Source organism: Saimiri boliviensis, chromosome 18 (assembly GCF_048565385.1).
Source record: "Saimiri boliviensis isolate mSaiBol1 chromosome 18, mSaiBol1.pri, whole genome shotgun sequence".
Taxonomy (NCBI): Eukaryota; Metazoa; Chordata; class Mammalia; order Primates; family Cebidae; genus Saimiri; species Saimiri boliviensis.
The window spans coordinates 49,082,135-49,143,082 of record NC_133466.1 but is presented as its reverse complement, the minus strand read 5'-3'; the positions used below and the strand labels follow the sequence as shown (position 1 = coordinate 49,143,082).

General features: G+C 39.7%; 1 protein-coding gene and 3 non-coding genes across 4 annotated transcripts; all 4 read left to right on the top strand.

Moving 5' to 3' along the window:
• Positions 1–1,058: 1,058 nt before the first annotated feature.
• LOC141581985 (uncharacterized) lies at positions 1,059–17,217 on the top strand. The gene is made up of 7 exons (XM_074389222.1): positions 1,059–1,425; positions 6,263–6,377; positions 6,538–6,711; positions 10,783–10,889; positions 12,508–12,645; positions 15,796–15,866; positions 17,198–17,217. The coding sequence occupies exons 1-7, from the start codon at positions 1,127–1,129 to the stop codon at positions 17,215–17,217; spliced, it is 924 nt and encodes a 307-aa protein (XP_074245323.1). The 5' UTR covers positions 1,059–1,126.
• On the top strand, positions 14,604–14,709 carry LOC141582098 (U6 spliceosomal RNA). Its single transcript, XR_012514929.1, has one exon. It is a non-coding gene; the product is annotated as a U6 spliceosomal RNA (small nuclear RNA).
• Positions 17,218–31,334: 14,117 nt separating the features above from the next.
• On the top strand, positions 31,335–31,441 carry LOC141582085 (U6 spliceosomal RNA). The gene has a single exon (XR_012514916.1). It is a non-coding gene; the product is annotated as a U6 spliceosomal RNA (small nuclear RNA).
• A 21,948-nt stretch (positions 31,442–53,389) lies between these two features.
• On the top strand, positions 53,390–53,496 carry LOC141582078 (U6 spliceosomal RNA). Its single transcript, XR_012514909.1, has one exon. It is a non-coding gene; the product is annotated as a U6 spliceosomal RNA (small nuclear RNA).
• The last annotated feature ends 7,452 nt before the right edge of the window (positions 53,497–60,948 follow it).

Genomic DNA, 60,948 nt, shown 5'->3' with positions numbered 1-60,948 from the left:
CGCGCATAGGTTGCACACGTCGGTCACTGAGCCACGTGCAGTGATGGCACCTGAGGCGCGCACGCTGCACACTGTGGCTCGCCTGCAGAGGCTGGGACACGCACACGCCACACACGCACGCTGCACGCTGTGGTTCACCAGTGGAGGCTGGGACACGCGCACGCTGCACGTTGTGGCTCACCTGCAGAGTCTGGGACACGCGCACGCTGCACGTTGTGGCTCGCCTGTGGAGGCTGGGACACGTGCACGCTGCACGTTGTGGCTCGCCTGTGGAGGCTGGGACACGCGCACGCTGCACGTTCTGGTTCGCCTGTGGGGCCTGGGACACGCGCACGCCGCACGTTGTGGCTCGCCTGTGGAGGCTGGGACACGCGCACGCCGCACGCTGCGGCTCGCCCGCCGAGGCTGGGACACGCGCACGCCGCACGCTGCGGCTCGCCCGCCGAGGCTGGGACACGCGCACGCCGCGCGCTGGGGCTCGCCCGCGGAGGCTGGGACACGCGCACGCCGCACGCTGGGGCTCGCCCGCGGAGGCTGGGACACGCGCACGCCGCACGCTGCGGCTCGCCCGCGGAGGCTGGGACACGCGCACGCCGCACGCTGGGGCTCGCCCGCGGAGGCTGGGACACGCGCACGCCGCACGCTGGGGCTCGCCCGCGGAGGCTGGGACACGCGCACGCCGCCCGCTGCGGCTCGCCTGTGGAAGCGTGGCCTCGAGCACGCCGCACGCGCATAACGGCTTGGCTTGCCTGTCGCGGTGGCTTGGCTTTGCTGTTCCTGGCTTAGCGTGGTGTTCCTCGCTTGGCTCCGTGTTCCTAGCTTTGACTGACGTTTCCTCCCTCGAATTCCTTGGCTGGGCCTGACCTTTTATCTGCTGAGCTTGGCATTCCCCTGGCCGGGCTGGGTGTTTCCTTGGGTTGGAGTGGGCTCTCCCTGGGTGGGCCTGGGCTCTCCCTGGGTGGGCTGGGCTGGGCTGGGCTCCCCTCCTGGGGTGGGCAGGTTCGGGCTGGGATTGACCTTTCTCTTCCACCAGGTTGGAAACCCGGAGTTTCCTGCTAGTCGGTCAAGCTGGTTCGTAGAGGCGATCTGCCCGCTACTACTGGCCTCCCCTGGCTGTTAAAAGCAGATGGTGGCTGAGGTTTGTTCAAAGCCGGCTGCCTCCGCTATGAAGAAGCCCTTTGGTCTCAGGAGCAGGATGGGCAAATGGTGCTGCCACTGCTTCTCCTGCTGCAGGGGGAGCGGCAAGAGCAACGTGGGCACTTGGGCAGACTATGATGACAGTGCCTTCGAGGAGCCAAGGTACCAGGTCCGGCGAGAAGACCTGGACCAGCTCCACAGAGCCGCCTGGTGGGGTAAAGTCCCCAGAGCCGATCTCATCGTCATGCTCAGGAGCACTGACGTGAACGAGACGGACACGGAACAAAGGTAACTGGGCCTCGCTGAGAGGAGGCGGGACGGTGGGGATGTGCCCTACTGGTGTGGGGGCGGTGGCGGGGTGCCCGGCTTTATCGTCTCTGCAGGCCCCGCACCGTCCTGGCTGTGGGAACCTCAGAGGGGTCAGGGCACAGGCCTCTTTATGAGCAGCAACGTGAAAAGAAAACTTTAACTGATTTCCAATCAAATTATAATTTCCCTCGTAGAACACTAATAGACTGTCTTAAAGTGATGTACCTCGCAAAACTAAATCGTTGCAGTAGATTATTTTCAATGTACACATTTTAAAACAATGTCATATACATTATAGAAAGGTATATATTGAGAACTAAGTTCCATAGTGTATCAACTTCTGGCTAAATATTCTTCAAATAAAATTCAATATGTGTTTCATATCAATGTATCCTATGTAAATATGTTATTTACTGAGAAACCTTAGAAGGAAAATAAATGGGAAGATGGTTTGTGTCTTTGAATAGGAAGACTCATTTCTCTCAAGATATGAGCTCTTTCTGCGGGTGTTGAACAATGAGAACACATGGACACGGGGAGGGGAGCACTACACACTGGGGTCCGTTGGGGGGAAATGGGGGCGGGACGGGGGTTGGGAAGCTGGGGAGAGATAGCATGGGGAGAAATGACAGATACAGGTGAGCGGAAGGAAGGCAGCAAACCACACTGCCATGTGTGTACCTATGCAACAGTCTTGCATGTTCTTCACATGTATCCCAAAACGTAAAATGCAATTAAAAAATCTAAAAAAAAAGATATGAGCTCTTTCTGTATTTATCACTTGGACCTAAACCAAATGAAAATAGCAAAGTTTTAGCATTTTTAAATTAGGCATGCTGTCTTTTACTGTGATAAATTAATTTTTTTGTAGCAGAATAGAAAAAGATTTGCTTTCCAGATGTCAAAATTTGCATGTGCTATTTCCACAAATTGTTTGCTAACAGCTGAAAAGACATAAATGAGCAGAATAGAATAGGAAATCCAGAAATAGTCAAATGTATGTAAGAATTTAGTCCTTGATAAAGGTGATGTTTTATATTAGTAAAAAACTTAATTATTCCTAAGTGAAATGCAGGCTGTTTGGAGAAACCTAGCTAGATTTTTATGTGACAAAAATAAATTCCTGCAGTATAGAGTAAAAAACTTTAAATACACAAAAGGTGAAAAGTACCAGAAAAAAAAACCACAAATGCCTATTTATATATGCATATTAAATATTTAGGTGAAGTCTTTGTCGCCCAGGCTGGAGTATAGTGGTGTGATCTCGGCTCACTGCAACCTCTGTCTCCCAGGTTTAAGCAATTCTCTGCCTCAGCCTCTCGAGTAGCTGGGATTACAGGTGCCCATCACCATGCCTGGCTATTTGTTTTTGTATTTTTAGTAGAGATGGGTTTCATCATCTTGGCCAGGCTGGTCTTGAACTCTTGAACTTGTGATCCACCTGCCTTGGCCTCCCAAAGTGCTGAGATTACAGTTGTGAGCCACTGTGCCTGGCCTATATATGCAGATGTATTTTTATGTTCACAATGACCTTCCTAAGAATCTCCCAAAGCAAATATTCTGAAAGTTGGCTTGGCAAAATAAAAAACATCCGTATATAAGAAAAACATTAACAGAGGTCCAACATCTTTACAAAACATGTATTTTCATTTTACAGAGAATTCTTTCAAGTCAACCAAAAGACAACTAAATAAACTCAATTTAAAATTGGGCAAAGTAATTTCTTTGTATGTCTACCAGTGATCTACGCACTTAGGAAAACATAGTGTTCTGGTAAGAGAAGGAATTTAAGCTAGAGGAGGAATGAAATACTGTTTTCTGTTTCACAGAAATTAGAAAATACTGTTTAGAAATTAAAAATATTTTCTAATTTCTAACAGAATTAGAAAATACTGTTTTCTAATTCTAATTTAAGTTAGAAGAGGAATGACAAGCCAGGTGCAGTGATTCATGCCTGTAATCTCAGCACTTTGGGAGGTCAAGGAAGGTGGATCATGATTTCAGAATTTGAGACCAGCCAGGCCAGCATGGTGAAAGCCTGTCTCTACTAAAAATACAAAACTTTGCTGGACCTGGGCCTGGTGGCGAGTACTTGTAATCTCAGATACTTGGGAGACTGAGGCAGGAGAACTGCTTCAACCTGGGAGGCATAGGTTGCAGTGAGCCAAGATTGTGCCACTGCACTCTGGTCTGGGGACACAGCGAGAATCCCTCTCAAAAAAAAAAAAAAAAAAAAAAAAAAAAAAAGGGGAATGGAATATGCTTTTCTATGCACAAAGTGTGTGAGGATGAAGAACAGTGGTATTTACACAGTTGCTTAAAGTTTACGTTGCTGTGACTTTTCAAATAGATACTTTGGTGGTAAGAACTCTATTTTTAACATGTATATGCCTTTTACTCATCAATTTCATTATTCTGAAATAGCTTTAATAAATATATACATCTTTTTTTTGTATTGCTTATAATAGCAATGTATTGAGAAGAACTCATATGAAGATTTTATGAACAAATTTCAGTGCATCCATGGCATGGAATAATATGTAACCATTGAGGGCATCAATAGATAGAGATATGTTGACATGCAAAGATGTAATTTGGTATATAAAGTGAGGAAAAAATCTGTTTTACATATACACCAACAATCTGCTTTTGTGTTAGCTGAAAAGATGTAGAAAATATGATCAAATTTATTTCTGGGGATTTGTGAGTGAAGTTTTTCCCTTTCTCTTATCTGTGATTTCTGCAATGAACATCTCAAAAGTTTTAGTTAAGTTTCAGTAGTCATGAAATAATCCTTGGGAAGAGAAGAAATATGCTACTTGCATAGATACAAATAGTTTCTCACATTCTATTATTTGTTTTTATTTCTGTGGATGGGTATCTTCTGTAAACTTTTACCCTATCCAGAAGTAGAGGGAATCTGTTTACCTGTTCCAGTAGATTTTATTGTACATTCATTTTATTATATATTTATCTTCTCCTTATATATAATGTGTAAAAACTGTGGATTAATGGTTTTACTTTAGTTATATATGAAAATTAAAATAGCAAATATAACTGATTATTACTATTACAAATGTATTCCTCTACAGGAGTTTTTTTTAAATATTGAACTCACCAGCTGTATCCTTTCAATCTATTTATTCATCAAACATAAGCCAGACACCTATTTTGTGGCAGGCATATTCTACTGTCTCGCACCTATTACGTCGCAGGCATGTTCTACTCCCTCTCAGTGTCCTTCATCTTTGAAAACTTCATGTTTACATGTTGGGGCTGGGCAAACTGAGATATTTAAAATTGGGGTATTAGAACTTAATTGAAGCTTTTCCTCTCTCCTTTCAAACAAAAGCATTTCTGAAGGTAGAAATAGTAAAAAGATAACCTTTAATTGTCCTTTAAAATTTATAACAATCTTGGATAAAGACTGTTTTAGTACTTTTAAGAACTAAAATGGGATACATAAACAGCAGCCACAAAAAAAGAATGAGAGCATGTCCTTTACAGGGACATGGATGATGTTGGAGGCCATTATCCTTAGCAAACTAACACAGGAACAGAAAACACCAGATACCACATGTTCTCACTTACAGGTGAGAGCTAAATGATGAGAACACACAGACACCTACAGGGGAGCAGCACACACTGGGCCTATCAGACGGTGGGGGTTGGGAGGAGGGAAAGCAGCAGGAAATAGAAGGAACAGGTAGTCGGCTTCATATCTGGGTGATGAAACCATCTGTACAACCCCCCTTGGCACACATTTACCTATGTAACAAAACTGCGCATCCTGCACAGGTATCACTGGATGTAAACGTTGAAGAAACTCCACAAATAGTTTTCCAAATCCTTTTTTAAAAAAGAAAATTGCTAATAGTCTTAAATCCTAATATTAATGATTAGAAATACCTGATTTACATACATTCTGTAATTCTGAGTATTGAAAAAAATGAGACATACTTAGTCATTTAAATCTCAAGTTTTCTTTGGCTTAAAGTTTTTTGAAAACCAAAGTAAGAATTAGTTTATTTTAGAAATTTGTTTTTGTTTTCACCTCAGCCTTCTTATTTCATCTAAATGCCAGTCATTGGACTAGAACTGTGCCAGACCTCTTATATTATAACGTGGCCTAGCTAATGTAAGGCACCAGGCATTGTAAGATGCCTCATTATTTTACATCCCAATAAGAGAATTATTTAAATGCTGCTAATTAGTTATAGTAAATCATGAATTACAAGTGACATTCCAGTGTAAGAAATGTTCAACCGTGGAATCATCTTAGAATCACTAAAATAGAATGTTACCTGTAATCCTTAAAAAATACCTCAAAGTGTAGGTATAATTGTATTATCTCACTCAATTCACATGTCTCCAGTAGTAGTAGTAAAAATTATAATATCTAGCAATTGAGCTGTTGTGTTAGGAACTATTCTCTGTCTTTTGTGTAGAGTCTCATTAAGTATTACAGTGGTTTTCTCTGAGAAAGTTACTATTTTCATTCCCATTTTATTGTTGAGGAAATTGAGATACAAAAAGGCTAAGCAACATCTAGGAAGTGACAGAGCGGAAAGAGGATTCCAGCCCAAGTTGAATGGAATCCAAGGGCTATGCTCTTTCTGTTCAAATAGGCTGCTCTTTCACTCATACAGTGAGTAAGGAGGGGTAATAAATAGTATACTTTCTTCAAAGGAAAATGCAATGTTTGTTTTGAAGGCAGAGTAATAGCAGACTGTTCAGTGTTTGCAATGACATGAATTGCTGAGGTGGCTGTAGATAGTGCACTACAATTTCCTAAAAAGTCTTCTCACTCCCATAGAACTGCCCTCCATTTGGCCTCTGCCAATGGGAATTCAGAAATAGTAAAACTCTTGCTGTACAGAAGATGTGAACTTCATGCCTTTGACAGCAAAAAGAGGACAGCTCTAATAAAGGTATGCAGTAGCCGACTGTATCGGCACGAGATGGATTTGATTTCAATATGTAGAATAAAGATGAGTTTTCTCATTTAAATATAGCTAGTTGGTGAAACCTGTGGAATATTTCTTTTGAGTTCCTAGGATTTATGATTTGTTTTTGGTCTAATACTGACAGGCCGTACAGTGCCAAGAAGATGAATGTGTGTTAACGTTGCTAGAACATGGCACTGACCCAGACCTTCCGGATGTGTATGGCAATACCGCGCTACACTATGCGGTCTACAATGAAGACAAATTACTGGCCAAAGCACTGCTTTTATATGGTGCTGATATTGAAGCAAAAAACAAGGTATAGATCTATCCATTTTATTTTCAAAATACTGAAATGCGATTGTTTTAACACCGACCTCCTGTGTAAGGGTTAGTTTTCTGTATTTGGAAGCTCAAGCATATCTGAATGAAAATATTTTGAAATGACTTAATTGTCTAAGATTTTATTTTAAATATTGTTAAATTTAAAGAAGAATTAGAGGGTACAGCTTTTTTAAAAATGTACTTGTGGTAAATTTCTTTTTTTGAAAACACTGACATTGTAAAAGGTAATACTTATTGCTTTTTCCAATTTTTCTTTCCCAGGTTTTTTGTTTGTTTGTTTGTTTGTTTATTTTTCCTAATGACTGTAAAATAGTAAAATTTGCCCTGGAAATAAGTTTTACATTAAAACTCCAAGAAAACAAAAACATGTTTCAGTGAATAGAAATCCTGCTGCTTTGGCAAATTTCTAAGAAAAGTAATCGATATGAAGTGATGTATCTTGAGTGGCAAGGTTTAGGGTAGCTCTGATTGCTCATGAGGGAGAAATGGAAAGGGGAGAAAAGAGCAATCAGAAATATCAAGGCTAGTTTGGAAATTAGGTAATGGAGGGGAAAGACCATGAAACGGTTTTGTGTGTGTGTGTGTGTGTGTGTGTGTGTGTGTGTGTGTGTGTGTGTGGTGGTATTCATTCGTTTCTTTTGTATGGTGAGACAGAGTTCTCTTCAGTTTTATAGAACGAGTTTTCAGTTTGGGAGAGGGAGTTAGTTATAAATTGCCTGGAGATCAATGTTAGGAGGCCTCTGAGGAACCAGATTGGCAGTGAATAGGTGGTAATGTAGTGGGAAACCCTTGAGCAGAGGGAGTAACAGGTACTTAACTGACTCATGATCCTCTTCTGGTAGAAATAGCCAACTAGAGTCTCAATTCTGCTTTCTAATCTAGAATGTCTTGATGGGAAGGTGGGAGATAAGGAGCTTATAAATAACAAGATCAAGTTGGATTTTGAGTTTACTAGACCCTGTTCTTCTCTTACCTGGGAAAATTATGTGGTGTTTTCAGCAAATGAATCTCTCTCCTACTCTTTTCTCTTTTTGGCCAAATCCTCAAATGATAAAGGGAATTGGTCATGTGGCTAAGAGAGGACACCGAAGTAATTATCTATTGCACTAGTTTTCAGCTAGAATTGTGCATCTCAGTAACCTGAGGAAAAATTTTAAATAATCTACAAGTCTAGGCTCTCCCCTGAAGATTTTCATAAAGTAAGTCTAATAAATCCTGGACATGTATGTTTCAAAAGGTTTCCTTGAAGCCAGGCATGGTGGTGAATGGCTGTAGTCTCAGCTGCTGGGGAGGCTGAGGGGGAAAATTGCTTGAGCTCAGGAGTTTGAGTCTAGCCTGGGCAACATAATGAGACCTTTCTCTAAACAATGATGACAAATTCCTCAAAATCTGGATACACTCCTGCTGAGGAATCACTGAATAAATAAGTGTAATATATAAATTCTTACATCTCAGAAACTTAAGATCTCTAGAATAGTTGCAGTTGGAGTTGGATATGTGCTAATTCCTTTATATCTTTCATTTCCCATAATACTAGTTTGACTTTTTTGGGGGGTGGGAGACAAGGTCTCTGCCAGGCTGGAGTGCAGTAGTGTGATCACAGCTCCCTGCAGCCTTGACCTCCCCAAGCTCAGGTGGTCCTTCAACCTCAGTTTTAGTATTTTTTTTTTTCTGAAGTAGAGATGAGTTTTTTGCCATGTTGCCCAGGCCAGTCTTGAACTCCTGGGCTCAAGTGATTCACCTGCTTCAGGCTTTCAAAATGCTAGGATTACAGGTGTGTGCCACCATTGCTGGCCTAATCTGACTTTTATCTCTGTGGTTGGGATGTTAAAATGAATATTATTGGCAGTATCAATCAGCTTACGGAATAATACCTTCTCCTAACATCAGTTATTCACTGCCATTCAGAAGGTCTTTAGAAATTTGCAGTGAGTAGTCTTCAATAAGTAGAGGATGGTCCTCTCAGGATTTTGTGTCTCTTTGTTACCATTCAAGTGCTTAGCTCAGTAAGTTGTTAGTAAGATCAGAGTTTTCTCAGTTAGAATTGTAGCAAGTTCTAAACTTCTTTGATCAATTGAAGCTTTATTATAGACTATCCAGTATCTCTCTAAATGGTATTGGGAAAACTGGCTAGCAGTGTGCAGAAAGCAGAAACTGGACCCCTTCCTGACACCTTACACTAAAATTAATTCCAGATGGATTAACAATCTAAACATAAGTCTTAACACCATAAACACCCTAGAAGAAAACCTAGGCAAAACCATTCAGGACATAGGCGTAGGCAAGGACTTCATGGCTTAAACACCAAAAGCAATGGCAACAAAAGCCAAAATAGACAAATGGAATCTAATTAAACTCCAGAGCTTCTGTACAGCAAAGGAAACAATCATTAGAGTGAACTGGCAACCAACAGAATGGGAAAAACATTTGGCAATCTGCCCATCTGACAAAAGACTAATATCCAGAATGTGCAAAGAAATAAAACAGATTTATAAGAAAACAAACAAACCCAATCAAAAGTGGTCAAAGGATATGAACAGACACTTTACAAAAGAAGACATATATGAGCCCACCAAACGTATTAAAAAATGCTCATCAGCACTGGTCATTAGAGAAATGCAAATCAAAACCACATTGAGATACCATCTCACACCAGTTAGAATGGTGATCTTTAAAAAACCTGGAGACAACAGATGCTGGATAGGATGTAGAGAAATAGGAACATTTTTGCACTGTTGGTGGGATTGCAAATTAGTTCAATCATTGTGGAAAACAGTGTGGCAATTTCTCAAGGACCTAGAAATAGAAATTCCATTTGACCCAGCAATCTCATTACTGGGTATATACCCAAAGAATTATAAATTGCTCTATTATAAAGACAAATGCACACATATGATCATTGTGGCACTGTTTACAATAGCAAAGACCTGGAACCAACCCAAATGTCCATCAATTATAGACTGGATAAACAAAATGTGGCACATATACACCGTGGAATACTATGCAGCCATAAAAAATGATGAGTTCATGTCCTTCGTAGGGACATGGATGACTCTGGAAACCATCATTTTAGCAAACAGACACAAGAACAGGAAACCAAACACCACATATTATCACTCAAAGGTGGGTGTTGAACAATGAGAACACATGGACACAGGGAGGGGAGCATCAGAGACTGTGGTCGGTTGAGGGGGTCTAGGAGAGGGACAGCAGGGGCATGGGGAGGGTAGGGAGGGATAATGAGGGGAGAAATACAAGATAGAGGAGATAGGGGGATGAAGGCAGCAAACCACCTTGCCATGTTTGTAACTATGCAACAATCCTGCATGATTTGCACATGCACCCCAGAACCTAAAGTACAATAAATAATAAAAAATAAAACGTTTGTAGAGCATTTGCTTAATCAGGATGGCAGTTTTAAACACTGAAAACCATGGAGTTATTGAGACTACATATAGGGATTCTGTAAATTTGGTTTCACTAGTTCTGTGAACTGATTATTTATTTAGTTACCAATCTGGAAAACTTAAATACAAATTGATTTTAAATGAATACATGTTGGAAAAATTGTTGAAATGGGCAGTATGAGACTTAGTAGCAATATTTATTGCACATTGGAGCTTGATCTTTTGGTAAAACATGAAACTAAAGAAATATTTTACAAATTCTTGCTTTATACCCAACAATTTGTCTTAGAGTTTGAGAATATAGAGCTAAAAGATACAGCTCTTTGTTTAGATGGAAAAAATATTATCATCCAATAATACCACGCCAAACGCTGGCATAGAAGCAAAGATTCCTGGAACCAGTAAGTGTTTAAACTGAGTTTTTGAGATGATCAGAGTTAATGTGTTGAGGCAGAAGAGAGGTGTCTCCAAGGGAAAGAGCAGTGTGTGAGAAAGCACCGAAGAGTAAGAAGGAAGTGACTATAATTTGTTTACTTTCTATGAGTGTAAGTTTATAGGATCTTATATAGTTTCCAGTTCAGTTGAGAAGTACATAATTTTTTGAATCAAATATCATTTTTGCTTTTATTGTTTTACAGTGTGGCCTCACGCCACTTTCACTTGCTGTATATGGACAAAAAGAGAAAATGATGAAATTTTTAATCAAGAAAAAAGCTAATGTAAATGCAATTGATAAATTTGGAAGGTATAGTTATTTTTTTTAATCTCTGTGTTGTAGAATGATAGCAGTCACTCAAGTCATAAACATTTATAAGATTAACTTACTGCAACATAGTGATCAGGATCAACAAATCAGTTAAGTAGAAAAACAATTAGACTGGGCAACATAAAGAACAGTTTTAGTGGGATTCCTCTTACTACACTGACTGATGTTATTATGTGACATTTTTGGTTATATGATTTATGTTAGCTAAATGGATTTCATATTTGTCTCATGAAGTGTGAACTTTAACTTTTAGTTTACTTATGACTTAGTATTGAACTTAACTCTTTCTAGTAGTTTTTAATCTCTATGTCTTATATGCTTTTCCACTAATACACTTTATTAAACATAAATAGGAGTTGATAATCATTTTGTCTTTTGAATAACTCTGTGATGAGTTGCTTTCTTTGAAGAATATAAATGTTAGCTTATGCCTCCAAGACAATTAATTGCTATTCCCACATACTGTAAGTTCATCAGCTTTTGTTTTAATTCCAGTGTATTTTGATGTTTTGATTATTTATTTATTTGTTTGTTTGTTTGTTTGTTTATTTTTGAGACAGAGTCTCGCTCTGTCACCAGGCACCAGGCTGGAGTGCAGTGGTACCATCTCTGCTCACTGCAAACTCCACCTCCCAGGTTCAAGCAATTTTCCTGAATCGGCCTCCTGAGTAGCTGAGATTATAAGCACGCTTCACCGTGCCCAGCTAATTGTTGTATTTCTTAGTAGAGACTGGGTTTCACCGTGTTGGTCAGGATGGTCTCAATTTCTTTACCTTGTGATCCGCCTGCCTCGGCCTCCCAGAGTGCTGGGATTACAGGTGTGAGCCACTGTGTCTGGCCTTATTTTTAATTGGTATGGAGAGAGGAAGTAGAGGTAGTTTTAAGTGGGTACACTGTTCCTTTAATGAAGGCAAGGTGTAGGTGGGTGATAAGAGAAAAGAGCTAGGCTTCGGATTCACACAAGACTGGGTTTAATTCCTAGCTTTCTTACTTGATAGGTGTGTGACCTTGGCAATGTTATTTACCACCAAATGTGTTGTCATATATGAAAAGGAGGAGAATATCTCCTTCAAAATTGCCTGTGCATAAGTAAGAAAGATGTGTGTGTGCGGCATTTAATTCAGTGCCCAGCACATGCTTATTGGCATCATTAACTGAAACTATTATGACTACTGTTTTCACCATTCTTATTAATATTACTGCTTTCAGCATGCAGATAGCTCTTATGTGACCCCACAGCTGATTTTCTGTTACTGTATATCAGTCTCAGGAAGCGGGAAGGAAATCTTTACTGAAATCTTTGTTCACTTCAGATAAGTGGCCCTAGCATAGTTTCTTGCCCATCAAAGGCCTTTAAATTAGCAGCTTCTACTATTTAACACCCACTGAGATAAGAGGTTTTCTTTTTGTCCCTTCCTTTTAACTTTGGTGGTATTTTACAGAGATTAACACTTGAGCACCCAAGATGCTTATGTCTTTTAGTGCATGCAAATGTTTAATTCTGCATTGACAGGCAAGATACTAAATGGGTAAAGTATGCCAGATTAGCTTACAACTTTATTACAGTTAGGGAAAAATTACCTCTCTGTCATTTTAGGACTGTGCTTATACTTGCCGTATGTTGTGGATCAGCAAGTATGGTTGGCCTTCTACTTGATAAAGATATTGATGCATTTTGTCAAGATAAATCTGGAAAAACTGCCAGGGATTATGCTGTGTCTAGTCAACATAATATGTAAGTGTTTACATGAAAAGTCTAGTTAACACTAAATTAAGGCTTAAAATAATTACAACAACTGTATCTTATATATCAAGTGAGATGTAGTAGTTTGGTTTGGGTAGTTTTAAAGTGGCAATGAGTTAGTCCCCTGCATCAGCTAGAAATCAAGCAAAAGGTAGACCGGTTAGAAGTACCAGTGTGTTCAGGATTCTTTATCTCAGGACTTGTAAGACCTTTATGTTTACAGATTCCAACATTGTTCATTTCATCCAAGTATAACACCTATGAATGAGATAAAAAATAGTGTCACATCTTTCTTTTTTCTTTTTTTTTTTTTAATTAGTTATTTGGGTCTTGAAATGTCCAGTTTATCAGAAAGTCATTTACTGTCTTCTGAAGACTATCTCTTCCATACTCTTTGAATTTTTCAAGAACCAAAGGATTTACTAAATCCAAGGAAGACAATCCCTTTTATCAAATCAGAAGGACTAGAAACAAAGGGCACTCCAATCATTCTGTTGTTTCTGTTGATTCTGTTGCATTTTTGCCCCTGAAACTGGTCCTGCTGCCTGGTAATGGTTGATCTTTGACACCAAGATGCCCTTACTGATTCAGATCCCTCAGGTCTTCATGGTGATTCATACAAAGATGTTGAAGTTACAGCGTTTTTTAAATTCACATACCTATGCTTATATGCTCAGCCATTATTCCCAAAGCACCAGCACCATTCTCTGGCAATGTGACTTTATCCACACACAAAATGAGCTAATTGACCATCTCCCCCATATTCAGCCTAGACTTAGCTGAGACCTTCATGGTAAGAGATCCTTTCAGGCCTTTGTTGGTCTTTTCTGTAGCAGATATTCATTGGGCTTGTTCTAAATGGTCAGAGAGGTTGAAATAATGTGGCAGGAAGAGATGAGTGTTTCCTTCTTCTTTGCTACCAGTTCTGTACCCTCATGCACCTTTATATCCTGTATAATACCTGAGGCAGTAGAAAATCCCATATTTACCTTCCCAGAAGCGGCGGACTCCCAGTTGTGATTGGCCCCTTGACTGAGCTGTTTTAAATAATAATGAAAATTGCCCAAGCTACTTGCAACTCTACCTCAATATTTAAAAATATTTTCAAATTCTACCTCACAGGAAGCTATTGAAGATAATTCTCAGAATCTCAAGTAGGTTAGTTGGACTTAACAGAGCCATACCTTGTCCATGTCTCATCACTGAATGTAGGGAATCCATGAGCCCTGCACACTGGGTGCCAGAACATAGGGATCCATAAGCCCCACATGTTGGGTGCCAGAATGTAGGGCTCCATGAGCCCCACATTGGGCACCAGAATGTAGGGAGCCACCCCTACATCACCTGTGGGTACCCTGAGTTTGGTGGCAACAAAGGAATGAGAAAAAGAAAGATGAAGAGAGATGATGGGACCAGAGGGCCATCACTTATTACTTTGGAGGTGACAGTGAAGGCCCTGAGCTCTGACCATCCACTCTATTTATTGGTTACAATCACTTTGATCTACAGGGTAGGGGTGGAGTAATGGTGGGGAGAGGATGATGGTGGAGTGAACCAGTGAGCCAGAACTGAATCAGTGAACGGGAAGTGGTGTGTCATTCTAAGGATTGATAACAGTGGCAGTTTGGGGGTTTCACAAAAGAAGAACGTGTGGTTATCTTTAGCTTGTTATCTAAGTACAGCTGATGGAACACAGACCTTACAAGGAGCCCACAAGTCTGGCTACATCATAGTTCTACGAAGAGTTTTTATAGCCTTGAGCACAATGTTTATGGTAACAGAGCCAAGGTCACCCTGAACTGGAGCATGAGGCATGAAGAGGCCTTCCTCCTCAGAGGCCTCCTGCGGCCTTCTGCAGTGTATTATTCCCTGCTTATATGTTACTCATAACCAATTTATGTAGGTACTCTGTAAGTTCTTTCTAATCACATGTAAAAGTAGAACTTTCTGTTTGCTTCAGCAGTACCCATTCTCAAATTGAAACAATAAAGAGAAAAATAGCATGGCTTCCTGCATAAGGAGGCCACACAGATTTTTGAAGCATTCCATATTTTGCACAGTCAGTGGAAGGTCATTTGACTGTTTGCTGACTAGCTATAATGCAACAGAGTGATTCAAAGCAAAATGGGTGTCACCAAAATATTGAAGTTGTTATTTGTACTGCAAAAATAGTCATGTAAGGTGGTCTATGAGATAACACTGGAACTGAATAATGTGTGTGGTGTTGTGTGCAAAATATGTTGTTAGTATGTATCTTGCAACTTCTTCATGGAACCTAAAAATAAATGAAAGTAGGGTTTTGGTCTCTCATGTCAGCTGGAGATGAACATGGATATAAAGCATCATCCTGACAAACATCTGCTGTTTGAGAGTTTGAGTCTATAGGGAAGGATCATTGGTCCCAGCCAGGTCTTAACATCCATTGGTTTTTCTGTCCTTAGTGTGATTGATAGACTCCATAATAGTGGATAATCATGTCATCTACTTTAAGGAGTTATTTATCAATAAATTTAGTTACAAACTGTGAAATAGTTGAGATGCCCTGAACTATGAGCCACAAAGAGTAGGACAACTAATAAGCAAAATTAGGACTTAATAACATTTCCTGAAAACAGCAACCTTTTCATATTGGAACATATGCACAAAATACAGATTGGGTTTTATTTGAAATTCCAACATGATTTCAGTCATAAAATTTAGGAACAGATTATTCCATTGCTTTAATATTTCTGTGAGCTTTTAAAAAATGTTATCTTGTTAAATCTTTATAACAATCTAGTGAAATAAGACAGCAAAGTTCTTATTTTGTAGAAGATGACATTGAGCCCAAGAGGAGCAACTTGTCCAAGAACAAATAGCTGTTCATTATGCAGCTAGGACTTAGGCAGAGTTGGTACACATTATGTCAGACTAATGCGAGTTAACTTACTGGGTCATAGTGCCCTTGATTTCTGACTATTTCACTTTACTCTTTTTCTTGTTTATGATAAGTTTGTAGAATGTACACATAGGTGGATGGAATAATATTGTTAAGTTCTGATATTCTGATATTGTTTGAATTACTCTAAGCATTTCACATTTGGTAAGTATTTTTTATCTCAGTATTAAAAGTCTTTTTATTTATTACATTTTTATACACAGAATTTGCCAATTACTTTCGGACTACAAAGAAAAACAGAAGTCAAAAAAGTTTTCTGAAAACAGCAATCCAGGTAAGACTTCTGATAGTGAGTTACTTTAGGCCAGTTGTCACCAGGCTTTTTGGCACCAGGGACCGGTTTTGTGGAAGACAGTTATTCCATGGACTAGGGAAAGGTTGAGGTAGTTTCAGGATTATTCAATCACATTACATTTATTTTGCTACTTTATACTATTAATACATTGTAATATATAATGAAATAATTAGCAACTTACCGTAATGTAGAATCAGTGGGAGCTCTGAGCTTCTTTTCCTACAAATAGATGGTCTGATCTTGGGACAAAGGGCGACAGTGACAGATCATATGACATTAGATTCTCGTAAGCAGCACATGATCTAGATTCCTCATGTGGGCAGTTCACAACAAGGTTCATGCTTCAGTGAGGATCTAATGCTGTCCCTGATCTAACAGGAGGCAGAGCTCAGGCAGTAAGATGAGCCAGGGGTGTGGCTGTAAATACAAATGACACTTCCTTGGTTTGCCTCCTGCTCACTTCCTCCTGTGTAGTGAGGTTCTTAATAGGCCATGGACTGGTGCCAATCTGTGAGGCACTGGTCAGGAAACCTATGCTTGTACCAGCAAGGTCTCACTATTGCTGACTTCACTCCTCCTAATTTGAAATGAAAAGAGATATATTTACTTTGTTGGAACAAGATGTGTTCTTCTATCTGTGGGTTAATTGTCATGATAACAGTAATTTTGTTAGAACAAGATGCTCGGCTACCATTCATCAAAAGATTGTCATAATAAATATACAAATTGCCCAACTCTAGGCTCAGCAGATGATAATAAAAGTAGAAAATGTTTCACAATAACAAAAATGCTAGTATGCTGGATGTGGACACCTAATACATTGTACAATCCAGATTGTATAAGGACACCTTTAATTTAGCCATCTATTTATCAGAGAGCTTTTGATAACAAGGAGACAAAGATGAAATTGATGTAATTTTGATCTTTAAGGTGCTCATAACACAATTGTCTCTATTTCATTTCTGTGCTTTTTCAACAGAATTGACAAAAAAAACATTTTTATTTATGTTTTAACTTGTCCGCTTAACAAATAACTATGAAATGTTTTTTAGATACATTTTTTTTCTAATGCTACAGAACACAAATAAAAATACAAACAGAGAGGAGCTCATTATTATGATTATCATTTTTTATTATTTTGCTACTTTAATCAGGGCTTGCTGTGTGCTGGATGCCCACTGGAAATTTATAATTATGATTATTTATTATATTGATTATGTGCCAGACATAACTGATGAGGAATGAAAGCTTTTTGAATAAAGGTAGGTAGGATTGAAGGTAAGCATGCAGACTGAGTAGAATGTTTCAAGGTAAAGAAGCAGAAGAATGATGATTGGCAGAAGGAAGATGTAACAAGATTGTGTGTCTGCCGGAAGGAACTTCTAACACGATTCCCTCTGGGAGGAAGAGCAGCAAGTGCAGAAGACAAGATGCTTGAGTGAGCTTTGCAGGGTTTGTGAGCAGTTCACTTTTGCTAGTACCAAAAGTGTGAGATATGAGAGGTTGGGAGTGAGGTGAATACTCAGCTAAGGCAAGTTTATAATAGACTTTTTAATACTATAGAAACGAGTAGGTATTCAGCCTTGGTCATCATGGTGGAACCCCATCTCTACTAAAAATACAAAAATTAGCCGAGTGTGGTAGCCAGCATGTGTAATCCCAGCTAATTGGGAGACTGAGGCACAAGAATCACTTGAACCTGGGAGCTAGAGGTTGCAGTGAGCTGTTGTGCCACTGCACACCAGCCTAGGCAAAAGGGTAAGACTTTATCTCCATAAATAAAGGAATGAATGAATGAATGAATGAATGAATGAAATGAATAGCTCTTATCTGGTGGGCCATGGGCATTTTACCAGTAGAATGCTTTGGACTGCACATACTAGATGAGCAGTGGCTAAAACAGTAGGAATCAGAGTTGTTTGGGTTGTTCAGTGATATCCCAGGATCCCACTTGTCCCTCTTTCAGCTGTGTTGTTGGCAGTGTTTTATTATGTCTCCTTTCATAGTTGGCTAATCTGCAGCAGCTCCAAACATCTTGTTCTCACAACACAACATCGCAAGGGCTGCTTTTCTTCACAGTGTCTTTTAAATGGGTAGAAAACTTAGAAGCATGCAAGGGGCTTCCTGTAACATTTCATTGGATGGGTCAAACCACATGCACATCCCAAAACCAGGCACTGGGAAAGCAGATACGTGATTAGCTTAGAATACTCATTTCTCTTTCTGAAGCTGAGGAGGGGAATTGGGATAATAAACATCCCAATAGACTTGTGTTTCTTAGGCAAGAAAGAATAAGGAAAGGCTATTGGTAGGGAGCCAGCAGTGTTTGCTGCAGAGGCTCATTGGAGAAATTTGAGTAAGGGAGTCACAAGATTAAATTTGAGTATTAAGGCATTCTGGTTATGGTGTAAAAGTGGTTAGCAAACTTTTCTTGTAAAGGATGAGGTGGGAAATATTTTAGACTATGTGGTCTCTGTTGTGTCTAGTTAACCCTGCTGTTGTAGTGTGAAAACCACCACGGATAACATGTAAGCAAATAGGCATGACTGAGATCCAAGAAAACTTTATTTACAAAGCCATAAGGCAGACTGGATTTGGCCTGTGGCCTGTAGTTTGCTGACCCCTCATAAAGGATTGATGGAAGGTAACCATGTAAAGAAACCAGGAGACAAAGGAAGCTTTTGCAGTAGTAGTCAGCTATAGTTTCCTTGTCACACATCCTTGAACTAGTGTCAATGTAGTGAGAGGTTTTCACCCATGCATGGTGAAAAAAAAGAAACTTAGGAATCTTAGTTTCTCATTTAAAAATGTTGGCCTTTTTTGTGGTATTATGTCTTTTTCATTTGTTTTGCTTAAGTTTTTTTTATGTAAGAAATAACATTAATAGTTGGCCATTTTTATTTAAATAAAAGCCATTTTCTAAATGTTTATGTCCCAAATGGCAGTGGGACTATAAAGCAGAGACAGAAGAGAGGTATAGTTAATATGATTTAGTGATAATCGAATAAGAAAAGTTTGGGGGATAGAGAGAAAGCTCAGATGATGCACTGGTTTCCAGATTGTACACTAGCATTTAACCTGGACATGCGGAAGGAATAGGACATTTTCTGGTGAATACAGAAGAGTAAACAGTAGCAGGAATGACTGATTTTTTTCTATGCATATTTAATGGAATATTCATACAGGGTATTTTGAGTAGGTATTTGGATAATCAGCATTTATAACTTGCATCCTACTAGTTTGACTCTTAATAATAAGAATTGTCAAAGATCCAAAGTTGATGATAATTGTCAAAGATCCAAAGTTGATGATAAATGTCCATGTGTATCATCATCAATGACTGAAAGTCAGCATCCAGAGAATTGGGACAGATGAACTTAATAGATAAAGATGAATGTCGGAGTTGTGTTTCTCTTAGGGACTGACACTCTATTACCTGTGGGACTCACAGCTGCCAGGAAAGAAAGAGAGCAAGAAGCCAGCAGATTCAGTCCTGGAGTGCCCTGCTTGGCTTCATATCTTAGTTCTGACTTGTAACAAATTATTTTCTGTAAAATGTGCTTTGTGTTTTTCCCCTCTTGCAGCATGTGAACAAACAGAATCCCTTTAGTAGGGCATTTTTGTATTCTTTCTTGAAACAAAGCAACATGTAAATAACAAAAAGAAGAAAGTAAGAGAAAGAGTATTTTTTGTATAGGCTAGCATTTAACATAAACTTGGGAGTGAGTACCAGGATTATACTTAGAATTTAGGGACGGGATGGGAAAACTAGTTAGAAATCTATATTTAATATAAACATTTCAGTACATTGGGTAAAACTTTTATGAAAATACATCAAAGGATCTTTGATCCACTAAACCAGGAGCTGGCCAGCTTTTTCTGCAAAGACTCAGTTAGTAAATATTTTTGGCTTTGTGGGCTATATACATTTATTTTTTTGAGACAGGGTCTCACTCTGTCTCCCAGGCTGGAGTGCAATTGCATGATCATGGCTGACTGCAGTCTTGACTTTCTGGGCTCTAGTGATCCTCCCATCTCAGCCTCTCTGCTAGCTGGGACCACAGGTGTGCAACATCACAGCCAGCTAATGGACTCTACGGACAATAAAGTGAATAAGCATGGCTGTGCTCCAAAATACTTTACTTAGAAAAACAGGCAGTGGGCTGGATTTGGCCCACAAGTGCTAATTTGCTGATCCTTGTGCTAAAAGGAAGGTGCTGCTAATGCAGTGAATCTGATTGGTAAAAGTGCTCTGCATGTGTGGCATTCTTCTTCCTTTGAAATAAGGATATATTTAAGTAGTCACCTCACCACATTTTTCAACAGTAACTTCATATAATTTTTAACATTTCATTTATAAAATATGATTTTTTTCTGCTTTTCTTCTATTTTATTCCTGTTAATAGCATTCAGTATTTTTCTGTGATTATTACTTTGTATATTTGATGAGTATCAACTATCCTAGAATTGGATGATTTTTATCAAGCAAGAAATACTCTCTTTGAAACTTTTAGTATTCCTTGGTCTTTATGTGTAAGCATGAATATGATAACCAGCTTTTGTAATTTAGAAATGTTCAAGGGGTCTTTTAGTTCTATAATTTTAAGAATTTAATACCTCAGTCTAGGATTTTTTAACACTATAAGTGTATAATTTTTATAACCTTTAAAATATATCATTGCTATATAAAATTTGAAAACTACTGTTTCTTGCCTATCACATTTCCATGACTGACTCCCAATTATGTCTCTTTCAAAGAACTATCTACACTCATGAACTCAGATTTTCTTTCCATTCAGTCTTGATCTCATGCCAGTAAGTCTTCAAATTCAACGCTCCTCGAGGTTATTGTTCTCAAGGTTATCACTTAACGTTTCTCTGTAATAAATCTAGGGATTTTTTCTAACACCTCATTTTATGTAATCTGGCAGCAATATTAAACCAAATGGAGGGCATCTCCTCCCTAATAGCATCTTCAATTAGCCCGCTGAAGGACCTCACTCCCTCAGGCCTCCTGCCTTTCTAGTCCTTTTGTCATGGTCTGTTTACTTGCTTCTCAACTTTCTCCTTTTGCACATTGTTGTTTCCTAGGGCTCAGTCCTCAATCTTTTCTCGTTACTTTTTTTTCTTTTTTTGAAATGGAGTCTTGCTCTGTCACCTAGGCTGGAGTTCAGTGGTGCAGTCTTGGCTCATTACAACCTCCGCCTCCTGGGTTCAAGTGATTCTTCTGCCCCAGCCTTCTGAGTAGCTGGGATTACAGGTGCATGCCAGCATGCCAAGCTAATTTTTGTATTTTTAGTAGGGACAGGGTTTCCCCATGTTGGCCAGGCTGGTATCAACCTCCGGAATTCAGGTGATCTGCCTGCCTTGGTCTCACAAAGTGTTGGGATTTCAGCCACTAGCCACCGTGCCCGGCCCCTCGTGACTTTTTCTATTTTTTTTTTTTTTTATTCTTTATTTTATTTTAGGTGCATATTATATCTGGCATTTCTTCCCATGTTAGCCCTTCCCACCTTCCTCCCTCCACTGTCTCTCCCCTACCCCTCCCAACTGCCCCCAGTGTGTGATGTTCCTCTCCCTGAGTCCATGTGTTCTTGTTGTTCAACACCCACCTATGAGTGAGAACATACGGTGTTTGCCTTTCTGTTCTTGTGTCAGTTTGTTGAGATGTTGTTTTCTAGATTCATCCAAGTCTCTACAAAGGACACGAACTCATCATTTTTTATGAGTGTGTAGTATTCCATGGTGTATATGTACCATATTTTCTTTGTCCAGTCTATCATTGATGGGCATTTGGGTTGGTTCCAGGTCTTTGCTATTGTACACAGGCTGCTATCAACATATGTGTGCATGTGTCTTTATAGTAGAACAATTTATAGTTCTTTGGGTATATACCCAATAGTGGGATTGCTTGGTCAAATGGAATTTCTATTCCTAGATCCTTGAGAAATTTCCACACTGTCTTCCACAATGGCTGAATTATTTTACACTCCCACCAACTGTGTAAGAGTATTCCTATTTCTCCACATTGTTTCCAGCATCTGTTGTCTCCGATTTTTTAAAGATCAACATTCTAACTGGCATGAGATGATATCTCAGTGTGGTTTTGATTTGCATTTCTCTAATGACCAGTGATGATGAGCATTTTTTCATGTGTTTGTTGGCCTCAAATATGTCCTCTTTTGAAAAGTGTCTGTTCATATCCTTCTCCCACTTTGAATGGGGTTGTTTTTTTCTTGTATATCTGTTTTAGGTCTTTGTTGATTCTGGATATTAGCCCTTTGTCAGATGGGTAGATTGCAAACATTTTTTCCCATTCTCTTGATTGCTGATTCATGCAATGCTGCTTTCTTCTGCTGTACAGAAGCTCTGGAGTTTAATAAGATCCCATTTGTCTATCCTGGATTTTATTGCCATTGCTTTTGGTGTTTTAGTCATGAAATCCTTGCCTATGCCTATGTCCAGGATGGTTTTGCCTGTTTTCTTCTAGTGTTTTTATCATGTGAGGTTTTATGTTTAAATCTTTGATCCTTCTTGAGTTAGTTTTAGTGTAAGGTGACAAATAGGGGTCCAGTTTCTGCTTTCTGCACATTGCTAGCCAGTTTTCCCAACACCACTTATTAAACATGGAGTCCTTTCCCCGTTGTTGTTTTTGCCAGGTTTGTCAAAGACCGGATGGTTCTAGATGTGTGGTGCTTTAGATGTGTGTTCCGGGGTCTTTGTTCTGTTCCATTGGTTTATGTCTCTGTTTTGGTACCAGTGGCATGCTGTTTTGATTACTGTAGCCTCTATATAGTTTGAAGTCTGGCAGTGTGATGCCTCCAGCTTTGTTCTTTTTTCTCAGGATTGTTTTAGCTATGTGGGGTCTCTTGTGATTCCATATAAAGTTTAAAGTGGTTTTTTCCAGTTATGTGAAGAAGGTCATTTGAAGCTTGATGGGGATAGCAGTGAATCTATAGATTACTTTGGGCAGTATGACCATTTTGACCTATTGATTCTTCCTAACCGTGAGCATGGAATGTTTCTCCATCTGTTTGTCTCCTCTCTTATTTCGTTTGTTGTTCTCCTTGAAGAGGTCCTTTACATCCTTTATTAGTTATATTCCTAGGTATTTTATTCTCTTTGTAGTAATTGTGAATGGGAGTTCCTTCTTGATTTGGCTCTCTGTTTGCCTGTGATTGGTATATACGAATGCTTGTGATTTCTGCATATTATTTTGTATTCTGAGATTTTGTGGAAGTTGCTTATCAGTTTGAGAAGATTTTGGGCAGAGACGATGGGGACTTTTAGATATACAATCATGTCATCTACAAATAGAGACAGTTTGACTTCTTTCTTTCCTAATTGATTACACTTCATTTCTTTTTCTTGGTTGATTGCTTTGACTAGAACTTCCAATACTATGCTGAATAAGAGTGGTAAGAGAGGGCATCCTTGTCTAGTGCCTGATTTCAAAGGGAATTCTTCCAGCTTTTGCCCGTTCAGTATGATATTGGCTGTAGGTTTGTCATATATAGCTTTTATCATTTTGTGATACGTTCTATCAATACCTAGTTTACTGAGAGTTTTGTTTTGTTTTGTTTTAAACATGAAGAGCTGTTGAATTTTGTCAAAGGCCTTCTCTGCATCTATTGAGAAAATTATGTGGTTTTTGTCTTTGGTTCTGTTTATGTGGTGGTTTACATTTATAGACTTGCATATGTTGAACCAGCCTTGCAGCCCCAGAGTGAAGCCTACTTGATCATGATGGAGAAGCTTTTTGATGTGCTGCTGCAATCCGTTTGACAGTATGTTATTGAAGATTTTAGCATCTGTGTTCATCATGGAGATTGGCCTGACCATTTTTTTTGTTTTGTTTTGAGTCTCTGCCGGGTTTTTGTATCAGGATGATGATGGTCTCATAAAATGATTTAGGAAGGATTCCTTCTTTGTATATTGTTTGGGTTAGTTTCAGAATGAATGGTCCTAGCTCCTCTTTGTATGTCTGGTAGAATTCAGCTGTGAACACCTCTGGGCCTGTACTGTTTTTGGTTGGTAGGCTATTAATTGCTGCCTCAACTTCAGCCCTTGTTATTGGTCTGTTCAAGGTTTCAACTTGTTCCTGGTTTAGGCTTGGGAGGTGTAAGTGTCCAGGAATTTATCCTTTTTTTCCAGGTTTACTGGTTTATGTGCATAGAAGTATTTGTAGTAATCTCTGATTGTAGTTTGAATTTCTGTAGAATTAGTGGTGATATCCCCTTTGTCAGTTTTTATTGCATCTATATGATTCTTTTCCCTTTTCTATTTAATTAACTCTGCTAGGAGTTTATTTTGTTGATCCTTTCAAAAAACCAGCTTCTGAGCAGAACGTATATTCTGTGGATTTGGGGTGGATATTTCTGTAGATGTCCATTAGGTCTGCTTGGTCCAGATCTGAGTTCAAGTCCTGGACATCCTTGTTAATTTTCTGTCTCGTTGATATGTCTGATATTAACAATGGAGTGTTAAAGTCTCCCACTATTACTGTGTGGGAGTCTAAGTCTCTTTGTAGGTCATTAAGAACTTGCTTTATGTACCTGGGTGCTACCCGGGTGTTCCTGTATTGTGTGTGTATATGTTTAGGATCATTAGGTCTTCTTGTTGCATTGATCCTTTTACCATCATGTAATGCCCTTCTTTGTGTCTTTTGATCTTTGTTGGTTTAAAGTCCATTTTATCAGAGACTAGGATTGCAGCTCCTGCTTTTTTTTTTTTTTCCTCTCCATTTACTTGATATGTCTTCCTCCATCCCTTCATTTTTAGCCTACACATGTCCTTGCACATGAGATGGGCTTCCCAAATACAACACACAGATGGGTTTTGATTTTTTTTTTTTTTTTTTTTTTTGAGATGGAGTCTCACTCTTGTTACCCAGGCTGGAGTGCAATGGCGCGATCTCGGCTCACCGCAACCTCCACCTCCTGAGTTCAGGCAATTCTCCTGCCTTAGCCTCCTGAGTAGCTGGGATTACAGGCACGCGCCACCATGCCCAGCTAATTGTTTGTATTTTTAGTAGAGACGGGGTTTCACCATGTTGACCAGGATGGTCTCGATCTCTTGACCTCGTGATCCACCCACCTTGGCATCCCAAAGTGCTGGGATTGCAGGCTTGAGCCACCACACAGGGCCGCTTTTGACTTTTTATCCAATTTGGCAGTCTGTGTTTTTGATAGGGGCATTTAGTCCATTTACATTTAAGTTTAATACTGTTATGTGTGAATTTGATACTGCCATTTTGATGCTAGCTGCCTGTTTTGTCCTTTAGTTGACAAATTTTCTTCATTGTATCTATGGTCTTTACCATTTGGTACATTTTTGGAGTGGCTGTTACTGATTGTTCCTTTCCTTGATTAGTGCTTCTTACAGGAGCTCTTGTAAGGCAGGCCTGGTGGTGAGAAAATCTCTCAGTAGTTGCTTGTTCATAAAGGATTTTCTTTCTCCTTCGAATGTGAAGCTTAATTTGGCTGGATATCATATTCTAGGTTGACAGTTCTTTTCTCTAAGGATGCTGACTATTGGCCCCCACTCTCTTCTCACTTGTAGAGTTTGTGTGGAGAGATCTGCTGTGAGTCTGGTGGGCTTCCCTTTGTCTCTTGTTGCCCTTAGCATTATTTCCTTCATTTTAACACTGGTGAATCTGATGATTATGTGCCTTGAGGTTGCTCTTCTTTAGGTATATCTTTGTGGTGTTCTCTGTACTTTCTGGACTTCAATGGTGGCCTGCCTCACTAGGTTGGGGAAGTTCTCCTGGATAATATCCTGAAGAGTGTTTTCCAACTTGCATTCATTCTCTCTGTCACATTCACGTATGCTTATCAAACGTAGATTACGTCTTTTCATAGAATTCCATATTTCTTGGAGGCTTTGTTCATTTCTTTTCACCCTATTCTTGCCTTCTCATTTTATTTCATTGCGTTGATCTTCAATCTCTTATATTCTTTCTTCTGCTTGGTCCATTCAGCTATTAAGACTTGATGCTTCATGAAGTTGTTGTGCTGTTTTTCAGCTCCATCAAGTCATTTCTATTCTTCTCTAAGCTGTTTATTCTAGTCAGCATCTCATCTAACCTTTCATCTAAGTTCTTAATTTTTTTGCATTGGGTCAGCACATGTTCTTTTAGCTCTGAGAAGTTTGTTTTTACCCACTTTCTGAAACCTGTTCCTGTCAGTTCATCAGATTCATTCTCCACCTATCTTTGATCCCTAGCTGGTGAGGAGTTATAATCCCTTGGAGGAGGAGAGGCCTTCTGGTTTTTAGTGTTTTCTTCTTTTTTATGCTGGTTTCTTCCCATCTTAGTGGCTTTATCTACCTGTGGTCTTTGTAGTTGGTGACTTTCAGGTGGGGTCTCTAAGTGGACATCCTTTTTGTTGATGTTGAAGCTATTTATTTCTGCTTCTTAGTTTTCCTTCTAACAGTCAGGCCCCTCTGCTGCAGAACCACTGGGGATCCACTCTGGATCTCACTCACCTCGGGATCGCCTGCAGGGGCTGCAGAACAGCCAGGGTTGCTGCTGGTTTCTCCCTCTACTGTCCTCATCCCAGAAGGGTACCCACCAGATGTTGGCCTGAGCTTTCCTTTATGAGGTGTCTTTTTGGGTATATGGGGCTCAGAGAGTTGCTTGAGGAGACAGTCTGTCCCTTATAAGAGCTCACGTGCTGTGCTGGGAGTACTGTTGTTTTTTGCAGAGGTGCTGGGCTGATACATTTAAGTCTACTGCAGCTGAACTCATAACCTCCTGTTTTCCCAAGTGCTCTTTCCTAGAAAGTTCAGCTTTATTTATAAGTTCCTGTCGTGCTGCTGCATTTTTTCATAGATGCCCTGTCCAGCGCAGAGTAGTCTAGTCACAGTCTGTTAGCAGAGGTAATGCTGAGCTGCCACAGGCTCTGCCCATCTACTGCATGAACTGCATTGGTAGTGGCAGACTGCCTTAGTAGTGGGGGACGCCCTTCCCCCCACTGAGCTGGACCATCCCGGGTCAAGCTGCACTTATGGTGAAACTCCTAATACAGAGTGTTTCAGATTTCTTGTCTTGGGGGGGTGGTACCCATCAAGCCAGATCGTCTAGTTTCCTGTCTCAGCCCCCTCCCTTTCAGTTGAATCGGTGGCAACCTCGACCTCCTGGTTCACGTGTTTCTCCTACCTAAACCTTTTGAGTAGCTGGGATTACAGGTGCACAGCACTATACTTGGCTAATTTTTTAATTTTTAGTAGAGATGAGGTTTCCCTATGTTGGCCACACTTGTCTTGAACTTCTTTCCTTGTAATCCACCTGCTTCAGGAGCTGGGATTATAGGTGTGAGCCACTGCACACGGCCACATGTAGAAGTTTAGTGTTACATACAACACTGAACATTACACTGTGCTGGGATTACATGTGTGAGCCACAGTACCCAGCCACATAGATTTTCTTATTTCTCTAAGAATCCTGATCGTAAATGAGTTCAGAGTTGTATGTAGAAGTGCAATGCTTAGATGCAGATGTGTAAATATAGAAGGATACAATACTTAGATTTAACAGTTATGAATAAATGTAATTCTTATAACTGACTATAACAGTATTAGAAAAGTCATATATTGATAAAGCTTTCTTCAGAAAAAGAGACTTAAAAACTTTGAGGAATTGCTTCTTTCCAAATGTATGCATACCTAAGGTTCTTGCAATGGTGTGGTTTATAGAATAGATATTAGAGTGTAAATCCAATTTTTAAAACGTAGTCAAACGTATTAATCTTATATTTTATGCCTATGGCTATTTTGTAATTCAGAGAAAGGCTTTTCCAACTCCGAAATTCTTTAAAATCCTCTAGTGATTTATTTTTCATGGTATTTAAATCAATATTGAAACTTTCTTGAATTTACACTGGTTTCAAGTTTTGTCCAACTTTTTTTCAGTTACATATTAACCATGGGAATTCTTTCATTATACAAATAAACATGTTATGGTTTAAATTCAGAGGAAATTATGATATGTTATTCTATTGTATGCTAACTAAAGTGTTCTTTTGTTGACTTAGAGTTCTCTTAGCCATAAGAAAAAAAAAGATCTCTTGCATGAAATTAGCATGTTGTGGGGGAAAATTGCCATGCTTAAACTGGAACTAGACACAATAAAACAGGAGAACCCACTAAGGGCAAAGAAATTTTTGGAGGACATTGAAAGTGTGAAAGGAAAAAATGCTAATATTCTAAAACCTATAAAATTGGATAAAGAAGAATGAACAAAGATGGTATTTTAAGGACAGTGGACAGCTTAGCATTTTGACAACGAAGAATAAAATGGTCAGTTCTGAATTGGAGAATGTAAGACACAACTAGGAAACACTGGAAATGGAAATTCAATCATGTCATTTTAGACTGGCTACTGGTCTACATGAATGTGACCAAAGCCAGATAGCAGAAAAAGACTTCTTTTCAGAGAACAAAACCTGAACAGGTTTATTTACAGGAGACAATGAATTCTCATACATCTAAACTGAAAGAGAACAGCAAGATTCTTTCTGAACAACTGTAATGCTTATTGTAAAAATTAACAGCCTAAAATTTCAGCTCCATCACACAAGATAAACTGTGAGAGAAAAGACAGGGCAGGCTGTCATCTTTCCTGTTGGAGGAACTTAATTATTCCAGCTAAGGGCATTGGAGAGTACAAACCCACCAGGGGCAGAAGAGTTCCCACAGCACAGCACAGCTGCTTTACGAAATCATGGCCAGACTGCTTCTGAAAGCAGGCTCCTGATCCTGTTCCTTCTTACTGAACAGGACGTCCCACCTGGGGCTTACTGCTACCCTCACAGGTGTTCTCTGGTCAATGGAGATTTGAAACATTCCTTAGACAGAGCTCCCACAGAGAGGGGCGGGCCACCAACTTTGCTGTTTGGATGACTAGGTTCTGGCCTGAGGGCCTTGTAGAACCCAAGCTGACCAGGGGTGTAAGTGGTAGCTCAGCACAGCAGAGCCACCTCGCAAAAACATGGCCAGACCCTTGTTTAAGTCAGTCCCCAAACACATTTCTAATCACTGGGTAAAGCCATTCAACAGGGTTTCTGGCTGCCTTCACTGCTGTTCTCTGGCTGACAGATGATTCAGGCCTCCCTGAGTCAGAGCTTCCAAGGGGAAGACCAGACTGTCATCTTTGCTGTTTAGGCGACTCAGCCATTTCAACCTTGGGACTTCAGAGTGTCTGAGGCAACCAGGGGCTGAAGTGAACCCCCAGCACAGCACAGCTGCTCTACAGAAACATGGCCAGACTTTTTTTAAAGCAAGTCTCTGTTCTTGTTCCTCCTGACTAGACAAGACTTCTGAACTTGTCTCCAGCCACCTCCCATAGTTGTGTCCAGATTGGCAACAGGATTGTACCTCAGTGGTACAGAGGTCCCAGAGGAAGAGGCAGGCTATTATCTCTGCCTTTTTGCAGGCTTCGCTAGTGATACCTTGAGGCACTTGAAGATATGAGGCAATTAGGTACTGGAGTGGACCCCCAGTATACCACAGCAGCCTTATGGGAAAGTGGCTGAACCGTTACGTGGGTGCTGGTTTCCATATCTCCTCGATGAGCAGGTCCTCCCAGCTTGGATCTTTATCCAGGCCCCACTGAAGCCATCAAGCAAGTAGCAACTTGGCAATTCCTTGGACAGAGCTTCACAGATCGACTGAAATCCTCTCTGCCACTGCCTCTGCAGTGGATCTGCCCTTGTTACCTTCAGAATATCAAGAAAGCAAAAACCATAAGTGCCATATTGATAACTCTAACAAGCTGCAGTTGACCCAAGGAACAAGGCAGTCCATCTCTTGTGGATACCACATACCCCCCATGGCTTATCACGAGACAGGGAACCCTGGCTTGGGCCCACAGCACAGACCCTCCATCCTGGGCTAATTACACTAAGCGATGGCTAACTCACATCTCTCTGGGGTAGAGCCCCCAGGAGACAAGCAAAGTGATGGAGCAGGAAGCCAGCTGATGTGAAGCTCAGAGGGCAGGCACAGCTATCTCTCTAGGCTCTACTTGGTCTTATGAGACACTTTATCCTAGCACTTTAGGAGTGTGGAGGTCAGATCAGCCACATCTCATGTGAAGATTGCCCAGCAGAGATAAGGTGTGCGAGTTTCCCTCTTAATAAAAGGAGACTTGCTTAAAAAAGAAGTCTGGCCACGTTTTTGTAGAGCAGCTGTGCTGTGCTGGGGCCTCACTTTTCAGAGAGTTCTCTGAGACCTGATCTCTGCTGGGCATTCTAGCACATGAGATGAAGCTGGTCTGACCTCAGCACTCCTTAGTCTACTTGCCTCTCCCAGGGCCCCAGCCTGGCCACACCTGCCTACAGGGCACTCTCAGCTGCCCACACCTTTGTTTCTGTGCCAGTGGACCATGCCTGAGCAGTGAAGAGATGCAGCAACGTGGACCCTTCAGGCATGCACCAACCTCTACATTGCCTCTCCATACTACAGCTCTTTATACACAAACTTCCTACATCGCTTTGCTGCTGTGTGTTTACATGAGTGGATTTTGCTGTACTTGCCCTACCAGCACATGGGACTGTAGCACACACTTCAACCCACCTGAACTCCCATTGAAGAGATAGCGATGGTAGGCACAGAACCAATAGAACCAACTCTGCCAACAACTTGCCCTTGTGCTAATGTTGTGCACAAAAAAGAGACCCTAATATGCGTTGAGTGACTGCTGCTGCTTAGGGGGTCACAGAGAAGGCACCCAAACCTGCACAGGCCAGCACCCCAGCCTGCACCTCCAGTGCAACAGCACACACAGCAGGGGTCCCCTGGCTCCCACAAAGTGGTCTTGCCTCCACCACTTCCACCATTGGGTGAATGCCAACAGGGAGGCAGGCACTTCTGCATCTGCTAGCACTCTGCCACAGCTGCCACACTTTGCAGCCTTCAGTGCAGTAGAATCCAAACTTTGAGGAGCCAGAGAACAAAGTTGAAACCCAATATAAATTTCCCAGAGTTAAAGAACACAGTCTAGGAATTGGGAGATGAATATTGGCCCCCTAAAATCCTCCAAAACCAAAGCCAGCTGACTGCATCTGCCTTACACCACAATCAAACCAAAAAGATCATCAAATATCATAAAAGAAAAATATCCTGTGCAAAGGTCAGCAACCTCTAAGGTTGAAGGTGAATAAGATCACAGAGATGAGGAAGAATCAGTGCAAGAACACTGAAACTCAAAAAGTCAGCATGCCTTCTTTCCTCCAGATGATTACATCAACTGTTCAGCCTGTTCAAGTTTTCAGAACTGATCAGAGGCTGACATGTCTTTAATGATACAAGTAGAATTCAGAATGTGGGCAGAAACAAAGTTCACTGAGTGAAAGAAGTATGTCATCATCCAATGCAAGGAAGCCAAAAGTCATTGTGAAACATCGCAGGAGCTAACAGGCAATAGAGCTGGTATAAAGAACCTTACCAGTGCTTGCTATGGCAGCACATATATTAAAATGGGAATGATACAGGCAAGATTAGCATGGCTCCTGCTTAAGGATGACATGCAAATTCATGAAGCATTTCATATTTTTAGGAAGAATCAATATTGTGAAAATGGCCATACTGCCCAAAGTAATTTATATATTCACTGCTGTCCCCATCAAGCTACCAATGAACTTATTCACAGAACTGGAAAAACCCACCTTAAACTTCATATGGAAGCAAAAGAGACTCTGCATAGCCAAGACAATGCTAAGCAAAAAGAACAAAGCAAGAGGAATCATGCTACCTGATTTCAAACTATGCTACAAGGCTACAGTAATCAAAACAGCATGGTACTGGTACCAAAACAGAGACATAGACCAATGGAACAGAACAGAGGTCCTGGTGGCAATGCCACACATCTACAACCATCTCATCTTTGACAAACCTGACAAACACAAGCAATGGGGAAAGGATTTCCTGTTAAATAATTGGCGTTGGGAAAACTGGCTACCAGTGTGAAGAAAGCAGAGACTGGACCTCTTCCTGACACCTTACAGTAGAATTACCTCCAGATGGATTAAAGACCTAGACATAAGACCTAATGCCATAAAAAATCTAGAGAAAAAACCCAGGCAAAGCCATTCAGGACATACGTATAGGCAAGTACTTCATGACTAAAACACCGAAAGTATTGGCAACAAAAACGAAAATAGACAAATGGGACCTTATTAAACTCCAGAGCTTCTGTACAGCAAAAGAAACAATCATTAGAGTGAACCGCCAACCAACAGGATGGGAAACAATTTTTGCAATCTACCCATCTGACCAATGGCTGATATCCAGAATCTACAAAGAAGTAAAACAGATTTGCAAGAAAAAAAGCAAGCAAACCCATTCAAATTAGGGAAATGATATGAACAGACACTTTTGAAAAGAAGATATATATGAGGCCAAGAAACATATGAAAAAATACTCATCATCACTGGTTATTAGAGAAATCAAAACCACATTGAGATATCACCTCGTGCCAGTTAGAATGGTGACCATTAAAAAATCTGGAGACAACAGATACCAGAGAGCATGTGGAGAAATAGGAACACTTTTACACTGTTGCTAGGAGTGTAAACTAGTTGAACCATTGTGGAAGGCAGTGTAACACTTGCTCAAGGGCCTGGACATAGTAATTCCATTTGACCCAGCAATCCCATTACTGCGTATATACCCAAAGGATTATAAATCATTCTATTATAAAGACACATGCACACGTATGTTCACAGTGGCACTGTTTACAATGGCAAAGACCTGAAAACAACCCAAATGTCCAGCGACAATAGACTGGAAAAGGAAAATGTGACATACATACACCATGGAATACTATGCAGCCACAAAAAACGATGAGTTTGTGTCTTTTGTAGGGACATGGATGAATCTGGAAACCATCATCCTTAGCAAACTGACAGAAGAACAGAAAATCAAACACTGCATGTTCTCACTCATAGGCGGGTGATGAATAATGAGAATATATGGACACAGGGAGGGGAGCATCACACACTGGGGTCTTTTTGGGGGTGGCCAACAGGGGGACACCAAGGGGTGGGGAGGTCAGGGAAGGATTACATGAAGAGAAATGCCAGATGTAGGTGACGGGATGGAGGCAGGATACCACATTGCCGTGAGTGTACCTATGCAACAATTCTGCATAATCTGCATATACCTATAACCTGAAGTACAATTTTTTAAAAAAGAATAAACTGATGTGATAGAGCTGAAAAGCACACTACATGAATTTTTATAATGCAGCCACATGGTAATTGTGTGTGATTGAATTATAAAAATTCTTGTAATGTGTGTGGGCACCCAAGGGTGCCCTGTAAGCAGGTGTAGCCAGGCTGGGGTCCTGGGAGAGGCAAGCAGACTAAGGAGTGCTGAGGTCAGACCAGCACCATCTCATGTGCAAGACCACCTAGTAGAATAGACCAAGCAAAGGTAAGAGTCTCAGAGCTTGAAAACTGGCTTTCTGAAAGAAAAGAGGCAAGAATGTGGGAAAAGAATGAAAAGAAATGAACAAAATATTTGAGAAATAAAGGATTATGTAAAAAGGCAAAATGTATGCCTTATTAATGTACCTGAAAGAGATGACAAAAATGGAACCAAATTGGAAAACATATTTCAGAATATCATTCATGAGAATTTCCCAAACCTAGCACGACAGAACAACATTCAAATTCAGGAAATCCAGAGAACCTCAGATATGCCACGGGAAGAACACCCCTAAGACACATAATCATCAGGTTCTCCGAGGTCAAAATGAAATAAAAGTTGTCAACGGCAGCTAGGGAGAAAGACAAGGTCACCTACAAAAGGAATCCCTTCAGACTAACAGTGGACTGCTCAGCTGAAACCCTACAAGCCAGAAGAGATATTCAACTTTTAAAGAAAAAAATTCAACCCAGAATTTCAAGGCCAGCAAAACTGTCATAAGTGAAGGAGAAATAAGATCATTTTCAGGCAAGCAAATGCTGAGGGAATTCATTATCCAATGATCTACCTTACAAGAGCTCCTAAAAGTAGAAATTAATATGGAAAGAAAAGATCATCACCAGCCACTACAAAAATGCACTGAATTACACAGATCAGTGATGCTAAAAAACCAACCACATACACAAGTCTGTGAAATTATCAATTAGGAGCGTGATGTCAGGATCTAATCCATATATATCAGTGCTAACCAATTGGGCTAAATGCTCCAACTGAAAGACATAGGGCAGCTAGATGAATAAAGAGCCAAGACTCATTTGAGTATGCTGTCTTTAAGAGACCAATCTCACATGAACTCCTACACATAGGCTCAAAATGAATGGAGAAAAATCCTTCAAGCAAATGGGAAACAGAAAAAAGCAGGTGTTGCAATCCTAGTTTCTGACAAAACAGGCTAAACGAATAAAGATAAAAAGAGAAGGACATGGGCCTGGCACGGTGGCTCAAGCCTGTAATCCCAGCACTTCAGGAGGCCAAGGCGGATGGATCTTGAGGTCAAGAAGTCAAGACAATCCTGGCCAACATAGTGAAACTCCGTCCCTACTAAAAATAACAAAACAAACAAACAAAAAAATTAGCTGGGCGTGGAGGCATGCGCCTGTAGTCCCAGCTACCTGGGATGCTCAGGCCAGAGAATTGCTTAAACCCAGGAGGCAGAGGTTGTAGTGAGCTGAGATCTCGCAACTGCACTCCAGTCTGAGGCCTAGCAACATAGAGAGACTCGGCCTCAAAAGAGAGACAGAGAGAGAGAGAGAGAGAGAGAGAGAGAGAGAGAGAGAGAGAGAGACAGAGAGAGAGAGAACATTACAAATGTGGCCCTGACCTTTGATAAATGTTATTATTGCTTGATACCAACCTGGGATATCCTTATTGTTCAAACCAATATGATAGATAATTTGCTGAGGTTTGGGAGCTTCTGCCCCCTGGAGAGTCCCAGATCTCCCAAAATTTGGTTCAGAGCTAAGGTTGATTTTGCTTTACAGCTCCTTTTGTGAAGTTTTTCTCATTTCCGGTGAGGAAGACAGGTTTTTCTGCTTCCATGATGGTGGAGAGCAGGCACTTCCTTTCTTGAGTCTCAGCTTGCTTCTGACAGGAAAGGTGAGTGTGATTTTTTTCCTACTTCTAAGATGGTAGAGAACAGTCATCAGCCTGAGCCTTATTTCCAGGTAAGTGGCTAAATTAGAGATTTGTCTTAAAATTTTTCCTTAATGACTAAAAGTTAAGATTACCAACCACTTGGTTTTAATTTCTCCTTAATATTACAACACTCAGTAATCATATTTATTGTGCATTTTTAATTTTGCTTAACTTTTTTTATTTATGTTTTAGATTTTGTTGTTATTTCACTTTTCTTCCATCAAGTATGACCATATCTTTATGACTTGGTCAAATCCAAGGGAATATTCCAAATTTTGGGAAGCAAGTCATCTGAATTGGCTAAAACTTTGTAGCTGCCACGTATGTATTTTCTAGTGAGCAGAAATTCCTTTTTTTTTTTTTTTTAGCCTAAGAGTTTCTGTCCACATTAGGCCATCTTTTGTCAGCCAAGGTTGCCAGCCAAGGCCAGACTGAAGGAGCAGTGGTGACCTTTCAATCCTAACATTCTGCCCTGTTCCCTACAGCAACCTGAGTTTGGTTCCTAAATCTAGTTCTTTCTGGTTTGATGTTTGTTACTTTGAAAATATCAGCAGTTTGTCCCAGCTATGATGTGGTAGTAAGAGATTCAAAAGGATTTTCTTTAAGAGCTTTATAATTAAAAGTAGATTTCTTATTCTTCTTCTTATTATGCTTTAAATTCTGTCGTACATGTGCAGAACATGCATGTTTGTTACATAGGTATACACATACCGTGGGGGCTTGTTGCACCCATCAACCCATGATCTACCTTAGGTATTTCTCCTAATGCTATTTCTCCCTTAGGCCCAACCCCGACAGGCTCCGGAGTGTGATGTTCCCCTCCTGTGTCCATGTACTCTCATTGTTCAACTCCCACTTATGAGTGAGAATATGTGATGTTTGGTTTTCTGTTCTTGTGTCAGTTTGCCGAGAATGATGGTTTCTAGCTTCATCCATGTCCCTGAGAAGGACATGAACTCATTCTTTTTCATGGCTGTTGGTGTATATGTGTGACACTTTCTTTATCCAGTTTATTATTGATGGTCATTTGGGTTGGTTCCAAGTTTTTGCTCTTGTGAACAATGCTGCAGTGAAAATATGTGTGCATATGTCTTTGTTGTAGAATGATTTATAATCCTTTGAGCATATACCCAGTAGTGGGATTGCTGGGTCCAATGGCATTTCTATTTCTAGATCGTTGAGGAATCACCACACTGTCTTCCACAATGGTTGAACTAATTTACACTCCCACCAACAGTGGAAAAGATTTCCCATATCTCTACATCCTCTCCAGCATCTGTTGTTTTCTGACTTTTCCAATAATTGTTTTTCTGAAATGACAAGTGATGATGAGCTTTTCATTATGTGTTTGTTGGCTTCATAAATGTCTTCTTTAGAGGAGTGTCTGTTTATATTCTTTACCTACCTTTTGATGGAGTTGGTTTTATTCTGGTAAACTTAAGTTCTGTATAGATTCTGCATATTAGCCCTTTGTCAGATGGATTGATTGCAAACATTTTCTCCCATTCTGTGGGTTACCCATTCACTCTGATGATAGATGTGTTTTGTTTCATTTTAGTTTTCTGTGCAGAAGCTTTTTAGTTTAATTAGATCTCATTTGTCAATTTTGACATTTGTTGCCATTGCTTTTAGTGTTTTAGTCATAAAGTCTTTGCACATGCCTATGTTCTGTATAGTATTGCCTAGGGTTTTTTTCTAGGGTTTTTATAATTTTAGGTCTTCTGTTTTAGGCTTTAATCCATCTTGTGTTAATTTTTGTGTAAGGTGTAATTAAGGGGTCCAGTTTCAGTTTTCTGCAAATGGCTAGTCAGTTTTCCCAACACCATTTATTAAATAGGGAATCTATTCCCCATTGGTTTATTTTCGATTTATTTATTTATTTATTTATTTATTTGGTCTTGTATGTCAAAGATCAGATGGTTGTAGATGTGTGGCATTATTTTTGAGGCCTCGATTCTGTTCCATTGGTCCATATATCTGTTTTGGTTCCAGTACCATGCTGTTTTGGTTACTGTAAGCTGATAATGTAGTTTGAAGTCTGGTAGTGTGATGTTTCCTGCGTTATTCTTTTTGCTTGGCTATGCTGGCTCTTTTTTCATCCCATATGAAATTAAAGGTAGTTTTAGCCAATTCTCTTAAGAAAGACAATGGTAGCTTGATGGGAATAACATTGAATCTGTAAATTAATTTGACTATGTGGCCATTTTTATAATATTGATTCTTTGTATCCATGAGCATGGATTTTAAAAATTTGTTTGTGACCTCTCTTATTTCTTTGAGCAATGGTTTCTAGTTCTCCTTTAAGAGGAACTTTCAGTATGGACCCAGGAAGGACAAGGCAGCTGTCTTGGTTCTCCATGAGTCCATGCTTAACTTTGAACTTATATCCATTTAAATATCAGTTGTTTCTCCAATTTACGTTCATAGTAGTTGTTACTGATGGGTTGTCATAGGTAACTTGACTTAGATCATGGAGTTCATTCAAACTGTATATATAAACAATTTAGAATGACAGCTGATTAAGAATGACAGTCTGACAAAGTGTTTTCTTGGTATTGAATTAATTTTTCTTCTATTTGGGTAGGAGTTTTAAAAACAAATAAGTCTTTTCATTAAAATTCCAGGAAATCTTACACAGTCCTTAAGTATTTGGGATTATTTGAGAAATGATGTGATTCTAAAGTTTCCAGAAATCTGTATTCAAGAGCTCTTTTTCATTGACTTTCCATTATTTCAGGAACCTCCTAAAAGACACCATACTCTAGGACATTTTGTGCTTGTGAAGTTTTCAGAAACTGCATTAGTATTAAGCAGTTAAGTGTGAAAACGTTGTTAAATACTTATAGTTACATGACTGAAAAGAAAATTTGTACATTTCTGTGGTCTACAGTTTATCATGGAAACAATATAATTGATAGCATATCTTTTGACCTATTGGAATTTTAGGAATTTCATACAATTTTCAAACATATATCAATATTGATTACAATATAATCTGAAAAAGGTAAAATATTTCTTATTTTGACAGTGCTCCTTATGTAAAAATATGTCAAGTAATTCCATATATTTCTCTTTTCGATTTTTCAGTGCCCTCTTTTGCATTCCAAATTAAGAAGTCAAAAAGACTTAATTTTGAAGATAAAATTGGATTTGGGGAAGTGTATCAAATATATTAATATTGATATAAATATACTAAAGGCCTAAAACATTTGATATAAAATGGAATGCCAGGTCACAGTAAGTCATTTATTTAACCAAAATGGTAACTCAAAAAATGTTTAAAGGCAAAAGCCTTTACTCATTGATAGAAGACTCAGTTTTTCAAGCAATGTGCGTCTTTCCCTTCTTTTTCCTGTAATTTGTTTGAGGAGAGACAGAAATCTTTTTTATTCTTTAATATTATGTTAAAATCATATTCAAGAAAGAAAGCCAAATTTCTCTCTTGCATTAGTGTACTGTTAATGTCAACTCAAATTTTTAATAAAACCTTAAAGATGAATTCATCCAGTCTTCATCAGTTTGACTATAAGTTGAAATTCTTATAAGCTTTTGATAACCTTTTACAAATTTGTATTAAACAAAATTAGTGCTCTAAGAAAACCCTGTTGTGTTTTTATTCCAATGTTCAATTTATGGAAAAACTGAACAATACTCCTTTAAATTTAGCCAGTGTGTTCACACGGTGTTTCTTTTACAAGATGACTAGTTCACAAACCTTCCACAACTTGCTCAAACCTTTAGCTTCATTCTATTTAAGTCAAAACAATTTTTAACCTTCTGAATGAAGCAAAAATTTACATTCTAATGCCTTATAATGTTTTACTGAAAGCACATTTCACTTTTTCCACAAAGCTTCCATGTAAAAGTTTTTCATTAGTTTCAATTACATGTTACTCTGTTAGCTCTTAGCAATTTTTTTTTTTTTTTTTTTTTTTTTTTTTTTTTTTTGGTGAAACACCTGGCAGGTAAGTGATTTTAATTTTGTACTAAGTATGAAGCCTAGGACACCAGACACAAATGCATGTAATGTCTGACTTTTTCAAGCATAGCCAGGGAGCATGGCTAACTCCACATATTCCCAGACCTTACCGAGAATCTAGTGACTCCAAAGCAGGTAAGTTGAACAAATTTTAAAAGTCAAAAAAAGCAGTTTATTACTTTAAAGCATTTTACAAGCCTAATATCTGACCTGCCTAATTTAGAGCTAATGTCTTTATTTTACCAATAAACTTTAAAACTGTCTTTATTTCTCAAATATTACTAAAGTCATGTGAAGTAAAAGGTATTAGAGTTTTAATTTTTCTGAAAAAAATAATTTATTTAAACATTCATTATTTTAAAGCCAATTAGAGAGCTTTTTTATTTATAAACATCACCCACGACACATAAAAATACACAGAATAGATCCAGTAGTTGTAAGATTTTTCATTTGCCAGTTTTTGGTTTTCTTTTCTCTCTTATTTTTTTTTTTCACAATGAACTGATGATGTTCATATACATGGATTGTATTCAAATGTTTCAATTTAACAGGAGATTATAGAACACACTTTAACAGTATTCTAATTTGAAGAAAATATATATTTAGGCAAGGATTCATAGTATTTATCTTCTATGTCACTTTTAATTTTGCATTTGTGTACTGTAACATTTCTCTATATAATATTTTTAGTATGTTACTCATATTTGTAAAGATTACACATATCTCAGAGGTGAAGACTATAAATATTAAATGTATTCATTCTCCTATATTCTGAAGCACTTAAGTCAGAGGAACTAAATTATTCATTCTAATTTGACGACTCACTATCTTGTAACATATTATAATGCTTAGAAGAGCTCAGTAAAACAAAGCTCTAGTTACCTTGAAATTGTTTGTTTTTAAAACTTCATTAGGAAATAAATTCCAGTTCAAATTTTATTAATTATGCCCCTTGTTCTTCCATGTCTTTCCAACATAGGATTAGGAAGACTTTCTTTATAAGATTAGACTCAGGGAATTAGTACCCAATGTTGAAATTGGCTCTCAGGAAAGCTTCCAGAGAGGAAGGCTCCTAGTTGGGGACAGATAATCCTCATTTTTATTATTGTACACCATTGCTTCCCTGAAAGTAAAGGAGAATCCTTGGGGATCATGATCTATTTCTCTTCACTTTTTCTGATTTCCCTTCCCATGGTCAGGATTTTTTTTTTTTTTTTTTTTTTTTTTTTTTTTTTTGTAATTAAGTTCTGAAGTGCATGTGCAGATCTTGCAGGATTGATGCATAGGTAAACACATGTCATGGTGGTTTGCTGCCTGCATCCCCCCATCACCTACATGAGGCACTTCTCCCAATGTTCTTGTGCTGTGTTTTTCAGCTCCGTGAAGTCATTTATGTTCTTCTCTAAGCTGGTTATTCTAGTTAGCATTTCATCTAACCTTTTTTCAAGGTTTTTAGCTTCTTTGCATTAGGTTAGAACATGTTCCTTTATCTCAGAGAAGTTTGTTATTACACATCTTCTGAAGCCTGCTTCTGTCAATTCATCAAATTCATTCTCCATCCGGTTTTGTTCCCTTGCTGGTTAGGAGTTGTGATCCCTTGGAGGAAGAGAGTCGTTCTGGTCTGCGGCGATTTCATTTTTTGTGTATTTTTTTCTTCCAATCTTTGTGGACTTTTCTAAGTTTGGTCTTTGAAGTTGGTGACTTTTGGATGGGATCTCTGAGTGGATATTCTTTCTGTTGATGTTGAAGCTACGTCTTTCTCTCTCTTTCTGTTTTTTTTTTTTTTTTTTTTTTTAGTTTTTCTTCTAACAGGCCTCTCTGCTATAGGACTACTTGAGGTCCACTGGAGACTATGTTTGCCTGGGAATCATCTGTGGGGCTGCAGAATAGCGAGGATTGCTGCCTGTTCCTTTCTCTGGTAGCTTCATCCCAGAAGGGTACCCACCAGATATCAGCCAGAGCTCTCCTCTATGAGGTATCCTTTTGGATATATTGGGGTCAGTGAGCCACTTGAGGAGTCAGTCTCTCCCTTATCTGAGCTCAAGTGTGCTGGGAGCTTCATTGCTCCGTTGAAAGCTGCTGGGCAGAAACGTTTAAGTCTGCTGTAGCATAAGTCACAGCTACCCCTTTCCCAGGTGCTCTGTCCCTGGAAGATAGGGTTTATTTATAAGTCTCTGATGCGCTGCTGCCTTTTTGTCAGAGGTGTCCTGCTCAGCAAGGAGGGAGTCTAGTCGCAATCTGCCTGTAGAGGCACTGCTGAGCTGCTGTGGGCTCAGTCCAGATGCTGTGTAAACTTTGCTTTTGTTTACACAGGTAAGGTTAGAACTGCCTTGGCATTGACGGATGCCCTTCCACTCACCGAGCTCCATCATCGCGGGTTGAGCTCAAACTGTTCTGCTGACTGTAAAACTGTCATGCCAGTGTGCTTCAGTTGGCTGGTCTTTGTTGTGGGACACCTGCCACTCAAGGTCAGTTGGCTCCCTGCCTTCAGCTCCCCTTTTTTTCTGGGGAGTGCGAGGCTCTGTCTTGCAGGCGTTCCAGGTGGCCACTGAGATTTGTGCTGAAAACTCATGGCACTGGCTGAAGTGGCCTCTTAGATTCATACTGGTCAGCCACAGCGCTTGTTGGCCCAGCTAAAATCTCCTGGTGCGGGATATAAAGACCATGGGACAAGTGCAGTATCTGAACTGAAGTGCAGGAGTGGCTTTAGAAGTTCCCCAATGGCCTCTGTTGGGTAGGAGGGACATCCTCCAGCCAGTTACACTTCCCAGGTGAGTCAGTGCTCCACCCTGCCTCACTTTGCCCCCCTTAGGCTATGCTCACTGTTCAAGCAGTTCTATTGAGGTGAACCTGGTACTTCGATTGGAAATGCCGAGGTCACTTGCCTTCTGCATTGCGTTCACTGGGAACTGTGCTCCAGAGCAGTTCCTATTCTGCCATCTTGGCAGAAGTATGGAAGCTTCTAAAGAAGCTTTAAGTGCTAGTAAATATAGATTAAATGAATGAATGATAGATAAGCAAAAGAATTCGAGAAAGAAGGTAGAAGGGAAAAGGAAGCAGAGCCAGAAGAAAATGGAGGAGACCAGTGTGGGGGGGAGGAGAAGAGAGAGAACTAATGGCTGTCATAATTTTATTTAAAAAACATTATCTACAATAATTAGTATCACCCAATAGAAATGTGTTATTTAAGGGGAACACTCAACCCATCAACAATGAAAAGCAGCTAGTTCACTGAAATTGATATTCCGTATCATCAACTAAGTCAAATATATTTTATTAATAATATTTGATTGATTGATAAGAGAAGTAGCTTTTCTGTTTAGATTTTGAGAGATAATAAAAACAAATGCCAGTGTTTGCTATCCTTTCAAGCCATGTCCTCATATGTTTTAATTTTAGTGGGATAAGGGAAAAATGACTGTGGATAGTGACATTCCTCATTACTGTGACAACAGTCTCTCAAAGTTCTAACAGCACAATAATATAGTTTTAAAGACTCATTTATCAAATACTTTCACCCGATATTGAGAAAATATTTAAGGAGAATGAAACCAACTGGTGATTCTATTCTCATCATTTTCTAAGAATTTTTTTTAAATTTTACTTTAAGTGCATAGTGTATCTGGCATTTCTCCTCATGTTATCCTTCCGCACCCTCCACTCCCTCCCCACCACCCACTGTCCCTCTCCTAACCCCCACAACTGCCCCCAGTGTGTGATGCTTTTCTCCCTGAGTTCACGTGTTCTCATTGTTCCACACCCACCTATGAGTGAGAACATGTGGTGTTTGGCTTTCTCTTCTTGTGTCAGTTTCCTGAGAATGATGGTTTCCAGGTTCATCTAAGTTCCTATGAAGGACATGAACTCATCGTTTTTTATGGCTGCTTACTATTCCATGGTGTATATGTACCATATTTTCTTTGTCCAGTGCATCATTGATGGGGATTTGGGTTGGTTCCAGGTCTTTGCTATTGTAAACAGAACTGCAATGAACATATGTGTGCATGTGTCTTTATAGTAGAACAATTTATAGTTCTTTAGGTATATACCCAATAATGGGATTGCTGGGTAAAATGGAATTTCTATTTCTAGATCCTTGAGAAATCGCCAGACTGCCTTCAACATTGGTTGAACTAATTTACACTCCCCCAACTGTGTAAGAGTGTTCCTATTTGTCCACATTCTCTCCAGCGTCTGTTGTCTCTAGATTTTTTTGATGATCGCCATTCTAACTGGCATGAGATGATATCTCAATGTGGTTTTAGTTTGCATTTCTGAAATGACCACTGATGATGAGCATTTTTTCATATGTTTGTTGGCCTCATATATGTCTTCTTTTGAGAAGTGTCTATTCATATTCTTTTCCCACTTTTACATGCGGTTGTTTGTTTTTTTCTTGTATATCTATTTTAGGTCCTTGTAGATTCTGGATATTAGCCCTTTGTCAGATGGGTAGATCGCAAACATTTTTTCCCATTCTCTTGGTTGCTGATTTGCTCTAATGGTGATTTCTTTTGCTGTACAGAAGCTGTGGAGGTTAATTAGATCACATTTGTCTATCTTGGCTTTTATTGCTATTTGCTATTGCTTTTGGTGTTTTAGTTAGGAAGTCCATGCCTATGCCTATGTCCTGTATGGTTTTGCCTACATTTTCTTCTAGAGTTTTTATGGTGTTAAGTTTTATGTTTAAATCTTTGATCCATGTAGAGTTAACTTTAGTGTAAGGTGACAGGTAGGGGTCCAGTTTCTGCTTTCAGCATATTGATAGCCAGTTTTCCCGACACCATTTATTAAACGTGGAGTCCTTTCCTCATTGGTTGTTTTGCCAGATTTGTCAAAGATCAGATGGTTGTAGATGTGTGGTGTTTCTTCTGGGGTCTCTGTTCTGTTCCATTGGTCTATGTCTCTGTTTTGGTACCAGTACCGTGCTGTTTTGATTACTATAGCCTTGTGTTATGGTTTGAAGTCTGGCAATGTGATGTCCCTGGCTTTGTTCTTTCTGCTTAGAATTGTCTTGGCTATGTGGGATCTCTTGTGATTCTATATGAAGTATAAAGTGCTTTTTTTTTTCAGTTCTGTGAAGAAGTTCATTGGTAGCTTGATGGGGATAGCATGGAATCTATAATTACTTTGGGCAGTATGGCCATTTTCATGATACTGATTCTTCCTAACCCTGAGCATGGAATATTTCTCCATCTGTTTGTGTCCTCTGTTATTTTGTTGAGCAGTGGCTTGTAGGTCTCCTTGAAGAGGTCCTTTACATCATTTTTTAGTTGTATTCCTTGGTATTTTATTCTCTTTGTAGCAGTTGTGAATGGGAGTTTACTCATGATTTGGCTCTCTGTTTGTCTGTTGATATATAGGAATGCCTGTGACTTCTACACAATTATTTTGTATCCTGAGACTTTGCTGAAGTTGCTTATCAGTTTCAGAAGATTTTGGACTGAGACGATGGTCTTCTAAATATACAATCATGTCATCTGCAAATAGAGACACTATGACTTCCTTATTTCATAATCGATTACCCTGTATTTCTATTTCTTGGCTGATTGCTCTGGCTAGAATATCCAATAATATGTTGAATAGGAGTGGTGAGAGAGGGCATCCTTGTCCAGTGCCTGATTTCAAAGGAATTCTTCCAGCTTTTGCCCGTTCAGTATGATATTGAACTGAACAAGCTGTACGCTTGTCATACATAGCTTTTATCATTTTATGCTAAATTCCGCCAGTACCTAGTTTATTGAGAGTTTTTACCATGAAGCACTGTTGAATTTTATCAAAGACCTTCTCTGCATCTATTGAGATAATCATGTGGTTTTGGACTTTGGTTCCTTTATGTGATGGACTACATTTATGGATTTGCCTATGTTCAACCAGGCTTGCATTCCTGGGGTGAAGCCTACTTGTTCGTGACAGATCAGCTTCTAGATGTGCTGTTGTAGTCAGTTTGCCAGTATTTTATTGAAGATTTTTTCATCGATATTCATCATGGAGATTGGGCTGAAGTTTTCTTTTTTAGTTGAGTCTCTGCCCGGTTTTGGTATCAGGATGATGTTGGTCTCACAAAATGAGTTAGGGAGGATTCTCTCTCTTCGTATGGATTGATAGTTTCAGAAGGAATGAAACCAGCTTCTTTTTGTATTTCTGGTAGAATTCATCTGTGAACCCTCTGGACCTGGACTTTGTTTGGTTGGTAGGCTATTGATTCCTGCCTCTACTTCAGCCCTTGTTATTGATCTACTCAGGGTTTCAACTTCCTCCTGGTTTCGTCTTGGTAGAGTACAAATGTCGAGGAATTTATTCATTTCATCCAGGTTTACTGGTTTATATGCATAGAGTTATTTGTAGTAATCTCTGATTGTAGTTTGTATTTCTGTGGAGTCAGTGGTGATATCCCCTTTATCGTTTTCTATTGCATCTATTTCATTCTTCTCCCTTTTCTTTTTTATTAATCTGGCTAGGGCTCTGTCTATTTTGTTGATCTCCTCAAAAAATCTGCTCCTGGATTTATTGATTTTATGAAGGGCTTTTTGTGTCTCTGTCTCCTTCAGTTCTGTTCTGATCTTAGTTAATTCTTGTCTTCTGCTAGCTTTTGAGATTTTTTTGACCTTTCTCTTCTAGCTCTTTTAATTTTTACAATAGAGTGTCAATTTTAGATCTTTCCTTGCATCTCTAGTTGGCATTTGTTACTATAAATTGCCTTCTTGACACTGCTTTAAAAGTGTCCCGGAGATTCTGGCACGTTGTGTCTTTGTTCTCATTTGTTTCAAAGAACATCTTTATTTCTGCCTTCATTTCATTGTTTATCCAGTCGACATTCAGGAGCCAGTTGTTCTATTTTCATGAAGTTCTACAGTTCTGAGTTAGTTTCTTAATTCTGAGTTCTAATTTGATTGCATATGGTCTGAGAGACGGTTATGATTTCATTTGTTTTGCATTTACTTAGGAGTGATTTATTTCAAATTATGTGGTCAGTTTTAGAGTAGGTGCTGTGTGGTGCTGATCAGAATGTATATTCTATGGATTTGGGTTGGATATTTCTGTAGATGTCTATTAGGTCTGCTTGGTCCAGATCTGAGTTCATGTCCTGGACCTCCTTCTTAATTTTCTGTCTCAATGACATGTCTAATAGTAACAATGGAGTGTTAAAGTATCCCATTATTATTATGTGGGAGTCTAAGTCTCTTTGAAAGTCATTAAGGACTTGCATTATGTTCCTCTGTGCTACCCTGATGCTCCTGTATTGAGTGCATAAATATTTAGGATCGTTAGCTCTTCTTGTTGCATTGATCCTTTTACCTTTATGTAATGCCCTTCTTTGTGTCTTTTGATCTTTGTTGTTTTAAAGTCCATTTTATCAGAGACTAGGATTGCAGCTCCTGCTTTTTATTTGCTCTCAATTTGCTTGACACGTCTATCTGCATCCCTTTATTTTTAGCCTACATGTGTCCTTGCACAAGTGATGGATTTCCTGAATACAGCACACTGATGGGTTTTGACATTTTATGCAATCAGATGGTCTATGTCTTTTAATTGGGTCATTTAGTCCACTTACATTTAAGGATAATTTTGTTATGTGTGAATTGGATACAGCCATTTTGATGCTAGCAGGCTGTTTTGTCCTTTAGTTGACACATTGTCTTCATTGTGTCGATGGTCTTTATACCATTTGGTCCATTTTTGGAGTGGCTGTTACTGATTGTTCCTTTCCTTGATTAGTGCTCCTTTCAGGAGCTCTCGTAAGGCAGGCCTGGTGGTGAGAAAATCTCTCAGTAATTGCTTGTCCATAAAGGATTTTCTTTCTCCTTCGAATGTGAAACTTAGTTTGGCTGGATATCAAATTCTAGGTTAACAGTTCTTTTCTCTAAAGATGTTGAATATTGGCCCCCACTCTCTTCTGGCTTGTAGGGTTTGTGTGGAGAGTTCGACTGTGAGTCTGGTGGGATTCCCTTTGTGGATAACCTGACTTTCTCTTTTGCTGCCCTTAGCATTTTTTCCTTCATTTCAACCCTGGTGAATCTGACGATTATGTGTCTTGGGGTTGCTCTTCTTGAGGTATATCTTTGTGGTGTTCTCCATACTTCCTGGACTTGAATAGTGGCCTGCCTTGCTGGGTTGGGGAAGTTCTCCTGGATAATATCCTGAAGAGTGTTTTCCAGCTTGCATTCATTCTTTCTGTACATTGAGGTACGCCTATCAAATGTAGATTAGGTCTTTTCATATAATCCCATATTTCTTGGAGGCATTGTTCATTTCTTTTCACTCTTTTCTCTCTATTCTTGCCTTCTTATTTTACTTCATTGCATTGATTTTCAATCTCTGATATTTTTTTATTCTGCTTGGTCAGTTTTGCTTTTGAAACTTTTGTATGCTTCATGAAGTTGTCGTGCTGTGTTTTTCAGCTCCATCAAGTCGTTTCTATTCTTCTCTAATCTATTTATTCTAATCAGTATATCATCTAACCTTTTTTCTAGGTTCTTAGTTTCTTTGCATTGGGTTAGCACGCGTTCTTTTAGCTCTGAGAAGTTTGTTATTACCCACCTTCTGAAGCCGATTTCTGTCAATTCATCAGATTCATTCCCCATCTATCTTTGATCCTTAGCTGGTGAGGAGTTATGATCCCTTGGATGAGAAGAAGTCTTCTGGTTTTTGGTGTTTTCTTCCTTTTTGTGCTGGTTTCTTCCCATCTTAGTGGCTTTATCTACCTGTGGTCTTTGTACTTGGTGACTTTCAGGTGGGGTCTCTAAATGGATGCCGTTTTTATAGATGTTGAAGCTATTTCTTTCCACTTAGTTTTTCTACTAACAGTCAGGCCCCTCTGCTGCAGGATCACTGGAGGTGCTGTCAAGATCCCATACACCTGGAGGTCACCCGTGGGGCTGCAGAACAGCAAGGGTTGCTGCCAGTTTCTGCCTCCGCTATCCTCATACCAGAATGGTACCCACCAGATGTTGGCCTGAGCTTTCCTTTATGAGGTGTCTTTTTGTGTATATGGGGCTCAGAGAATTGCTTGAGGAGACATTCTGTCCCTTATAAGAGCTCAAGTGCTGTGCTGGGAGTTCTGCTGTTTCGTGCAGAGCTGCTGGGCTGGTACCATTAACTCTGCTGCAGCTGAACTCATAACCTGCTGTTTTCCCAGGTGCTCTGTCCTAGGAAGGTCAGCCTTATTTATAAGTTCCTGCCATGCTGCTGCCTTTTTTCATGGATGCCCTGCCTGGCACAAAGTAGTCTACATCGATAGTGGCAGACTTCCTTGGTATTGGGGGATGCCCTTCCCCCCACGGAGTTAGGCCATCCCAGTTCCAGCTTCGCTTTTTGTGAAACTCTTAATCCAGAGTGTTTCAGATTTCTTGTCTCGTGAGTGTGGTACCCCTCAAGCCAGATCACATCACCTGGTTTCCTGTCTCAGCCCCCTCCCTTTCAGTTGAATGGACAGCTCTGTCTCCCAGGCATTCCAGGCACCAGTTGAAATGGCCACCCAAACTTTTGTGAGTTTCTTTGTCCTGATGCATCCCTGGCTGAAACTGCTGAAATGAAAACTCATGACGCTTTTATGCTCAGGAATCTCCTTGTCTGTTGGCAGTGAAAACTTCTTTGGAAATGTAGTGAGCACTCACTCTCTGTGCTGTTCTTGCCTGGAACTACATTCTGAAGATGTTCCTATTCAGCCATCTTGGATCTTCCTTAATCTTATGATTTCTAAGAAAAACTCTATAAGTCGTATCTTATTTATTATTAATATTTTGAATTAAAATCTTCTTTTGTATGATGTGTTTACACCACAGACGTAATGGTGATTTTCTGGAGGATCACTAGAACTAGCATCAGACAACATAGGGAAAATTCTTCACAATATACTATATACATCTGTGTGTATTACACACATGTACATATAAATACACACACACACACACATATATATACACCTATATACTATATACTATACACACACACACACACACACACACACACACACACACTCACACGTTTATTTTGAAACAGAGTCTCACACAGTCTGTCGCCCAGGTTGGAGTGCAATGGCATGATCTCAGCTCACAGCAACCTCCACCTACTGGTTCACATGATTCTCCTACCTAAACCTTTTGAGTAGCTGGGATTACAGGTGCACACCACCATTCCTGGCTAATTTTTTTTATTTTTAGTAGAGACGAAGTTTCCCTATGCTGGCCACACTGGTCTCGAACTTCTGACCTTGTGATCCATGCACCTCAGCAGCTAGGATTATAGGTGTGAGCCACTGCACCCAGCCACATGTAGAAGTGCAGTACTACATAGAACACTGAACATTACATGCTGCTGGGATTACAGGTGTGAGCCACAGTATCCAGCTGCATATATTTTTTTATTTCTCTTTTTAAGAATCCTGATCTTAAATGAGTTCACAGTTGGATGTAGAAGTGCAATGCTTAGATGCAGATGTGTACATATAGAAGGATACAATACTTAGATGTAACAGTTATGAATAAATGTAATTCTTATAACTGACTATAACAGTATTAGAAAAGTCATATATTGATAAAACCTTCTTCAGAAAAAGGAACTTAAATCTTAGAGGAACTGCTTCTCTTTAAATATATGCATAGCTAAGGCTCTTACAATGTTGTGGATTATAGGATAGATATCAGAGTGTAAATCCAATTTTTAAAACGTAGTCAAATGTATTAATCTTATATTTTATGCCTATGATTATTTTGTAATTCAGAGAATGGCTTTTCCAATTCAAAAATTCTTTAAAATCCTCTAGTGATTTATTTTTCGTGGTGTTTAAATCAATATTGAAACTTTCTGGAATTTACACTCTATTAGGTTTGAAGTTTTGTCCAACTTTTTTTCAGTAACATATTCACCATGGGAATTCTTTCATTATACAAATATACATCTTATGCTTTAAATTCAGAGGAAATTATGATATGTTATTCTATTTTGTGCTAACTAAAATGTTGCTTTGTTGACTTAGAGTTCTCTTAGCCATAAGAAAGAAAAAGATCTCTTGCATGAAATTAGCATGTTCTGGGAAAAAAATTGCCTTGCTTAGACTGGAACTAGACACAATTCAAGAGCAGAACCTGCTAAGGGAAAAAAAAATTTTAGAGGACATTGAAAGTGTGAAAGAAAAGAATGCTAATATTCTTAAGGCCATAAAATTGGATAAGGAAGAATGAAAAAAGACGGTATTTAAGGAGAGTGGACAGCTTAGCATTTTGACAACGAAGAATAAAATGGTCAGTTCTGAATTGGAGAATGTAAGACACAACTAGGAAACACTGGAAATGGAAATTCAATCATGTCCTTGTAGACTGGCTACTGCTCTACATGACTGTGACCAAAGCCAGATAGGAGAAAGCAACTTCTTTCCAGAGAACAAAACCTCAACAGGTTTATTTACAGGAGACAATGAATTCTCATACATCTAACCTGAAAGAGAACAGCAAGATTCTTTCTGAACAACTGTAATGCTTATTGTAAAAATTAACAGCCTAAAAATTCAGCTCCATCACACAAGATAAACTGTGAAAGAAAAGACAGGACAGGCTGCCATCTTTCCTGTTGGAGGAACTTAATTATTCCAGCTAAGGGCATTGGAGAGTACAAACCGACCAGGGGCAGAAGAGTTCCCGCAGCACAGCACAGCTGCTTTACCAAATCATGGCCAGACTGCTTCTGTTAGCAGGCACCTGATCCTGTTCCTTCCTACTGAACAGGACCTCCCACCTGGTGCTTACAGCTACCCTCACAGGTGTTCCCTGGCCAATGGAGATTTGAAATATTCCTTAGACAGAGCTCCCACAGAGAAAGGCAGGCCACCATCTTTGCTGTTTGGATGACTAGGTTCTGGCCTTAGGGCTTTTTAGAACCCAAGCTGACCAGAGGTGTAAGTGGTAGCTCAGCACAGCAGAGCCACATTGCAAAAACATAGCCAGACCCTTGTTTAAGTCAATCCCCAACAACATTCCTAATCACTGGGTACAGCCTTTCAACAGGGTCTCTGGCTGCCTTCACTGCTGTTCTCTGGCTGACAGATGTTTCAGGCCTCCCTGAATCAGAGCTTCCAGAGAGAGGACCAGACTGTAATCTTTGTTGCTTGGGCAACTCAGCCATTTCAACCTTGGGACTTCAGAGTGTCTGAGGCAACCAGGGGCTGAAGCGAACCCCCAGCACAGCACAGCTGCTCTACAGAAACATGGCCAGACTTTTTTAAAAGCAAGTCTCTGATCTTGTTCCTCCTGACTAGACAAGACTTCTGAAATTGTTTCCAGCCACCTCTCGTAGTTGTGTCCAGATTGGCAACAGGATTGTACCTCAGTGGTACAGAGGTCCCAGAGGAAGAGGCAGGCTATTATCTTTGTCTTTTTGCAGGCTTCGCTAGTGATACCTTGAGTCGCTGGAAGATATGAGGCAATTAGGTACTGGAGTGGACCCCCAGTATACCACAGCAGCCTTATGGGAAAGTGGCTGAACCGTTACGTGGGTGCTGGTTTCCATATCTCCTCGATGAGCAGGTCCTCCTGGCTTGGGTCTTTATCCAGGACCCCACTGAAACCATCAAGCCAGTAGCAACTTGGCAATTTCTTGGACAGAGCTTCACAGATCGACTGAAATCCTCTCTGCCACTGCCTCTGCAGTGGATCTGCCCTTGTTACCTTCAGAATATCAAGAAAGCAAAGACCCTAAGTGCCATATTGATAACTCTAACAAGCTGCAGTTGACCCAAGGAACAAGGCAGTCCATCTCTTGTGGATACCACATACCCCCCACTGCTTATCACTGGACAGGGAACTCTGGCTTGGGCCCATAGAACAGACCCTCCATCCTGGGGTGATTACACTAAGTGATGGCTAACTCACATCTTTCTGGGGTAGAGCCCGCAGGAGACAAGCAAAGTGATGGAGCAGGAAGCCAGCTGATGTGAAGCCCAGAGGGCAGGCACAGCTATCTCTCTAGGCTCTACTGGGTCTTATGAGACACTTTATCCCAGCGCTTTAGGAGTGTGGAGGTCAGATCAGCCACATCTCATGTGAAGATTGCCCAGCAGAGATCAGGTATGAGATTTTCCCTATTAATAAAAGGAGACTTGCTTTAAAAAGTCTGGCCACGTTTTTGTAGAGCAGCTGTGCTGTGCTGGGGCCTCACTTTTCAGAGAGTTATCTGAGGCGTGATATCTACTGGGCATTCTTGCACATGAGATGAAGCTGGTCTGACCTCAGCACTCCTTAGTCTGCTTGCCTCTCCCAGGGCCCCAGCCTGGCCACGCCTGCCTACAGGGCACTCTCAGCTGCCCACACCTTTGTTTCTGTGCCAGTGGACCATGCCTGAGCAGTGAAGAGATGCAGCAAAGCGGACCCTTCAGGCACGCAGCATCCTCTACATTGCCTCTCCATACTGAAGCTCTTTATACAAAAACGTCCTACATCACTTTGCTGGTGTGTGTTTACATGAGTGGATTTTGCTGCACTTGCCCTACTAGCACATGGGAATGTAGCACGCACTTCAACCCACACCAACTCCCATTGAAGAAAGAGCCATGGTAGGCAGAGGAACAAAATCACAACCTCTGCCAACACCTTCTCCTTGTGCTAATTCTGTGCACGAAAAGGGAATGCTAATATACGTTGAGTGGTCTTTGCTGCTTAGGGGGTCACAGAGATGGCACACAGACATGCACAGGCCAGCACCCTGGCCTGAACCAACACTACCTCCAGTGCAACAGCACACACAGCAGGGGTCTTCTGGCCGCCACCAAGCTGTCTTGCCTCCACCACTTCCACCACTGGGCAAATGCCAACAGGGAAGCAGGCAGGTTTGCATCTGCTAGCACTCTGCCAACACCTGCCACACTTTGCTTCCTTCAGTGCAGTAGACTCCAAACTTCGAGGAGCCACAGAAAAAAGGTGAGACCCAATATAAGTTCTCCAGAATTAAAGCACACAGTCCAGGAATTGAGAGATGAATATTGGCCCACTGAAATCCTCCAAAACCAAAGGCAGCTGCCTGCTTCTACCTTAAACCACAATCAAACCCTCCTGATCATCAAACATGATAAAAGAAAAATACCCTGTGCAAAGGTTAGCAACCTCAAAGGTTGAAGGTGAATAAGCTCATAAAGATGAGGAAGAATCAGTGCAAGAACACTGAAACTCAAGAAGTCAGCATGCCTTCTTTCCTCCAGATGATTACATCAACTGTTCAGCCTGTTCAAGTTTTCAGAACTGGCCAGAGGCTGACATGTCTGCAATGATACAAGTAGAATTCAGAATGTGGGTAGAAACAAAGTTCACTGAGTGAAAGAAGTATGTCAACATCCAATGCAAGGAGGCCAAAAATCATTGTAAAACATCGCAGGAGCTAACAGGCAATATATCCAGTATAAACAACATTACTGGTGGTCACTTTGGCAGCACATATATTAAAATTGGAATGATTCAGAGAAGATTAGCATGGCCCCTGCTCAAGGAGGACTTAAAAATTCATGAAGCATTGCATATTTGTAGAAAAAATCAATATCGTGAAAATGGCCACACTACCCAAAGTAATTTATAGATTCAATGCTGTCCCCATCAAGCTACCAATGACCTTATTCACAGAACTGGAAAAACCGACCTTAAACTTCATATAGAAGCAAAAGAGAGTGTGGATATCCAAGACAATGCTAGGCACAAAGAACAAAGCCAGAGGCATCATGCTACCCGATTTCAAACTATAATACAAAGCTACAGTAATCAAAACAGCATGGTACTGGTACTAAAACAGAGAAATAGAGTAATGGAACAGAACAGAGGTCCTGGTGGCAATGGCACTCATCTACAACCATCTCATCTTTGACAAACCTGAGAAAGACAAGCAATGGGAAAAGGATTTCTTGTTTAATAATTGTTGTTGGGAAAACAGGCTACCAGTGTCCAGAAAGCAGAAACTGGACCTCTTCCTTTCACCTTACGGTAGAATTACCTCCAGATGGATTAAAGATCTAGACATAAGACCTAATGCCATAAAAAAATCTAGACAAAAAATAGGAAAAGCCATACAGGACATAGGTGTAGGCAAGTACTTCATGACTAAAACACCAAAAGCATTGGCAACAAAAAGGAAAATAGACAAATGGGACCTTATTAAACTCCAGAGCTTATGTACAGCAAAAGAAACCATCATTAGAGTGAGCCAGCAACCAGCAGAATGAGAAACAATTATTGCAATCTACCCATCTGACAAATGGCTGATAGCCATAATCTACAAAAAATAAAGCAGATTTACAGGGAAAAAAACAAGCAAACCCGTTCAAAGGTGGACAAAGGATATGAACAGACACTTTTGAAAAGAAGATATATCTGAGGCCAATAAACATGTGAAAAAATACTCATTATCACTGGTTATTAGAGAAATCAAAATCACATTGAGATATCACCTCATGCCAGTTAGAATGGTGACCATTAAAAAATCTGGAGACAACAGATACCAGAGAGCATGTGGAGAAATAGGAACACTTTTACAGTGTTGCTAGAAGTACAAATTAGTTGAACCATTGTGGAAGGCAGTGTGGCACTTGCTCAAGGGCCTGGAAATTGTAATTCCATTTGACCCACCAATCCCATTACTGGGTATATACCCAAAGGATTATAAATCATTCTATTATAAAGAAACATGCACACGTATGTTCACAGTGGCAGTGTTTACAATGGGAAAGAACTGAAAACAGCCCAAATTTCCAGAGATGATAAACTGGACAAGGAAAATGTGACACACATACACCACGGAATATTATGCAGCCACAAAAAACGATGAGTTTGTGTCCTTTGTAGGGACATGAATCAATCTGGAAACCATCATTCTCAGCAAACTGACAGAAGAACAGAAAATCCAACACTGCATGTTCTCACTCATAGGCAGGTGATGAATAATGAGAACACATGGACACAGGGAGGGGAGCATCACACACTGGGGTCTTTTTGGGGGTGGCCAACAGGGGGACACCAGGGGTTGGGGAGGTCAGGGAGGGATTACCTGAAGAGAAATGCCAGATGTATGTGACTGGATGGAGGCAGGAAACCACATTGCCATGTGTGTATCTATGCAACAATTCTGCATGATCTGCATGTGTACCCTATAACCTGAAGTACAGATTTTTAAAAAAGAATAAACTGATGTGATAGAGCTGAAAAGCACACTACATGAATTTTATAATGCAGCCACATGGTAATTGTGTGTGATTGCATTATAAAAATTTTTGGAATGTGTGTGGGCACCCAAGGGTGCCCTGTAAGCAGGTATGGCCAGGCTGGGGTCCTGGGAGAGGCAAGCAGACTAAGGAGTGCTGAGGTCAGACCAGCACCATCTCATGTGCAAGACCACCTAGTAGAATAGATCAAGCAAATGTAAGAGTCTCAGAGCTTGAAAACTGGCTTTCTGAAAGAAAAGAGGCAAGAATGGGGGAAAAGAATGAAAAGGAATGAACAAAACCTTTGAGAAATAAAGGATTATGTAAAAAGGTGAAATATATGCCATATTAATGTACCTGAAAGAGATGACAAAAATGTAACCAAATTGGAAAACATATTTCAGAATATCATTCATCAGAATTTCCCCAACTTAGCCAGACAGAACAACATTGAATTCAGGAAATCCAGAGAATCTCATATATGCCACAAGAAGAACACCTCTAAGACATATAATCATCAGGTTCTCCGAGGTCAAAATGAAATAAAAATTGTCAAAGGCAGCTAGGGAGAAAGACAAAGTCACCTACAAAAGGAATCCCTTCAGACAAACAGTGAACCACTCAGCTGAAATCCCACAAGCCAGAAGAGATATTCAACTACTTAAAGAAAAAAATTTCAACCTGGAACTTCAAGTCCAGCAAAACTAAGTTTCATAAGTGAAGGAGAAGTAAGATCATTTTCAGTCAAGCAAATGCTGAGGGAATTCATTACCAGCAGATCTACCTTACAAGAGCTCCTGAAAGTAGAATTTAATATGGAAAGAAAAGATCATCACCAGCCACTACAAAAATGCACTGAATTACACAGACCAGTGATGCTAAAAAACCAACCACGTATGCAAGTCTGTGAAGTTATCAATTAGGAGCGTGATGACAGGATCAAATCCTTACATATCATTGCTAACTTTAAATGTAAATGGGCTAAATGCTCCAATTGAAAGACAAAGGGCAGCAAGATAGATAAAGAGCCAAGACTCATTTGAGTATGCTGTCTTTAAGAGACCCATCTCACATGAACTCCCACACATAGGCTCAAAATGAATGGAGAAAAATCCTTCAAGTAAATGGGAAACAGAAAAAAGCAGGTGTTGCAATCCTGGTTTCTGACAAAACAGGCAATACGAATACAGATAAAAAGAGAAGCACATGGGCCCGGCGCGGTGGCTCAAGCCTGTAATTCCAGCACTTCGGGAGGCCGAGGCGGGTGGATCATGAGGTCAAGAGTACAAGCCAATCCTGGCCAACATGGTGAAACCGCATCTCTACTAAAAAAAATAATAATAATAAAAAAAAATTAACTGAGCGTGGTGACATGAGACTGTAGTCCCAGCTACCTAGGAGGCTGAGGCAGGAGAATTGCTTGAACCCAGGACACAGAGGTTGCAGTGAGTTGAGATTGCACCACTGCACTCCAGTCTGGTGCCTGGCAACAGAGCGAGACTCTACCTCAGAAGAAAAAAGAAAAAAAAAAGAGAAGGACATTACCAATGTGGCCCTGACCTTTAATAAATGTCATTATTGCTTGATACCAACCTGGGCTATCCTTATTGTTCAAACCAATAGGATAGATGATTTGCTGAGGTTTGGGAGCTTCTGCCCTCCGGAGCGTCCCAGATCTCCCAAAATTTGGTTCAGAGCTAAGGCTGATTTTGCTTTACAGCTCCTTTTATGAAGTTTTTCTCATTTCTGGTAAGGAAGACAAGTTGTTCTGCTTCCATGATGGTGGAGAGCAGGCACTTCGTTTCTTGAGTTTCAGCTTGCTTCTGGCAGGAAATGTGGGTGTGAATTTTTTCCTACTTCTAAGATGGTAGAGAACAGTCATCAGCCTGAGCCTTATTTCCAAGTAAGTGGCTAAATTAGAGATTTGTCTTAAAATTTTTCCTTAATGACTAAAAGTTAAGATTACCAACCACTTAGTTTTAATTTCTCCTTAACATTATGATACTCAGTAATCATATTTATTGTACATTTTTTTTATTTTCTTCACTTTTTTATTTATGTTTGGGATTTTGTTGTTATTTCACTTTTCTTTAATCAATTATGACTATATCTTTCTGACTTGGTCAAATCCAAGGGAATATTCAAATTTTAGGAAGCAAGTCATCTGAATTGGCTAAAACTCTTGTAGCTGCCAAGTACGTATTTTCTAATTCGCAGAAATTTCTTCTTTTTTTTTAACCTAGTTAAAAAAATTTTCTGTCACATTAGGCCATCTTTTACCAGCCAAGGCCAGACGGAAGGAGCACTGGTGACCTTCCAATCCTAAGATTCTGCCCTGTTCCCTACAGCAACCTGAGTTTGGTTCCTAAGTCTAGTTCTTTCTGGTTTGGTATTTGTTACTTTTAAAATATCAGCAGTTTTTCCCAGCTATGATGTCGTAGTAAGAGATTCAAAAGGATTTCCTTTAAGAGCTTCATAATTAAAAGCAGATTGGGGACAAGAGATCCAAGATGGCTGATCACTAGCAGCTCGGGATTGTAGCTCCCAGTGAAAGTGCAAAGAACAAGAGGACACCACACCGTCACATGAATTCTTGTTGCTCACGCACCAGGAGATTCCCAGTGGAGGAGCCCCATGGGTCGCTATCGCGACTCTTGTGACCGGCGAGGCGGTTTTGCCGGTGCCTCAGAGCGTCAGTTCTTGGTGCAGAGTCAGAAAAGCACCATCAATCTTAACACTGCTGATTTAGTCAGCGCAGTGGGTTGCTCAGATTTTGGCATTGAGAATCAGTAAGTTGGCCATCCACTCAGAAACCCAATTACAAAGATGGTAAATACAAAGACCACAGATGGATAAATTTATATCGAAGGGAAGAAAACAGCCAAAAAAGGCTGAGAATACCCAAGATCAGAACACCTCTCCCTCAGGAGGGGATCCCAGTTCCTCATCAGCAACGGAACAAGGCTTGATGGAGAACGAGTGTGTTCCAATTACAGAAGCAGGCTTCAAAATGTGGATAATGAGAAACTTCTGTGAATTAAAAGAACTTGTTCTAACTCAATCTAAAGAAACAAAGAACTTTAAAAAAAGGTTTGACGAAATCTTAACAAGAATACACAATTTAGAGAGGAATATAAGTGAATTGATGGAGCCGAAAAACACAATATGAGATCTACGTGAAGTATGCACAAGTTTTAACAGCCGAATTGATCAAGCAGAAGAAAGGATATCAGAGGTCGAAGACCAACTCAATGAAATAAAACAAGAAGACAAGATTAGAGTAAAAAGGATAAAGTCGAATGAGCAAAGTCTTCAAGAATTATGAGACTATGTGAAAAGACCTAATCTACGTCTGATAGGTGTACCTGAATGTGACGAAGAGAATGAATCCAAGCTGGAAAATATGCTTCAGGATATTATTCAGGAAAATTTTTCCAACCTAGTAAGGCAGGATAATATTCAACTCCAGGTAATACAGAGAACACCACAAAGATATTCCTCAAGAAGAGCAACTCCAAGGCACATAGTCATCAGATTCACCAGGGTTGAAATGAAGGAGAAAATACTAAGGGCAGCCAGAGAGAAAGGTCAGGTTACCCACAAAGGGAAGCCTATCAGACTTACAGCAGATCTCTTAGCAGAAACCCTATAAGCCGGAAGAGAGTGGGGACCAATATTCAACATCCTTAAAGAAAAGAACTTTCAACCAAGAATTTCACATCCAGCCAACCTAAGCTTCATAAGTGAAGGAAAAATAAAGTTTTTTCTGAATAAACAAGGCACTCAGAGATTTCATCACCACTAGACCTGCTTTACAAGAGCTTCTGAAAGAACCACTACACATAGAAAGGAACAAACAGTATCAGCCTTTCTAAAAAATACTAAAAAGAGCATCAATAAAATGAAGAATTTACATCAACTAATGGGCAAAATAGCCAGCTAATATTAAATGACAGTATTAAACTCACATATGTCATTATTAATTCTAAATTTAAATCGACTAAATCCCCCAATCCAAAGACAGACAGCCAATTTGAATAGAAAACTAAAACCCATCAGTATGCTGCATCCAGACCCATCTCACATTCAAGGATACACAAAGACTCAAAACAAGGGATGGAGAAAGATTTACCAACCAGAGAGCAAAAATAAATAAATAAAAAGCAGAAGTTAAAATTTTTGCCTCTGACAAAATAGTCGTTAAAGCAACAAAGATCAAAAGAAGCAAAGAAGGACATTATACAATGATAAAAGGATCAATGCAACAACAAGAAGAGCTAAAGATCCTAAATATATACGCACCCAATACAGGAATACCCAGACATACAAGACTAATAAAGAGACTTAGACTCACACACAATAATAGTGGGAGACTTCAACATTATTATTAGACACATCAATGAGACAGAAAATTAACAACGATATCCAGGACTTGAACTCAGATCTGGAACACGTAAGCATAATTAACATTTATAGAACTCTTCACTTTAAATACACAAAATATACACTGTTATCAGTACCACATCATATCAACTTACAAGTTTAAACGAAATGTTGGTTGGCTCCTTGTTTGTTATTCTGTTCCCTCATTTTCTTTTATGTCTCCATTATAGGACAATTGTAGGCATACCCATATTTAGATTGCATTCTAGCCTGGGCAATAAAGCAATACCCCCATCCTCTCTCCCTCTTCCTCTTTCTCTTTCTTCCTCTTCTTTATGCTTTTTCTAAAAAAAAAAAAAAAAAATTACACAAAGTAGCTGGGCGCGGTGGCTCAAGCCTTTAACCCCAGCACTTTGGGAGGCCGAGGCGGGTGGATCACGAGGAAAAAAAAAAAAAAAAAAAAGCAGATTTCTTATTCTTATTATTATTATGCTTTAAATTCTGTGGTACATGTGCATGTTTGTTACATAGGTATACACATACCGTGGGGGCTTCTTGCACCCATCAACCCATGATCTACCTTAGGTATTTCTCCTAATGCTATTCCTCCACTAGGCCCAACCGCAACAGGCCCCGGTGTGTGATATTTTCCTCCCTGTGTCTATGTACTCTCACTGTTCAACTCCCACTTATGAGTGAGAACATGTGGTGTTTTGTTTTCTGTTCTTGTGTCAGTTTGCTGAGAATGATGGTTTCTAGCTTCATCCATGTCCCTGAGAAGGACACAAACTCATCCTTTTTCATGACTCTATAATATTTCATGGTGTATATGTGCCACATTTTCTTTATCCAGTTTATTATTGATGGACATTTGGGTTGGTTCCAAGTTTTTGCTGTTGTGAACAGTGCCACAGTAAACATACATGTGCATATGTCTTTGTGGTAGAATGATTTATAATCCTGTGGTTATATACCCAGTAATGGGATTGCTGGGTCCAATGGCATTTCTATTTCTAGATTGTTGAGGAATCACCACACTGTCTTCCACAATGGTTGAACTAATTTACACTCCCACCAACAGTGTAAATGAGTTCCTATATCTCTACATCCTCTCCAGCATCTGCTGTTTTCTGACGTTTAAAATTATTGTTTTTTTGAAATGACAAGTGATGATGAACTTTTCATTATATGTTTGTTGGCTTCATAAATGTCTTCTTTAGAGGAGTGTCTGTTTATATTCTTTGCCTACTTTTTGATGGACTTGGTTTTTTTCTGGTAAACTTAAGTTCTTTATAGATTCTGCATATTAGTCCTTTGTCAGATGGATAGATTGCAAAAATTTTCTCCCACTCTGTGGGTTGCCCATTCACTTCGATGATAGTTGTGTTTTGTTTCATTTTAGTTTT

Excerpts from the sequence above, each read along its gene's own strand:
- LOC141581985 (XM_074389222.1), top strand. The coding sequence starts at position 1,127 with ATGGTGGCTGAGGTTTGTTCAAAGCCGGCTGCCTCCGCTATGAAGAAG. Across the intron at positions 12,646-15,795 it reads GTGTCTAGTCAACATAATAT|AATTTGCCAATTACTTTCGG; the intron begins GTAAGTGTTTAC and ends TTTTATACACAG. Across the intron at positions 15,867-17,197 it reads TTCTGAAAACAGCAATCCAG|GTAAAGAAGCAGAAGAATGA; the intron begins GTAAGACTTCTG and ends GAATGTTTCAAG.